This window comes from Miscanthus floridulus, chromosome 1 (assembly GCF_019320115.1).
Source record: "Miscanthus floridulus cultivar M001 chromosome 1, ASM1932011v1, whole genome shotgun sequence".
NCBI lineage: Eukaryota > Viridiplantae > Streptophyta > Magnoliopsida > Poales > Poaceae > Miscanthus > Miscanthus floridulus.
This window is the reverse complement of record NC_089580.1, coordinates 23821071-23886486: the sequence shown is the minus strand read 5'-3', so window position 1 is coordinate 23886486 and position 65416 is coordinate 23821071. Positions and strand designations below refer to the sequence as shown.

The following is a 65416-nucleotide window of genomic DNA, read 5'->3' as shown; positions in this document are numbered from 1 at the left end:
TGCGTGCAATGGCGTGGCTCACCGATGGCATATGATGGTTATGCTGGGCAACTTACTGGTGCTCCAGTGAGACCAAGGGGTCAACTAAGCTCTATGGCCAAACACATAAGGATGGTGGTGGTTGGGAGCTTAACGGTGCACTACCAAGGCCTAGTCTCGACGACGAGCAGAACCGTGTGGCGGCATGATTGTTTCGGTGGCCTAAGATACTATTGGGGTGGTAGAGATAGCGGGTAAGCACCAGTAGCTCACTAGAATTCATAATGCGATGATGGTTGTAGCGAATGAGTGCCGAGGTGGCCTGGCCACATGTGAGCCGCTGGGGCAGCGGTGCTGCGGGATGGACACCCATGCGTTACCACATCTCCGGCAAGTGCCCTGGCCAAATGGCGCGAGCACCAGATAGAGGAGGTCAAAACAAGCTCGTGGATACAAATATTTGAACACATTCAGACCTTACCCCAATTTTACTGGCACGACAGCGCACCTGGCTGGTGGCAAGAAAAATGCTAAATTGGTGGCCAGTAGTGCTTGGTTGCGCCAAGGTGTGGGTTAGGCTACTAGCTGGCTTTCCTATCTAAATGCTGGAACGATGAATTGAGGTGTGGTGCCCTAAACCGCACATATTTGTCGTGCGAAGCAGGATGATTCTGTCGGCGATAATGGTAGGCGGGGGCGACCGCTCTTCAAGGCTATACCTGCTTCAGTTGAGGCTATGTTAATGAAGTGAGGTGTCCACACGGGGAAGACTTAGAGAGAGAGCGTCGTGGAGCGCCATGATGGAACTGCTCGACCATGGCGAGACACGGGCGGTGGCAGTGAAGCAGCGATCACGCGTAGGGTCGTCTCGCAGGGCTGGTGCAATAAAACGATGCGAGGGAGGATAGTGACACCACGATAAGGGCATTAGTATTATGTGACTATGGAGGTAGGCAGCGGCTCAGCGAGTAGGTGGTTTGAGTGGTGGAAAGAGTGCCATGTCGGCTAGACAAAGGCTACCATGACATCAATCTGGCCCATGGACGTCCAGGATGGCAACGCACACCCGACAACCACGCAGCAGCAGCCCGGCACCACAGAAGGAGACCACAGCCAACCCCTAGCCTGACATGCGGCTGGTAGCTAGCAAGGCCGGCCACAAGCACGATCATGGCTAGGAGCGGCTAGGCATCGACAACGTGTGCGCATGGTGACTGCGGACTCAGGCCGATCGACCGCCACCAGTGTCGCGTACACATTTTAAAGTGACTCAAGAGTTGTTGATCCTCATGTCTAGAACTCAACTAATTTCACTACTCTAAAGTCCACACTACCAATTATCTAACGAAGCAATCATCAAGATCAAATAGTAGGGAGGGAGGGAGATACACAAATAACCTGAGCTCATCCCCGAAGTGACAGTTCATGAACAGAACGTCAACGATATAGTTCACAATGTGTTTTAACGAAGTTTGGGCAATTTTTATAAGAGCAACGTGACACCCAACACAGCAACCACCTATGCCATGCTCAAGTACTCACTTTGATGTAATCAATAATACCAAAATATGCAGCTAGTGTTTAAACATTTTTATTATAAATTAAATATCAAGATAGTATTGTCTTACTACTTTTCCCATACTTAGAAAAGTTAAGGTTCAGTTCGAACTAACAGCCATTAACAATTTTGTTATAATTTTTAAAAGGCCTAAACCCTATTAACTACAACCCACAAGTATTTCATGCAAAGGTCCATACTCCATACTAACCCATAGGAATAAAATATTTAAGCATTAATTAATTATTTCGCCCACAATAAATCACCAAAAATAGTACTTTAAACGTAAGTTCAAGTGTTTGCTGTCTTAACGAAAAGAGCTTATCTTAACTTCAAATTTGATTTTGAGCTCCCAAGAGCACTAGTTAACAATATTTATTTTGATTTTTCTCAACCACAAAAGTGAGTCACATAGAATTTGTTTATCATTTCAGGTAAGTTTTAAACTCTTAAACCCAACGAACTTGTTTTGCTAATCTCTTTTAGGTCTTAATCTTGGTGCTAAGCAAGCTCGTAACACCAGGGATGTTACAACCTTCCCCCCTTAAAAGAATCTCATCCTAAGATTTAGAGCAAGAACCAAAAGGGAAAACCTAATTACATTTCATAGACCTGAAGGTACACAGGTGGTTGCACGGCTTCGCCCACTAAACCACTCAAGGATTTTATGGACTACATGGTTACAACAAAACTAGCACAACCACTAGCTCACTCTAGAAATCGGTGAAGACGGGGACAATGGAGAAGCAATAAGAGAACGAGTATCCAGAACATGGCGTACGCCCAACAGATCTAGAAACAAGAGACTGAGAGATAGATCATCATGAACCCTAAGACCAAAATTAACCAGAGGTGGACTTGAACTTCTTCGATGAAAACTAGACCCCTTCTTCTTCTCATATTACACAATCACCTCTGACTGGCGACCCTAGTTCTACGAGCGATGGCTGGATCTTGTAGCTCTGCTTCGGATTTGAGGGGATGGGGACGAAGGAGAGGCGTACAAGGTGGCATCTTATAGTGGTGAATGGAGGTGGTGGTGTAGCGCACCGGGAAGTGGAGGCAAAGTGGAAGGAAACACTAGTAGGTCATGAGGTGGGGAGAGCGTCGGCCATGGTGCACTTCCTGCGCGAACTTGAGTGGAGAGAGGAAAAAGGAGGAGGGGAGGGGATTCGCTCGGTGGGGAGGCGTGCAAGCGGTCATGTCCCCAAAAGAGGAAAAAGGAGGGGGGTCCGGTACGGGAAGCGAGAGTGAGGACCGAGAGCCAACGGTGTATCGGGAAAAGGGGAAGCGCATAGTGAAAGAGTACGGTGGGTGCGGCATAATGCCATGGTCACACGAGAACAAGGGTGCTAGTGGGCCCAACACTAACGGCGTCTGCAGGGCACGCAGTGAAATGACCCTACGTGCATAGTGCGGTCAAGCTAGATATAGGGCTTGGGACATGACGTCCACTCAGGCTTTTCAATCGCTCCCGACTACCCAAGGGCTAACTCTTCCGTGTTGCTCTTCTTTTTCTTTCCCTTCCTTGACCATAGTATGCGCCAATCTTTTGTATGGACTGAGATCACGACATACGTACTTCCTCCAAAACTACATCATCTCGGTTACTTTGAAGGAACACTATTTCATCAACCCATTGTGGATTTCCTGTTCGAACACCAAAATATTTTCAAGGAGAATATTTTGTATCAAGAGCGGTACGGTGGTGTAACTTGGCAAACATGCTGGTCAACAACCTCGATACCAGTGCGTGCAAGCAGCATCACCATGTGGCAGCTGTTCCACAGGGGTCCTTGGTTTCATCGTGGCACCATAGGCCATTAACCAAACCAACCCACTTTACCAACTTACACGCAGTGAAAGTAGTGGGGTCATAGACCACAGAATAAGAGGAGTATTGTAAAGGAAGATTTAGGCAACAAGGGTTCCTTTCACAACAAGGAACAAGGAAATCAAATCCCATGACGGATTTAATTCAAGTAGATTCAAGTGCTCTGTTGGGACATCCACAATTAGTTGATACAGTGTCCTCTATTATCCAATCCTGACTGTTCTGCTTACATCTGACTGGTTGCTTTTTTTGGTAACCCGCTTTATGTCGTCTTGAAACCCTAATCATGTTTAACGAGGCCTAAGGGTAGATCAACGTAATAACACAATGAAATAAATAACATGCACATTCTAAACACCCTGATGATAGTACAATATACATGCACTCCCATTCTCTACACATCGTTTGCCTACTATGACAAGACGATCCCAACAACTATGGACGAAATACAACGAAAAGATTACAATACTAGAGGACAACAACGAAAGGCACCACTAACTATAAGTACATCTCCCCAAGGCAACTAATGTTAGGTCGAGATGGTGGACTAGAGGGGGGGTGAATAGTCCTTTCTAAAATTAATTGTGTTGGCTTATCGAAACAAATGCGGAATTAAAACTATCGGTCTAGCTAAGACTATACCCCTCTATCTATGTTCTCTAGCACTTTGCAAAGATCCTAATTAAGCAATTAAGGTGCCAGAATAGCTAGAGCTCACCTAATCAATTCTAGGAGCAAGGTCACACAAACCTATGCCACTAGTACTTCAAGCAATGAGAGAGCTCCTACACATGCTAGTAAGCAAAAGCGCAAAGCCAACTAAGCTCACTAGCAATGCTCAATAACAAAGCAACCAATGCCAAATTAGAGAGCGCAAATACTTAGCTACACAAACTAAGCAATGTGACTAACAAGGTTACACAAACCAAATTAGCCACGCAAGGGAGCTACTTCTATGCTACACAAGCAAGAATGTAACTAGTGAGCTATACAAGCTAACTAATTACAAGAGCAACTACACAAGCACAATGTATATAGAAGTAATCACAAGCTTGTGTAAAGGGATTGCAAACCAACGAGAAGAACAAGGTCGACACAGTGATTTTCTCCCGAGGTTCACGTGCTTACCAACACGCTATGTCCCCGTTGTGTCAACCGCTCACTTGGTGGTTCGGTGGCTAATTGGCATCACCCGCTAAGTCCGCACATCGGGCACCGCAAGAACCTACCCCGAAAGTGAGGGTAGCTCAATGACACGCTTTACTAGAGTTACTCTTCGCAGCTCCCGTAGGGCGAGCACAATGCCCCTCACAAAGCTCTTCTCCGGAGCACCACACAAGCTTCTTGTGGGCTTCGACAGAGACCACCACCAAGCTATCTAGGAAGTAGCAACCTCCAAGAGTAACAAGCACCACTAGCTTGCAACATGACCACCTAGTGCCACTCGATGCAATCACACTAGAATCACTCTCTCACACAATCGGATGATCACTATCAAACATATGTGAGGTGGAGGGCTTCCAAGCACTCACAAGCATAGACACAAAGTCCCCTGAGGTGCTCAACACCAGCCATGGTGGAGACACCCTTCTATTTATAGCCCCATGGGCTAAAATAGCCGTTACCCCTTCACTGGGCAAAACTCAGGACGACCGGACGCTCCGATCGTATCGACCGGACGCAGGACCTCAGCGTTTGGTCAACGGATGCTCACCACATGTTGCCTCTGTTCAAACTCAGTCGCTCCATCTCAACGGTCAAGTGATGACCGGACACGCTGCTCAAAGTGACCAGACACAGGACCTCAGTGTTCGGTCGTTTCTAGTAAGGTTCCAGTCGTGACCGAACGCGTTCGATCGATCACGATCAGACGCAGCACCAGCGTCCGGTCCTTCTCCAACTTCTCTATGTCGCCTACATCACCATATGTCAGCCTGACCAGACATGCCCTGCCAACGTCCGGTCACTTTCAGCGCCAGCGTCTGGTCAAAGACCGACGCCTGTGCGCTCTCTGCTGCCACTGACCGGACACGCCGGTCCTACCAAGGCCAACGTCCGATCAGTTCTGCGAAACCCTATCTTTTCTATATAGGGCACCGTCGGATTGTCCACACTCTACGGGCGGACACTCCGCCGATGGAGTTTCAAACCTTTCTCGCCTCCGTTCCATCGCTGAGTTGATCCACATCAACTCCAACTTCATCTCCTTTGCAAATGTGCCAATACCACCAAGTGTACACCACCATGTGTATGTGTGTTAGCATTTTCATAATCATTTTCCAAAGGATTAGCCACTCCACTTGCCACGCCACTCAATCCTAGCGATGATGCAAAGTTAGATCACTCGAGTGGCATTAGATGACCGATATGCAAACAAGTTTGCCCCTCTTGATAGTACATCCATCTATCCTAAACTCGGTTATCAACTTCTCTACACACCTATGACCGGTGAAATGAAATGCCTTAGGTTATACCTTTGCCTTACGTATTCTATTCCATCTCCTCCAATGTCGATGCAACACATGCACCAACATGATCAACAATGATATGATCCACTTCATATCATCACATGATCATATTGGTTATCGATCTTGACTTCACTTGCTTTTCACCATTGCCTTCGTCCATCGGCACCAAGTCTTGCTTAAGCTTCACCGCCACGCGGTCTATCGCTCCAAAGCCTCCAACTCGCCCTTCATGCTTGCAACCGATCCATCAAGCCAAGTCATGTCTTGATCTTCTCCACCTTGATCACATGACTCAATGTGATGTCTCATTTGCAATGAGCTCCTTCATTATCGCATGTGTGAGCTTTGCAACATCTCCAAGCCATTTTCACCTTCATGGCGTATGTTGCTCACACACATGTACCTATGGACTAATCACCTATATATCTTACATAAACACAATTAGTCCACCTTGGTTGTCACTCAATTACCAAAACCACACAAGGACCTTTCAATCTCTCTCTTTTTGTTAATTGATGACAACTCTATAAAGATATGGAAATTAAGCTCTTTTGGATTCATGTTGCTTGCCCAAGCAATTTTACCATGTGTAAATGATTTTGGACAAGTACCACAAACCTGAAATGGTAGTATTAGCTCCCCCTACATATGTGCTAGAGTGTTTGATTTAAAGCTCGCACATATGCATAGATTGGAATTGTGGAAGAGTAGTTACTACCAAATGATGCTAAGGTGTATAGAGTAAACCTTTGAAGTGTGATACCAATCGAAGTTGCACCTTTAAGTTCATCCTTAGCACCATGGTTAGCTAGATAACACTTAGAAATAAAAAGCACTAGATACCTTGTGAGATCAACATTAAAAGTAAGGTACTAGCATTACTTGAAAATCATACCAAGTGTCTAGCTATCATCCTATGCATGCTAGTTTTCATTTCATCAATCAAATTCTACAACTAGCATACATCACACAAGCATGCGTATTGAATTTAAGAACTTATGCAATGCAAGCAAGCACATGAATATGCACATATCAAATGTAATCAATCAAAGTTCATGAGCTTGCTCTCCCTACTTGTGTGCTTCTCTTATCCAAGAATTTTGATCCATCTCTTTTCTTCAATGTTGCTCCCTCTTTGTCCATGTTCATGTCCAACCTCTACTTATTTATCTCAATCTCTCCCAAAGCTTTCATATCTTATCTTATCTCTCTTGTATAATCTTAATCTTAAGGCTTTCATATCTTTGTACAATCTCTACTTCTTTATCTCAATCTCTCCCAAAGCTTTCATATCTTATCTTATCTTATCTCTCTTGTACAATTTTAATCTCAAGGCTTTCATATCTTTGTACAATCTCTCCCCCTTTGTCATCAATTTTCCATAAAATGTGTGCTTATCATTGATGCAAAGGTATGTATTTGGGGTAGATGGTTGAGGCTTGAATCTTGCATTTTTGATGGACATCACTTGATTGTTGGAATGACACCACTTGAAGATACCACTTGTAACTTGTGTAGGGCTTCTTGAGATACCACACATATGATCTTTGATCTTGATATCAATTTGTGGTACACCTCCCCCTATGTGATAGCATGGGTCATCTATTTGATACACTTGAGCTCTTATAGGTGAGGGATGCATTCTTCATTTGATGATCACTTAAAGTTGAGGATCACTTGTGGAACCATCGTCTTGCATGATTGATAACACATATAGATGTGATGCCACTTGAAGGAATTTTCTAGTATGGAACCACTTGTTGGATTTATCAATAAAGACCATTTCTTAGACATTTGCTATCTTCATGAGTACCACTTATAGGATATCACTTGTGAGTTAATCTAGACATCATGTGTGAATTCTTGATGAAACACTTGAGTCTAGATACCACTTGAAACAAACAAACTAGATATCCATTTGTATTGTTGTCTTGTACTTGTACTCTTATCATTATCATGAGCTTCAATGGTTGACTTAAACTAAATTGATTTGCCTAAGCTACCAAGTTCGGTTTAAACCAATGACAAGCTTCTTCACACCTCTTGCAAGGGTTATCTTGCCAATGTTGTACTTGTCACCTGTTAGCAATCTAAATTAAGTCAAGTAATTGGGTTCACTAGCTCATGAACAAATTCATATACTAACCACTAGATCAAATAATCATTCAAGCAATAGTGGTAGGCTATGAATTTAAACATTTCATTTGTTATGCATGATCCTATGAAGCATGTACTATATGCACTAACCGCATACTAGTAAGGGATGAAATGATCATGCACATTACAATGATACCTTTGCTTTGCGCATTCCATTCCATCTCCTCCAATGGCGATGCAACACATGCACCAACACGATCAACAATGATATGATCCACTTCATATCATCATGTGATCATATTGGTTCATCGATCTTGACTTCACTTGCTTTTCACTGTTGCCTTCGTCTATCGGCGCCAAGTCTTGCTTAAGCTTCACCACCACACGGTCCATCGCTCCAAAGCCTCCAACTTGCCCTTCACGCTTACAACTGGTCCATCAAGCCAAGTCATGTCTTGATCTTCTCCACCTTGATCACATGACTCAATGTCATGTCTCATTTGCAATGAGCTCCTTCATCATCGCATGTGTGAGCTTTGCAACATCTCCAAGCCATTTTCACCTTCATGGCGTATGTTGCTTACACACATGTACCTGTGGACTAATCACATATGTATCTCACATAAACACAATTAGTCCACCTAGGTTGTCACTTAATTACCAAAACCACACAAGGACCTTTCAACTAATCTACTTTGTCGAACCACACAACTTCACTCTCGAGCTCGATGGATTCTTCTACCACCCCGTCTATGGATCTACCTCCTCTCTTGGCGATGGCTGAGTGAGGAGAAGCAAGGACTCAACTTCTGATACCTCCAAGGGTGGAGGTGCTGGTGGAACTGCAACACCGGTTCTCCTTCTTTCCAGCGAATGGACAGGGATTCCCTCTAAGATCAAGGGATCCTGCCTTTCAGCGGCCAGTGGCCTACGCTTAGCCCTAGTGACAAGGTAGGCCTCCTCTAGCTAATGGGCATGCCGACCTTTGGCCTCCTTTAGGGCTTCCGACATGGCAGTCTCATGACTCTCTATGGCTGCCACACTGGCATGCGCTTCAGCGAGCTGCACCTAGAGCATCCTAGAGAAGATCTCGGCTTCCTCGGCTCGCCAGATGCACTTTCTCAACTCCAAGGCTTGCCGGTCATACTGCTCATCTAGAGCAAGCAGGTACGTGGTCAAGTGCACCATGGTTGGACTGTCTTCTTGCATATCTCGCCCTTGCAAGGCCTCCATGCGAGCCCTCCATACCTGTCGATTCTTTTCCAAAGGTGGAAAGAACCTCATGGGGGTACGGGCAATGGACTGTTCATAGATCTAGCAAAGGTGCCGCAAGGCTTTGTGGGCCACAACTTGATAGGTGTCGACGAAGCAAAACCCGGTTGCGGCCACATTCCAGGCTTTAGTGATATCGGGGAACTCTTCACTCTTCCCAACGTAGACGGTGACCTCATGGCCCTCATACTCGGGGCGATCTTTAACTCTGAGTTTTTGTAGGGTGGCGTATAGGATTTTGGGAAAACCCTCAGTATTCAGGCAGTGGCTGCTAACCCAGACTCCTACCATCCCTGGTGAGTGGTTGCAAGGAAGGATTTGGGCGAAAAGATTGCTCAAGAGGAAGGGCTAGGTGAGCTGGAGTGCACCAAGTGGTGGTACCAAGTGGCTAGGTTGGGCCTTTTTGTAATAGCAGATCGGTCAGTGGTCCTGGTGCACTCCACCATTTGGTTCCTACGCGGGTCCACTACAAATGAATCGGTCGAATTTTTCACGCGCTCAAAGCGAGCGATGTCTGAGGCCATTAATGACTAGTATGGATGCAGGACAAGGGTTCAGCAAGAGCGCAGAAAGGAGTATGGAGAGACGTGGGTCATGGCAGGCGTGAACCATAGACGAACGTGAAGCACGAAGCCACAGTACAGTAGTAATTCTCGAACAAGGACTAGTCAGTCGTGCACAATACGACACATGTGGCACCTATAGATGGCGCACCTGCAAGCAATACGGGCACAACAACCAAGGCAATACCAACGTGACGGACTTAAAGATCATACACTACGTGAGAGTCAGTCCACCGGAGAAAGCCTAGTTAAATCTATTCTGAATGCTTAACCATAACAATAGGGCTACTTATATACTTCGTATGCAAAAGTCCTAACTTTTTTGTAAAAATAGGTTATCAAATTTTAGTTTAAAAAAGGGGTTTGAAGCTTTATTTTCTCATTTATGCTCTGATACCACCTGTGACAGAACCGCCTAATCTAGTGCCCTTCCAAGAGTATTTGCCTTCCATTAGACACTAAGTACCCAAGAGAGTGCACTAAATTGTGTCGTTCCATCGAGCACACCCCAAAGAAGAACTCGAAAAATCAATATTTTTCATTAGGATCATAAATAAGAGAATAAAGCTTACAACATTCTTAATCATTTCTTACATCATTTTATTACAACATTAGAGTACTTAAACAAGTTGAATGTAATAGCGGAATTAAGACAGTTTTAAATATAAAAGAGTTTATACCTTTTTAGGTTCATATTTTATTTTGCAGCGGAGAACAACATATGATCAGAGTTACAACAAAAATAAAGATTAATGGTGAATCCTTAACATAGTGAACATTTATAAACTAGTTATGATGGCAGGTTATAAAACTTTTCTTCTAAAAACTTTTAGTGAGGGTTTCTTCAAAAAACTAGTGAGACTCTCACTAAAAGTTTTTAGAAGAAAAGTTTTATGACCTGCCATCATAACTGGTTTATAAATGTTCACTATGTTAAGGATTCACCATTAATCTTTATTTCTGCTGTAACTCTGATCATATATTGTTCTCTGCTGCAAGATAAAAACGTGAACCTAAAAATTTATAAATTCTTTTACATTTAAAACTGTTTTAATTCCGCTATTGCATTCAACTTGTTTAAGTACTCTAACGTTGTAATAAAGTGATGTAAGAAATGGTTAAGAATGTTATAAGTTTTATTCTCTCATTTATGATCCTGATAAAAAAATGTGGATTTTCGAAGTCGTCCTTGAGGTGTGCTCAATGAAACGACACGATTTAGTGCACACTTTTGGGTACTTAGTGTCTAATAAAAGACAAGTACTCTTAGGAGGACACTAGATTAGACGGTTGTGCCACACTCACCCACCACTTGAAGCACCACATCAGTAGTTGAAGGGTTGGTGCCATCAAAGAGGCATCGGTTCTGGTGTTTCCAAATTGACCCAGCGACCAGGATCACTAGATTTTTTTTACAACAGAAGCTTTTTCTTGTTGTTTTGGCTGTCGGACAAGATGCTCTACGCCACCAAGCCTGGAAGGAATCCTCATCCTGGGATAGCTGAAGCATTTGCAGACCACACCTGTGGACGGCATTTACCAAATTTGTCGGGAGAAGATGCAATTCACCAGGATGTGATCGATCGTCTCGTCCGGTTGGTCGCACAGAAGGCAGTGGGCTGGATTCTACAGATCTCGCTTTGCCAAGCGATCTGTCGTCCAGCATCTTCGGTGTGCCGCCATCCAGATAAAGATCTTGCACCGCAGGGGACTTGCATCTTCTTCAACCATCTTCTTTGCTTTGAGGTCCATATTAACTTTGGACAATATGTAAAAGCTAGACCCGAGAAGTGTTCGCTCTTTATTGAGCTGGGCAGCTCTAACCTTTTGGAGGTGGCCTATAACAACCACACACGAGCCATGGACGAAAAGTTCCACGAGCCTATAACTTTTGGATGTACGCATATTTTTTTGAACGCAAAGGATGTACGCATATGGAAATGCAATTGTCCAGGAGGGGTCAATATAGCATATATGAGCCATTGACGAAAGTTCCACATGCTGTCAATTGCCAATATCTCTTTAACATAAGATGCCATCACACCATGAGTTTATGTTTACATGATCTTCCCCATTTAAACTCCCAATAATCGTCTTGGCATCTTGCAACGGTTGCTTACTGCAACAAAAGAAAAAAAAATCTGTCAAGTGATCTCATTCTCTTCTGCCAAGGGATCAAGAGGGAAGCGCTCAGCCAAGTAAGAAGACAGGGGTTCCTGCTCTGGTGCTCCCTTTCACAACTGAGTTGCTGCATATTATATTAAAATGCATAATGACTCAACTGGGCAAAGATGGAGCATACCTTGCCATTCAGATATTAGTTCTTGTATTTCATGGTCTCCTTCTCAAATCCAATTGTTGGGAACTGTTTTGCATATTCCTCCACATCATCGCGAAGCTTTGCAATCTCAGATTGGATGCTATCAGATTGCAAAGTGGTAACAAAGTCCTTCAGCTTTGTTCCACCTAAATTGCAAGAGTTAAAAACAAAACATAAATCAGATCATCCCAGTAGTGATAGGGACACCTCAATGAATGCAAATGTGTCTAACAGTCACTGTGGTTTGTTTTCTTTAGGAAGAAAAAAACTAAAACTTTGAGTGACCTGTCGTTGCAGCCTTAATCTTCAAGGCCAGATTCACTGCTGCATCGAAGAAGTCAGCAACCTTAGCGAAATCTTCCTCAACAAATCCTCTGGACGTAAGAGCTGGGGTTCCTGCATGATGGAGAGCTAATATTAAGAATTTGCAAAATGAATTCAGAATAAACTAAACAAACATTCTATGACAATATTGTACCCATCCTGATGCCTCCTGGTACCATAGCTGAAACATCACCAGGAACTGTGTTCTTGTTTGCTGCAATATGCACGCTTTCTAAAACCTTCTCCACCCTTGAACCATCTATCCCCTATACATAAAATTTAAAAAATACAATATTGTTAAGATATGGGATCAGAACTGGAAACAAGCAGGTTTTGAGTATTTAGCACATTTAGCTAATATGTATAAAGAAATAGCTATTATGTATAAAAAAATAGTTAATATGCATAAAGAAATAACAAACCAAGGAATGTGTTACCTTATTCTTGAGATTCACCAGAACTAAATGGTTGTCAGTCCCACCAGAGACGAGTTCATATCCTTTGGCAGTCAGGCTCTGATAACAATGTACCCATCAATCAACATCAAGTAAGTGATTCAAACTGTCCAGCACAATTGACAATGCTGCAAAACTATACATTTGTGTCAGCAGCGCTAGATGGCTCGTCTCGTGCCTCACGAGAGCAAGCACCAGGGCGACTGTGAGGGTGATGCCACCGATGGCGACCCCTTGCCGCTGCCACGCCCACCGCTTCCACCACCACCCTTCCCACCTAGCCCCACCGACCCCTCCTCCGCCCTCTTCGCCGGGATCCTTCCGAAGCCGCCCGCTCACTGTCGCCTGGATGCCACCGGTCGGCGTCGGCGTCCTCGTCGCACCGCCGCGACGCCTGCTCCCTCCCACCTCGACTTCCAGAACCAGCTCCTCGCTGACCTCTACGACACTGTGGTCCCGCACCTCATTGCTCCTTCCTCTTCTCCGGCTGCAATCTGGGTAACTCCCCCCTCCCATGACCCCTTTTCAACACCTTCTTCATTCAAAACACCCTGCATCTTTTGCTGGTACCTCGTCCGGGTCGTCTTAGGGACGTGCGCGCTGCGTTCAGTGTTTTTAAGGTCTTCGTTTCGAGTCAGAATGTCGCTAACGTTCTGGTCATTCATGGAGTTTTGCGCCTCAACTCCGTCTGCCTGAGCCTCCACTCTTCCTTGACGGCGGCGAGGGCTGCTGTCCGGCGCCTTCCTCCTTTCCGCTCAGTTGGAGAAGACGAATTTACTGCTTTGGGTACCGTTTCAACAACCCTAATAACTCCAGCAGTTGACTGTGGTGCCTCGGCCCGCCCGGCCAACCCTAACCCTGTGAGATTTCGGTTGGGAATTGTGCCTTCAAATCTTTTGAATATACCTGCCTTACCTTATGCTTCCTGCCCTAGCCTGTCTTCTGAGCGGGGAGCGACGCCCCGTCTTGTCTTCCCGTCCGGAGCACTTATGGTGAGCACGTCTAGGCATGGTCCATTCACTTCTCAACCACCAGCGCGCACTTACCTTCAAGCTGCTATTACTACGCCCCCTCCTTTGCCCTTCAAATGCAAAACCCTAAAACCTCTCCCCCTGTCTTCAACTTGTTTCCGTTGCTTGGCTTCTGACCATTGTGTGAAGGATTGCCATGACCCCGCTGCCGGCTCTATCGTTGCTCCGGCCACCGTAGCGGCGCCTGCAAGATGCCGCTTAGCCGTTTGTTCGCCGCGCCCTCGTGCCGCCAGCCCACCATCCTCATGCCGGCTACTCGCCACACCGTCCGCGTTGTTCCGTTCTCGCCTCGCTTTGCACTGCCGGCGCTCTCTACCCCGTCCTCACCTCCTCCACCGTCCCCCGAACCCCCCTCGCCTCACCCCCCCTCGTCGCCACCGCCTACCTCGCCTCCGCCTCCTTCATCTCCCCCATCCAGCTTCTGCCGCCCACCACCGCGTATGAACCGGCTAACATGGTTGCCTCCAGCTCCTCTGGGCCTTCCTTCGAGGTCCTTAGCTCCCAGTCGCTCAGGCCTCTTCTCGTGTAATCCGCCACACCTTGCAAGCCTAAGTTCATTAACAAGTTTGTCATTGGAGACAAGCCTTCGGCTGGCAGGTCCGCTCCGACCTCCTCGGACCTGTCTTTGCCAGAGCACCGCTCTCCTCCTCCGTCCCCGCTACCTCCGCGTTCGGACCTGCCCCTTGCTCCGCCTAGCGAGGTTGAGGAGCTCATCGGCATGCCTCTCTTCCCGGGACGTGGGGTGGATGCCGGCATTGATGCCTTCCAGAGCTCGGGGGACGAGTATGAAAGCGGCGACCTCGACAGCTCCAGCGATGGTTTCTCCTGGCAGGAGGGCCACGCCAGGTCGATCGATGCTTGGGTCTCCCCGGGCCGGGACGACCTAACTGAACGGCTCCTGTTCGCCTTCATTGAGCCGTCGGTTCCCGTCGGGGAGGTCAGCGCCTTCATCCGCTCTGCTTTGCGCTCCGTGGCGCCACTCCTCCCGGTCGACCTCCTCCCTTCCTCTAGAGGCGCCATGATCCTTCGGTGCAACTTCTTGGCTGAACGCGACTCCCTTCACCTTCTTAGCCCCATCGCTTGCAATGGCTCTGATCTTTTCCTTTAAAAGCCGGAGGAAACCTCTAGCCGTTTTTTCCGTGTACCCACTTGGTTAGCTTTCGTGTTCATTGTTGATTTCCCAAATGAACATTGGTACGAAAGCAAAATCAAGGAATGCTTCTTGGGCTTCTGCGAGGTGGCTGAGATCGATCCAGCCTGCCTCACCGGCAACAACTTTGCTCCTCTTCGCCTACTCCTTGAGGTGAATGACCGACTCGAGATCCCGTTTGAGATTAAGATCTCCAAACGGGGTTTGGGCCGTGCCGGGTGTGTGGCTAAAATCCTGCCGATCAGGGTTTGGCCTAGAGCGTACCAGCTTGACAGTCAGGGCAACCTGGCAAGCTTCTTTGGGCCTCCGCCGCCGCCGGGTCATGGGCCCAACCTCGGCCCATCGGGACCTTTCAACCGTAAGCAGCAAGTGCGCCCGCAGCCGCATCACTTCAACCAGATATACCCGCCTAACCAGCTGCCGCCTGACCTCCTTGGCGAGCCTAACAACAGCGACTACTACCCGAGCGATCTCCTTGCCCCGCCCACCGCCTCGCTCTCCCAGCCTCCTGCTTCACCGCCCGCCTCGCAGATACTTGGCCTCGCTCTAGCTTTCGCGCGCGTGCTTGTCACCCCGCCATCCTCCTCCACTGCCTCTGGCTGCGTCAGTTTGAGCAGCCCTTCCTCAGCCACCGAGTCCCTTAGCGACGACTCGGTCCTCGCTGCTGAACTCCCGCTTGCACCTCCTCCATCCCTAGCCTCCACTCCTAGCCCGCCTGTTATCACCTACCGGCGCACCCGTGCACGCTCCGCCATGCCTACTGCTCCTAAACGCCACAGCTCTCGCCTCGCTGCCAAGGCTCCTGCTAATTTCGTGGACATGACCACCCAAGTTGTGCAGCGTAAGGCACTGCTTAACTCCCTCTCTGGGTGCTCTGCAAGCCTCAAAAAACATGTTGCCAAAAAGAACATCCTCTCCCGCAACAAACTCCCCATCGGTGTCAGCGACCTGCACAAACCGGTGTCCGCTGCCGGGCTTGGCTGCAAGGACATTGACATCGTCGACGCGGTGACGAACTCGGCTGAATGATCGGTGGCTGCCAATGCATGATCGGCGACTTGCGCTCCCACCCCAACGGTCGCTGGGGAGTGGCAAATGGCAGCGCACCTATCCTTCGTTTCAATTTGTGTCCTAGCTAGTTTTTCTTTCTCAGCATTGTAATGGTCACTTGCTACCCTCTAGTCCTTAGGGCTTTCGTTCGGATCTGTAACGGTTGTATGTTCCTTGTGCTTATGCAAGCACTGTGTTGCTGTATCCTTGAACCATGAATTTAAACAACCATTCCTTTTACATCGTGTCGTGGAACGTACGAGGTCTAGGCGATCCGGACAAGTGTACCATTGTGCGCAATGCAATCAAAGATGCAAAAACCTCTCCTGTATGCATCCAGGAAACCAAACTGGACTGCATAAACTCTTTCAAAGCTAAGACTTTCCTCCCCCATAACCTTGCGTTGACTTTTGTCTATGCACCTGCGGATGGTTTCGGGGGGGGGGGGGTGCTGCTCATCGCATGAGACCCGACCCTCTTCTCCCTCGACAACTTCTTCATAAAACCTTACTCACTCTCTGCATCTATCTCCTCCACCACCTCCAATATTGACTTTCACCGTTACAAATACTTACGGCCCCTCGGACCACTCGCCCTCCCTGCCTTTCCTCCAAAATCTCCTCGAGCTTGATAGATAAGTCTCATGTGTGGCTGGTCTTTGTGGGGCTGTGCTGCTCACATGGTCCTTGTGGCTGTTTTTCTGTTTTTAGAACAGCATCTTAGACTAGAGGACAGCATCTTAGCTAGGACAGCATATTAGCATCTTAGACTAGCATCTTGGCATATGCTTGGCTGGCTAGCAGCCTATAAATATGTAACCCCAACCCCTCAGGTTGGTATGGCATTTGTGTGAGTTTGTGTGAGAAATAGACAAGAAAATTGCCCCAACTCCTAGTGTCATCCTCTCTCGATGAGAGTAAGAATTCTCCTACTACAAGAGTGAGAATTCAGCGACTAACAACTGGTATCAGAGCCATATTATCCTGTAGCCTGAGCATCTCTTGCTCATCTTCTCTCCCAGCCCCACAACAGCCCCAGCTGTTGGCAGCAGCAGCTCCTACGGCCGCTCCTGTTCACTCCTCTCCCAACTCGTCTGAAGCAGCCCTCTCCCCACGCAGCAGCCCCCCAGTAGCGCGTCATGTCCGCAGGGCAGTCTCAGCGCTCGGTCGCCTCGAGCACGCGGCGTCGGCAGGAGGCCGAACTTGCCGCGGCAGAGGAACGCGAGCGAGCGGCGGCAGAAACCGCTGCGGCGGCGGCAAGGGCATCGAGGCTGGCAGCGGCGGAGCTGGCAGCAGCCAGAGCGGAGGCGGAAGCAGCGGCGGCGGCGGATGCAGCGTGTGCGGCGGCAGCGGAGGTCAAGTTTCTGTGCGGCAGCGTCAGCAGCTCCGTTTGTGCTGACGACAGTGCCGACGCGGACCTCGAGCTACTAGAGAGGGAGGCAGCACGAGCGCGGGCGGCGCAGTGGGCAGCTGCGCACGCCCACGAGCGTGGCGGCAGCCCAGACAGGCGCGGACGCACTGGCGGCGCTCCTGGTGGAGGCGCGCACGGCGGTGGCGCTCCTGAGGCAGCCGCGCACGTCCACGAGCGTGGCGGCAGCCCAGACAGGCGCGGACGTGCTGGCGGCGTTCCTGGTGGAGGCGCGCACGGCGGTGGCGCTCCAGGGGCAGCCGCGCACGTCCACGAGCGTGGCGGCAGCCCAGACAGGCGCGGATGCGCTGGCGGCGCTCCTAGAGGAGGCGCGCACGACGGTGGCGCTCCTGGAGGAGGCGCGCACGGCAACGGTGGCGGACGGATCGATGGAGATCGCGGCCTTCACAGGCAGCGTGGCTCTCTCCCCGGATCGGTACCGTGGTTACCACGGGTTCCAGGCTATTGTCAGGGACGTCGGCCCCGGTGGTGGGTGGCCTACCGTCACCAAGACCAACTACGTCGAGTGGGCTGCGGTGATGAGGGTAAAGCTCCAGGTGCGGCACATGTGGGAGGCAGTCCGGTATGACGACGTCGACTACGACCTAGATCGACGGGCGCTGGATGCTCTCATCGCTGCAGTCCCGCCCGAGATGTAGTTCTCGTTTACCAGCAAGCGGACTGCCAAGGAGGCTTGGGACGCCATCGCTGCGGCACGCATCGGCAGCGACCGTGCCCGCAAGTCCACACTGTAGGCACTTCGCAAGGAGTGGGAGAACCTGGCCTTCAAGCCAGGTGAGGACGTTTATGACTTTGCTCTCCGTCTCAACACTCTGTTGCAGAAGATGGTGCAGTTCGGCGACGACACCTACGGCGAGGAGAGAGCTGTCGAAAAGCTCTTCCGCTGCGTCCCTGAGAAGTACAAGCAGATGGCTCGCTCGATCGAGTCTCTGCTGGATCTCTCCACGATGTCGATCGAGGAGGCGATAGGTCGCCTCAAGGTCGTCGACAGCGATGAGCCACAGTCCCTCTCAGGGCCCATCACCACTGGCGGGAAGCTCCTTCTCACTCGGGAGCAGTGGCTTGCCAGCCAAGGTGACCGGAGGAAGGGGGAGCCTTCTTCCGCGACAGACGGCCGCAAGCGTGGCAAGCCGCGCAAGGTGTGCAGAGACGCCCAGGCCGGGGCGCGAGGACGTGCCGAGGGTGATGCCCGCGGAGGCGCCCAGGGCGGCGCCGCCGGCAGGCACAAGCCGGCACGAGACGACACCTGCCGCAACTGCGGCCAGCTTGGCCATTGGGCCAAGGACCGTCGACAGCCACGACGCGGCCAGGCCCACGTCGCACAGGCAGAGGAGGAGCCGGCTCTGTTCATGGCACATGCCAGCATCGAGCTACCTCCAGCGGCACCGGCCGCAGCGGCTCTCCTCCACCTTGATGAGCCAAAAGCACACGCCCTCCTCGGCGACAGCTCCGGCAACGACAAGACTGACGGGTGGTGCCTCAACACCGGCGCCACCCATCACATGACCGGTCGACGGGAGTTCTTCACCGAGCTTGACTCTAGCGTCCGAGGCTCCGTCAAGTTTGGGGATGCCTCCGGCGTGGAGATCAAGGGCGTCGGCTCCATCATCTTCACCGTCGTGTCTGGTGAGCACAGGCTGCTCACCGGAGTCTACTACATCCCCGCGTTGAGGAACTCCATCATCAGCTTGGGACAGCTGGATGAAAACGATTCGCGCGTGGTGGTTGAGGACGGAGTCATGAGGATTTGGGATCGTCGTCGTCGCCTTCTTGCCAAGGTATCCAGAAGCGCAAATCGACTCTACGTCCTTAACGTGCAGGTGGCACAACCCCTCTGTCTCGCTGCTTGTCGGGACGACGAGGCGTGGCAGTGGCACGAGCGCTTCGGGCACCATCACTTTGAGGCCCTGAAGCGGCTCGGTGCCACGGAGATGGTGCGAAGCCTGCCGTGCCTCGACCATGTGGAGCAGCTCTGCGACGTCTGCGTGTTGACGAAGCAGAGGCGACTCCCCTTTCCACAGCGGGCTAGCTTTCGAGCCAAGGAGAGGCTCGAGCTCGTGCACGGGGACTTGTGTGGCCCGGTGACACCGGCCACACCGGGAGGACGACGCTACTTTCTGCTGCTCGTCAACGACCTCTCCCGCTACATGTGGGTGATGGTCCTCGGCAGCAAGGGAGAGGCTGCGGACGCCATCAGGCGCGCGCAGGCTGCTGCGGAGGCGGAGTGCGGCCGCAAGCTGCGCGTGCTGCGCACCGACAACGGCGGCGAATTCACGACGGCTGAATTCGCGTCGTACTGCGTAGACAAGGGCATTCAGCGTCACTACTCCGTGCCGTACAGCCCGCAGCAGAACGGCGTCGTCGAGCGGCGCAACCAGACAGTTGTGGGGATGGCTCGGACCCTCCTCAAGCAGAGGGGGATGCCGACTGTCTTCGGGGGAGAGGCGGTGGTGACGGCCGTCTACATCCTCAACCGCTCGCCTACCAAGGCGCTCGACGGCAGGACGCCGTACGAGGCTTGGCATGGGCGCAAGCCAGCGGTCTCCCACTTGCGGGTCTTCGGCTGCCTCGCGTTCGCCAAGGAGCTTGGCCACATCAGCAAGCTTGACGACAGGAGCACTCCGGGAGTGTTCATCGGCTACGCGGAGGGCTCAAAGGCCTACCGCATCCTCGATCCGAAGACACAGCGTGTGCGCACGGCGCGTGACGTTGTGTTCGACGAAGGGCGAGGATGGGCGTGGGACAAGGCGGTGGATGACGGCTCGGCTCCGACGTACGACGACTTCTCTGTCGAGTACGTCCACTTCGAGGGAGCTGGGGGAGTAGGCGGCTCTTCTTCGGCGAGCGCGTCTACCCCAGTCCCCGAGCCTCCACCGACCCCGGCGCCTGCTACTCCGACAGCACCACGCTCTCCAGCCAGGACCTCGGATGCGATGAGTTCTTCGCCGGCTCCACCACAGCCGGCAACGCCACGCACTCCAGCACCGACAGGCACCACTCCGGGCACGTCTACTCCACCACCAGCTCGTGTCGAGCACGGCCCGGTTGAGCTCGCTACTCCGCTCTCTCACGACGAGGAGCGCGTCGACGCGTACCACGACGGCGAGCCGTTGCGGTACCGTACGATGGAGAACCTTCTCGGCGACCAACCGGTGCCTCACGACCTGGAGGCGCAGTTGCACCTTGCGTGTGACGACGACGAGCCTCGGTCGTTTGCAGAGGCCGAGAGACACGCGGCATGGCGCGCCGCGATGCAGTTGGAGATGGATGCGGTTGAGAAGAACCGCACCTGGGAGCTTGTTGACCTTCCTCGTGGTCATCGCGCGATCACCCTTAAGTGGGTGTACAAGCTGAAGAGGGATGAAGCCGGTGCCATCGTCAAGCACAAGGCTCGCTTGGTGGCACGAGGTTTCGTGCAGCAGGAGGGGGTCGACTTCGACGACGCCTTTGCTCCCGTGGCACGAATAGAGTCCGTGCGACTCCTTGCGCTAGCTGCCCAGGAGGGTTGGCGTGTTCATCACATGGACGTCAAGTCGACGTTCCTTAACTGCGACTTGAAGGGGGAGGTCTACATGCACCAGCCGCCGGGATTTGCGATCCCCGGCAAGGAGGGCAAGGTGCTCCGCCTGCGCAAGGCCCTCTATGGCTTGCGGCAGGCACCGAGGGCGTGGAATGCCAAGCTGGATTCCACGCTAAAGGGGATGGGCTTCGAGCAAAGCCCGCACGAGGCGGCCATCTACCGACGGGGCAGGGGAGGTAATGCCCTGTTGGTGGGTGTCTACGTCGACGACTTGGTGATCACCGGCACCAAGGATGCGGAGGTGGCGGCATTCAAGGAAGAGATGAAGGTCACCTTCCAGATGAATGACCTGGGGCCTCTCTCCTTCTACCTGGGAATCGAGGTGCACCAGGATGACTCTGGGATCACGCTTCGACAGACCGCCTACGCCAAGCGCGTCGTTGAGCTAGCTGGGCTCACCGACTGCAACCCAGCTCTCACTCCGATGGAGGAGAGGCTGAAGCTGAGCCGCGACAGCACGACGGAGGAGGTGGATGCTACGCAGTACCGGCGTCTTGTGGGGAGCCTTCGCTACCTCGCCCACACACGGTCGGACTAGGCATTCTCCGTCGGCTACGTTAGCGGTTCATGCAGCAACCGACGACGGAGCACCAGCAGGTTGTGAAGAGGATCATCCGCTACGTTGCGGGGACTCTCGACCACGGCCTCTACTACCCGAGGTGCCCTGGGGCGGCACACTTCGTCGGGTACAGCGACAGTGACCACGCCGGCGACATCGACACCAGCAAGAGCACGGGCGGGATCGTCTTCTTCCTCGGCAAGTGCCTCGTTAGCTGGCAGTCGGTCAAGCAGCAAGTGGTGGCCCTGTCCAGCTGCGAGGCCGAGTACATAGCGGCCTCCACCGCTTCGACTCAGGCGTTCTGGCTCGCTCGACTGCTTGGTGATCTCCTCGGCAGAGACACTAGAGCGGTGAAGCTCAGGGTGGACAGCAAGTCCGCTCTGGCCCTGACAAAGAACCCCGTGTTCCACGAACGCAGCAAACACATCCGGGTGAGGTACCACTTCATCCGAGGCTGTTTGGAGGAAGGGAGCATCAAGGCGAGCTACATCAACACCAAGGACCAGCTTGCGGACCTGCTCACCAAGCCCCTTGGAAGGATCAAGTTCCTTGAGCTCTGCCCCAGGACCGGGATGGTTCAACTCTCCCACAAGACGACGCACAAGACTTAGAGGAAGAATGATGGATAAGTCTCATGTGTGGCTGGTCTTTGTGGGGCTGTGCTGCTCACATGGTCCTTCTGGTTGTTTTCTGTTTTTAGGACAGCATCTTAGACTAGAGGACAGCATCTTAGCATTTTAGACTAGTATCTTGGCATATGCTTGGCTGGCTAGCAGCCTATAAATATGTAACCCCAACCCCTCAGGTTGGTATGACATTTGTGTGAGTTTGTGTCAAGAAAATTGCCCCAACTCCTAGTGTCATCCTCTCTCGATGAGAATAAGAATTCTCCTACTACCAAGAGTGAGAATTCAGCGACTAACAGAGCTCCCTCCGCTCATCACTGGTCCCTGGATCCTTCTCGGGGATTTCAACCTGGTCAGGTGCGCGGCTGACAAGAACGGACAAATCAACGTTCCTCTCACTAACGCCTTCAACGATGCCATCCACCAGCTCAACCTATCTGAGATTGATCTCTCTGATCGCCTTTTTACCTGGTCGAACAAACAGCCCAACCCCATTCTTGCTAGACTCGACCGTGCTTTCTCCAATAATGATTTGAACCTCGCTTTCCCCCTCACCAACCTTTCCTCTCTCCCGTGTCCTACTTCTGACCACACCCCTCTGCTCCTAACGCTGTCCACCTCCCTTCCTCAAACCGGTTCTTCCGTTTTGAGAACTTCTGCATAAACAGTCATTCCTTCCCTTTGTCTTGCCCGCTTGGGAGCAGGCTCTGGTACGTGCCGATGCGGCAGGGCAGCTAGCCGCATGCATCAAGTCGACGAGAGTGGCCGCTAAGGTTTGGTCCCGGTGTATCAGGGCACCCTCACATCATTCACAATTGTCAGTTTTTGATCCAGTTTTTTTACTACTACGAAGAAATGAGTTTCGAGTGAGGAATTTCAGGTCAGGAGGAATGCTCAGATTGCACTTGAGCAGGCCATAAAAGCAAGAGCAGCATACTGGAAGCAACGTAGCAAGCACAAGGCGATTCGGGAGGCAGACTCCAACACTGCCTTCCACCATGCACAGGCGACTCAACGACTGAGAAGAAACTTCATTCGTTTGGTTCGGGTAGATGGCACAGATATTGTCAACCACGACGGCAAGACAACAGCCTTGACTGCGTTCTTCAGGGCAATCATCAGGTTCCCCGGGGAATTCTGTGGAGGTTGATCTGGGAAGGCTGTATGAAGGAAGAGCGTGTCCATCCGACTCATTGACAGATATCTTCACTGAGGAAGAAGCCAAGCCGGCGCTGTTTGCCATGAACAGGAACAGTGCTCCAGGACCTGACGGCTTTGGCCCAGCATTTTTCAGAGCAGCCTGGACAACGGTTCGGGTACAGATCATGGCGTTCCTGGAGGCCTTTCACCATGGTGACGCTCAGCTCGAGCGTATCAACAGATCTCACATGGTCCTCCTCCCCAAGAAGCCGGGTGCGGTGGATGTGGATACGTTCAGGCCAATCTGCCTTCAAAACTGCACTATGAAAATCCTGTCCAAATTGCTCACAAGAAGACTGCAAGACGAGATCCCCAGACTAATTGACATCAACCAAACGGGTTTTATCAGAGGGAGATCGATCTCTGATACTTTCGTCTATGCACTAGAGTTGGTCCAGGTTTGCCACAAAAGAAAGAAGCCAGCTCTGGTGCTAAAACTGGACTTCGCTAAGGCGTTTGATACTGTCAATTGGGTCGGTCTGAGCAGGGTTATGAGGGCGAGAGGTTTCAGTGATCTTTGGATCAATTGGATGGAACATATACTGAAAACCTCAAAATCGGCAGTTCTCGTCAACGGATGCCCTGGACCTTGGATAACCTGTCAACGTGGCCTGCGCCAAGGTGATCCAATCTCGCCATACCTCTTCCTCCTCGTGGCAGAAACCCTGCAGTGCATGATCAAGTCTTGTGTGGAGATCTGGCACCCAACCGAGGCAGGTACGCCCTGTGCAGTGCTTCAATATGCCGACGATACCTTGATCGTTCTGGAGGGTGACCTCTGTGGAGTCTCGGCTCTCAAAAGTATTCTTGACCAGTTTGCTGCATTGTCCGAACTTCATATCAATTATGACAAGAGTACCTTGGTGCCTATTCACATGGTGCTGCAGTGTGTGGATGCCATTGGTTGCAAAAGGGAAAGTTTTCCCCAGCCCTACCTGGGACTACCGCTCTCGGTGAACAAGTTGCCTCTGTCTGCATACACACCATACATTCAGAAAACTGACAGATACCTCAGTGGTTGGCAAGCACAACTTCTGAACTCAATGGGCCGAGCTGTTCTTGTTAACTCGGTGCTCGACAGTCAGCTCGTGTACTTCATGAGTTCCCTGCAGATACCGCCCTCCGTCATCAAACAAATGGACAACAAACGCCGTGCCTTCCTGTGGTCTGGAGAAAAAACGGGCAAGGCATCCCCGGCGAGCTGCTTAGTGGCTTGGATCAAGGTGTGTGCTCCTAAAGACTACGGTGGTCTTGGGATCAAGGACATGGATATTCAGAACATTTGCTTGCTGCTGAAACTACTTCACAAGCTACACTGCCCCGACTCTTCTGCTTGGTCGCTCTGGGTTGGAGGCCGTGCTTGCATCGCCAACCTGAAAGGAGACATTCACGGAGATCATTGGGAGGCACTTCGGGCGCTGCTCCCTCTTTACCAGGCTCTCACTTCGGTAAAACTTGGTGATGGCACTAATTGCTCATTCTGGATGGACGTCTGGTTTGCCGATGATGCACTTGCAGACATATGCCCGGCGCTATTCAGTCACTGCACCAAGAAGGATGCTACTGTCAGGGAGATCTTGCAATCGGGTCTCGGTCAGTGTCTGGTGCCCAGGCTTTCTCAAGCTGCCACAAATGAACTACAATATGTCCAAGAGGTGCTAGTCAATACTGAACTTTCTGAAGAACCAGATCGAAGACTTACTCCTTTCAGCAAAAAAGCCTACGGCCTCGACAGCGGTGCAATCTACCAACTGCTCAAAGCTCGTGGACAACCATCAGATGTTAGAGCAAAATTTGTCTGGCGCAACGTGGCTCCACCACGGGTCCAAGTGTTCATGTGGCTACTGACACAAGGAAGGATCCAATGCAGAAAAAAATTACATCGCAAACATGTGCTGCCGGATGCCACATGTGAGATCTGCAATGAGCAGGATGAAACTCCAGAACATATCATGGGCGGCTGCTCAATTGGTAGGCAGTTCTGGGAAAAGATTGGTTTGGACTCAATGGCGGGAATGGCTATGGACAGCATCCACGGATTCAGTCCACCACAAGGAGTCCCGAAAGAGGAGTTTTCAGCGCTAATTGCCTTGTGTTGCTGGCAACTTTGGAAAACAAGGAACTCGGACGTCTTCAGAAACGAAAGACAAAGCATCACTCAAGTTCTGGCAGCTTGCAAAGCTACGGCAGAGCAATGGCGATGCAGGTTCCCTAGGAAGAAGCGGCACGTCGTCGATCAGTGGTGTCAGTTGTTTGAAACAGCTAGACAAGGATGATTACATCTCTTTTTGGCTAACTGCCTTCTTCTTCAGTCATCACCAACTGGGTGATGCTTGAACCATGTAAAATCTCTTGTAACACTGCTAAACCACATAACGGGCATTTTTGGGCCACTATATAAATTCAGGTGGGGACCCCCTCCCCCCCGTTGACCGTCAAAAAAAATGCAAGATAACATCATTGCAAATAACATTATCTAATGTAGCTTGTTGAAGTATAAGAGAACTGCATGCCTTCTCCATCAGAATTAGTCGGTGCATGCAACTCAATATGGTATCAGACGGGTTCGAACCCTATCTAGCAATTGCCCACCCTTTCCATCAACTTAAGTTTTTGGGTTGAATTGGTTGGTGTATGAAACTAAATATAGCTAATTCAATAAAATGCTTTGAAACTCAGAGAAAAAACATTGATAATCTACTACAGTTTCCTAAAATCTGCTACTAATATAAACAGTAAACAGGTTACTCATCCTATTGGTGAGCAAGTATGTTAATCTAATCCTCCAAGACTCGAAGACAAGTTTTTTTTAACTAAATGTGAACACAAATACCTGCGCAAATTTAGCACAGTTACTGATAACTTGTTCTTGGTAAGCTCTGTACTCTGGAGTAGTTGCCTGAAATGTAAAATAACAGCTGAGAGCCTCATAAAAAGGCAAACAATATGAATAGAAGATAATATAAAACAACATGAATAAGTGGAGCAGACCTGTTTAAGCGCAACGGCCAAGCCAGTAATGGTATGATTATGAGGCCCACCTTGCAGACCAGGAAAGACGGCAGCATTGATCTTGTCCTCAAAATCATACATAACCTATAGAATATTAAATATATCATTAGTCCTTTTGGTTTTTAATGCAAGAAGCAGCTTCAACACCCTATGCTAGTTTTTATTATCGTTTCCTCATGCCATACCTCTTTTCCTTGCTTATTTATTTCTTTCACTCCCTTCCTGTAAAAGATCATGGCTCCACGTGGCCCACGGAGTGATTTGTGAGTAGTGGTAGTCACTACATCTGCATAATCAAAAGGAGATGGAATAACACCAGCTGCAACAAGCCCACTGATATGTGCCATGTCTGCTAAAAGTACTGCCTTCTGCTTGTTGCATATCTGTCAACACATATCATTATGGAATTATTTGATTGATCACAAAAGATCACAATTCGATTTTACTGTTGATTTCTCTCTAATACAATAATGTCTCTCGCGTGTTTGAGAAAAATCTACTATTGAGGAAAGAAACCTTGCCTTCCGCATACGGTCATAATCATATAGCCGAGCATATGCACTTGCACCAGCAACGATCAATTTTGGCCTGAAAAGAACAGCGCTTTTCTCCAACTGTACATAGGTAGCAAATGAAGCATAGGAGCAAATGAGGTGTTAGTGTGATTCATCTTAAAAAACGTTTACCATTGAAAAAGAAATGACACCGTAACAAATATCCTAATCCTTTTTTTTGGCTAAAAAGCAAAAAACAACAATTTGTTGCCCACCTTGCTTAATACGTGTATCTATAAACTAGAAGGGGGAGGAAAATGACCTGATCATAATCAATCAATCCAGTGCTTTCATCCAATCTGTAAGGCATTGTCTCAAAGAATATCGAAGTTGCAGATATCTTCTTAGTGTCAGTCTGCAAACAGTAGGTAGAACCTTTGAGCTATAGGAGTATCTAGAGCATCATATCTGAATGTTACTAAGAATTATTGGAAAATATCAATCATTTGCAGATATTACGTATGCATTACATAATCAAGCGTGCAGGCAGAACTTAATTTTGCATAGCAGGTGCCAGTGCAGTAATGGAACAACCATAACGAAATCTAAACCAACCACAGAGCCAGAAAGGAAAGAAAGGCAACAGAGAAGGAAACATCCATGCTTGTGCGCACTGTCAGAATAAAAAATAGTTGGAGGTAAAAGGAAACTCCAGACCCACGTACCTGGTAACCATGAGAAAGATGTCCACCATGAGGAAGATCCAAAGCCATGATCCTTTCATGTGGCTTCAAGAGCGCAGTGTATACTTGGAAGTTGGCAGGTGAACCGGATAGAGGTTGCACATTCACTGTAGCGATTGAAAATTGGTCACGAGCAAAGAAAATTTTGGTGAAAGGGCAGTGGTCAGAAACAAAGTTAAATATTGAAAAATATATATAATAATGTAGAAGACTGGCCACACATTATATGTAGGTAAGGTGGTGGCAAGTGGTTTGGTTTGTGATGGAGCAATGCCTTACATATACAGAAGTTAATTCTCTCACAACTGATCCCATGTACTCTGAACTCCTTGCAAACTTTGTAACATTTCTAAATTGCTTCAAACTGTTAGGCACTCTCTTATTCTCTTACAGGTAAAACAGATTGTTCCCGTCATCGCTTTCTCTAATTTGCATTACCCAAACCAGGAAAGGAGAAAATTACTACTGCTTTAGTGCAATAGAGGCTTGATTGCATAGAGATATGTTAAAAAAGATGAACATATGACATGGCAACACCGCAACAGAATAGATATTACCTCCCCACTTCGCTGGGTCCAAACGGAAAGCCTCCAAAGCACGTTTCTGACACAAGGATTCAGCCATATCAATAAATCTGCAACCAAGAAAACCCAGCATCTTTATCTAAAAAAAAAAAGAAAACTACCCAGAATAAAAACCCCAATTCAGATGATTCACGCAGACAGTCCCTCAATTTCTTGAAAACATGCGTGTTTCCACTGAAACTATCCCGAGAATGATAAACAATAGAGCAGGGCCGTACTCATTTCCACCGTAGTATCTTGCGCCAGGGTACCCCTCGCTGTACTTGTTGGTCATGACGGAACCCACCGCCTGCATCACTGACACCGACGTGAAATTCTCCGACGGGATGAGCTCCAGCCCCTGCACCAAACGCATTGGTACGAACAGAATTCAGAATTCAGAAGGGTGCTGAAAAAAAAACAAAGAATAATATAGTCCAACAAAACAATGACCGGAGATGGCTGAAAAAAGTACGTCTAGGAAAAGATGACTGGAGAAACATAGACCTTCCATTGGCGGGCCTTCTCGTGCTCGATGATGTCAAAAATCTCGGGATCCACCTCTTCGAGCGGCGCGTTCAGCTGCTTCGGCCACTGCACCCGATGCCAAGAACACGAGATGAACAAAAAATCAAGCGACAGACACGGAGCAATGGACACACCAAGGATTGAGAACAGAGTAACCGGGACATACGGTGATTCCGGATCTCTCCTCCGTCGCCGGAAGGGACGCCTGCGCACGGAAAAAAAAGGGGCCAAACCAACCAAATCACAAGAACGGATCAGGACCGCGAGATGAGTAAGTAGTTCTTTGTTTGTTTCTTTCGAGGGCGTGGGTAGAAGACAAGACAAGGACAGATGACCGCCGTGGCACCGTGCCACGATAATAAGAACAAGAAGCAGCGGTCGGCGTCGTACCATGTAGTAGAGCGGCGTGATGCGGGAGAGCGGCTGGCGGCGCAGCGCGTTGGCGGAGAGCTTGCGGAGGGCCGTCGCCATGGCCATGGTGGGCGGTGGGCGGTGGCGGGCGCGTCCACCTCCTCCTGTGCTGTGCCGGGGTTGGAGCCTCGACTTGGGAGTTGGGAGGCAGTGGAATATATTGGTAACATTTTTATGGGGTTTATTTATATACTGTATTTTATTTAGCTGGATAACCGTCGACTGATTTGTGCTGAGCTATTCATTACCTGGAAAAATACGGCTTATAAGTGAAGCATACGCCCGTCCCGTGCAGCCGTGCTCGTGGGTTTGGTTGGATGGCCAGGCCAGTGCTTGGTCTCCATCAGCGCCCACCACTCCACTCCACACCACACCAAACGCATCAGCGTCACCAACCCATGAACAGAACACTGGGTCTCCATTCATTTCAGGTTCATTTTTTCTTGCACGGAATTCCCGTTCCTACTCCACGTTTTCCTATAAAATCTTCCGTTCATTTTTTATTAGTTCTCATTTATCTTGCACCCAAGTGTATTCGGCATTTCGGCTCCTACTCCAAGAGCATATCTAAGGGACTCTTCGTATCCTTCCTAAATACTAGGAATAGAGATTTTGGTGAAAAACTATCCTCCAATAGCTTCTCTAAATGGTCATTCAAATATAGCCATCTTCTATTTCGGATTTTTTTGCTAGAAAAAAAAGAAAAAAAGATGAGTATGACTCTCTAGAGTGCTCACTTGATATAGAAGAACTGTTGGAGGAGGGAAAGATATAGAAAACGATTTTTATGCAAATAATTCTCCAAATAATGATTAGGAGAGAGATTTAGAAAGACTCTTGAAGATGCTTTTTTTTAGTCCTCATTTATGTATATTTGTTCTTTTGGAATACATTACTCATTTTTCGCGACTTTTACTTGCAGCACAGCGTCCATGACGACGTAAGCGCTGAGCACATTATTGTTTTACAGATTTACTTTTTCTTTTTGTTTTATACGAATCAACTTGTTGAAATGGCATTTTCAGTTTTTAGACGGTGGGAATTTTCGAACTTGTAACTGAAAGATTCTGGGCATCTAGCTGATTTCTTTATTGTATAGCGTAAACTGTACCTGTTTTTCTTAACCCACCAGATTATTATATACTGCACTGAACAGTCAACCAACATGGGCCCTGTTTGCTTCTCTTATAATCTGTCCGCTTCTCTTATAATCCGTACTTTTCAGCATGTTTTTTCAGCCAGAACTGTTTTTTTCTCTCACAACAAATCAGCTAAAATAGTATTTCGGTTTGTTTTTTCAGCGAAGCGATCGGGCCATATTTTCCCTCCAAAAAAAAAAGAGTATCAGTATCAACGGACAGAAAATTTGGTTTCATTTAGGCCAGATTTGCATCTCAAATGACCGCTAGAGCAAGGGCTGTTGGTCCCAAGAGTGATAAAAAAAAGTGCCCTGAATAGTTTCAGCGTTGATTATTATTAAACTTTCACGACGACCACCAACCCTGGCAAGAAAGATTCTTCACATCGAACCAAATGTAGCCTCGTTTCATCGTAAACGATCGTGAATTATTTACTGTTGGCTGGTTTGATGTGAAAGAAAAATACTATTCTAGCTTATAATTCACGATCGAGCAAACGAACGGGCCAGAGCGGAAGGCCTACCCTGGAGATGTGATTTGGTAAAGTGGCACCAATCGTAAGGCAGCTCAACCACTGAACCTACACTATTAATCATCCATCACCAAACACCCCGAAAGCGACATCACAAGAGATGATTTTTTTTCACATAAGAGAAGGTTATTGCCAAATCATTGTTCCTTCTATTCTTCACCCCAAAAAATATAATATACCGTAAGCCATGCCACATGAAATGCATGAATGAATCATTTAACATTACAGCATATCAAATGCATGAATGAATTATTTAACAACATTACAGCGTGGCGGGAAAAGGTAGATTCTATCGGAAAGTCTATGATCATGGCAGAAAAAAAGTAGATTTTATCGGAAAGCGAAAGTCTATGGAGAGGACAGCGCCAGGGTGTAGCTGCACTGCCTACGTGCATCCAGACCACCCGATCCCTATCTGTTCCACGGCCACATGTGGGCAAAAGCAGAAACACTGCCCACGAGTTCGTAATTGAAAGCGGGTAAAACGATCAATCTGAGTCTCAAATAATAAAAAGAGCCGAAAATCAATAGATGAAGATAAGCATGTGTTTTTTTTAGTTTCCACATTCATGAATTTGATTTTTCCCCCCCAGCCCAAGGACCAAGGGCCAAGCAAGAACATGTCCTTCCCACAAGACTACTTGATGACTGGCTATCAGTCCGAATCCAAGTAGAAACGAAGGTAGAAAGACAAGCCACAACAGTATGCATAAGCAAGTGAGAATCATTTACGGAGTTTAGGTTATTACATTTCTAATACCATTAGGTCCCATACTATGTTTATAAAAGTAATTTTTTCTGACAACTTTAAGGGGTTTTGCCCTTGGTCAGCATGCCATCATGTTCATTTTACATCAGAGAAGCAACAAGAAGTCCACAACAACAACAACAAAGAAAGCCACATGGCCACGAAAGGGAACAACCAAAACCATAAGTACAGGCATGTACAATATTTGAACCAGATAAAGTCCACATCTGTTAATAAGGTTCCTATGGGGAAAAGAGGAAAGTTAGGGTCAGCCTAAACGAACTTGCCTGTCTTTTCTTCTTTTCTTCAATGTTCTCTGCCTCTTTGGCCGGGTCATCCACCTCTACAAGGTCTTCAACCCTTAATCCAGAGGGGCTGTGCGCCGTGTGTCCATCAAATTGCAAATTCTGGGTTTATTCATTGAACATTTGAACGCATACCATGCGCAAGCCCCGATTACAAAAAACAGTGCACTGGCTTCAGAGTCCCACATTGTTGCTATCTGGAATACATTGGGTTGGGCAGAAAAGAGATTGTATGTCCAGGCCATGGGCTGCACGTGTATGCTCGATTATTACTATGCTAATTCACTTGGACCAATCCATAGCCATTCATGTGCACTATGGAGCCTCTTCTTTGCCAGCATTTGAGAGGCTGGATCGAATTCAAACCCTCCTACAGCTCACGTTTGAAACAGTTAATCCCAGCCTTTGCTTTGGATACAAGGGGGAAAAGATAATAGCCACAATCAAAGATCTTAAACCTGTTTCACTTTCATCCATAGTAACTAGCAGCAATATCACGTGTTGGGCATGCTACAGTAGTCTTTTTTTTTTTTGTGGATCTGGAAATATGGTAACAAGGTTAATTGGACATAGGTGAGTGCTAATTCCAAATGTTGTAAATAAACCAGAAGATCAAAATTGTCCAATCAATATTAATGGAAATGTATCCAAGAAAAAAAGGTGAAAACACATGAAAAGGAGTGCTGATGACCTTATGGGGTGTGATACAAACATTTCTGTGTGAAACATGGTAGCTAACTATAACTGATATGTTGCTCATAAAAAAAGAAAGTGTACAACCAAAAGTATACCCAAGTAAGATCAATAGAACCATAGGTACACAGAAAAGATGTATTTACAAAGTGATCCATAAATTGTTCAGCAGAAAATCAAAACTTATGCCAGAAAGATTACTCCAAATAATAAGATTGCCACTTAACAGCAAACAGGGCAGAAATCAACTGAGAAGGGGCACACACCAACTAGGCAAACAACAGTGAACAATAGAACACAAGATGTTCAGTGAGGTCTCAGCTTCAGCTGATCCTGGACATGATGAAAGATAGTTTGGAACCATTTTTCTGGTTTTCAATCCAACCACTCATTTGGATTTCTAAAGAAGCGAAATAACGAAAAGCCACCTACAAGTTTTACAAGGTTTTAGTTTCCGACCACCCTTAGAATCCTGTGTTGCTACGTGGTACCCATGTAGACTATGTCGTGCAAACAGTCTTCGACTGATTCATCTCTTGCCACAGTGGACCATGTGGGTGTTAAACTCAGTGGAGTTTTAGCCCAATTCTAGAAATTGCGCACGTGTTTAGCAAAATCAATTGAGTTCAACGAACATTCCACATGTGTTCATGCAAATTGACACAGAAATCTGCTACTTTACTAGATTGTTAGCACAGATTTTAAATTGACTGCTGGGTTCTCAAATATCCATGCATATAGGGTGGCCATTGTCACACAGAATGCCACACCTTCATCTCAATAGCTGTTCAAACTCAATGCTGAGGATCAGCTAGACATGTAGCTGCCCTGACCCCATAGCAAGAGCATAATCAACAAAACCTCTGCAAAAAAGCTAGCCCCAAATCTCTCTGCAAAATACAGCCAAACACCACCCAAATGCCAAATCCAAACATTTGGCTCAACTTTGCTATTTTACCAGGATAAATGTGCTGCCACACCCTCTACCTCCCATCCACGTCACCATTTGCCTCGTTGTCATGGGCATCCCCTAGCCTTAGCTGTGTAGCTGGCGTCTCAACTCTCAAGAAGTGAACAAAACGAGAAGTCAAGCAGCGAGGCCCATGTCAGATTTAAGGTCCACACTGGCAAGTGATGGGGCAGACAATTTGCCACATCAGGTGTCCATGCGAGCAGCCACTTGAATGATCAACACAGGATCCAAAGGGAGGTGAGAATTTGAAACCACATAAAACTTGTGGGAGGTTGACTGGAACAAATGTACTTGTGGGTGTTTTTTTTTCCTGAAAAACACACCAGCTTGTCCTCTGGGGGAGAGGGGGCTTTTGTTACTTTCTTTCTAAGAATAGTCCAGTGTGAAAAAGTTTTAAGACTCATTTATTTTATAATTGAGCAACAATCCTGCAATCTGATGAATTTTGAACCCTGATGCCGTTCTCCTTTTGGATCAGGTAGACAACACATCTTTGACGAAATTAAAGAAAAAAATCACTATATTGTCCTTAGACTTGTAGTGAATGACCACTCAGGTCCTTGAACTTTCAATCAAGAAATTAAAGAACGAAAGTTCAATATGTTATCCTTACACTTGTGGTGAATGATTACTCAATTTCTTAGACTTCAAAATTAACTACAGATCCCCGCAGTTTTTTTTTTTGACTGTCGATCCCCGCAGTTGCAAATCATCTCTTACAAACTTGAACATGGAAATTATGTCAACTAGGATGTTAAGCCTTATTATGCTAGTTTCTGACAACAAGGAGTAGTTCAGACGTCTCACAGCAGGAAGGTATAAATGAGTTGCTCATCAAGATAAATGAAGGCATTGACGGCCTTTTATCAGGATTTTAAAGTTATTGAGGATCCCTTGTGCCGCTCAGAGGTTGCATGTCACTAGTTACCCTGGTGTCAGAGTCAAAGCCAATACTGCTGCTCAAGTGTACATCATTAACATCCTTTTCGTTAGGCAGGAACCGATCAGTTTCTAAGATATATCAAGCTTAGCTTTTTCTAGCAGTCAGCAGTCTATTACCGCAGAGTGCCCTCCTAAGTCATCGATAACCGCGTACACCCCAGCTTCAGTTTTATCTTGAGAACATCAGTAAAAAAACTGGTTGAGATGTGACAGAAAGATTGCTGTATGTTATAACGATGACCAGCAGCCACATATAAGGAGACCTATGATTTAAAAAACATAAAGCGAGGCAAATAGAAAAGATTCAAGTTATTACCTGGACAATTTAGAACTATGTAATTTCGTTACGCTAGTAATGAAATTCGGTAACCGTTATGGAAAAAATTACCTGGACAATTTGCCCATGCATAATGAAGTCACATCTTTGAATCATATCCAAGGTGTCCATCCCTCGTACATATTGCATAAGTTGTCGATGTTTGTTGCTTGTTTAAGAAGATAATCAACTTGCTCAGAAATATTCAAGGACCTTGACAGAATAACATGAGATCAATAAAACAAGAAATGTAAATAAATAAAATTGACTGCTAAAATTCTTCCTCTTAATTGCCCACCTGGTACCATCTATATCCTGTCCATGTAACTTATGCTCCACTTGCTTCAGGATGGACAGAGCAAAAGGATTTTTACCTGTTGCCATCAATGAGAACAAGTAAATGCTAGCTGTAATTTGTTTCAGGTTCAGAATGCTTAAGGCATTTACTTGATTAGAAGCTAAGAAGTTCTCAGACACAAAAAAGATTACGAAAATACAAAGGTATGATTATTTATAATATTCAATCTCCCATAGCAAAGAACATGAGAGAAAATTACTCACCTTTTTGCATTAATCTTTCTTATATAAACCAAAATTAGATAGCATACTGAGTATAAGGTTGATGAAGTTAAAGATGCCTAATGTCTTATTATTTTTTTACAGTATATGCAATTTTAGTTGCTTCTCAGATGAAAACTATTCGGTGTCAACATAGTGATGACTGTACATTTGCAAACAGATTAAAACAACAATGATCTGATAATTTTAAGTGTTGAGATACACAATACATTTCTTATATTAGTTTCAGAGCGGCGTAGTTTCTGTCAGACAAAACAATTCAGTAAAACTCAGATACAGACCATCAACCCTTTTATTTTTGTCTTACCTCTAGTCACTCGAGTAGTCGAGTCTCCATAGGATTTAGGATCGCTGTTGTCACATTCTTGTCCTCTAACTTGTTTGAAGGCTGCTGCACTGTTATCCGCACTTTCAATTCTTCCCTCCACCAAATCGGTTTCAACCTCCTGATTGTTGCTGCTGTCTTTTGTTTCCTGGTCGGTAGCACCAGGACCTTCTATTTCAGCCCCATCATCCATAAGAGCATCTATTTTCTCTAAGTTGTCATAAGAACTAATCTGGGTCAACCCTGTGGTACATCCAGAACTGCTAGTATATGAGTGCTCTGGAGGTGAAATCCAACATCCATCTTGCAAGGAAACGTCGTTATTCATTTCTAAATCTGAAGAGCCACAATCCATGCCACCAGGAGATGCTCTATCCTTCTCAGTTGATGGATCACTTTGCAAAAGATCGGGATGTGTTGAGAGCATATCCTGGGATCTCACAGATTCCCTTTCTCCTGGAACTTCTACAGCCTGTGAATAAGAAAAAAAGATGAGTGAGATAATTGAGACCTAGACAAATGTAGCAAAAAGAAAGGGTTAGTGTTAAACTTATGTATGTAAACCAAAATACATCTATATTCCTTGTAAAAAATAGCAATCAAAACTGACTAAACAGACAAAGCAGAAATGTCTGTACGTCACATGAGTATTTAGAAATTCAGATTCACATACATTGACCAGGAAGTTCAAACATGGTCATGCTTCTGCTAATATACTACTGCACCTGAAGCTTTGCAAAATGTTCACCTCTTTTATCATTTTATATGACTTAAATTTCAAACTGTGGTTGCAAATGATTAACATGCTCTCAGCATATAACATTTCTTAGCTAAGTACCTTGTGAAGATTCCCAGCATGAAGACTTGAAATGTGTCCAAGCTTCATTACCATGGAATGCAGTTCCTTCACATTCTCAATGAGTGGACCCACCAGAGGTTCCATAGTTTTGCAAGCTTCCCTAACTTTAATGTTATAAGATTGGTATAATGCCTTTCCGTGAATAAGAGGCATACTAGCATTGTTCTTCTCTCTTTCCTTTGAAATCACTTCAGACATAACAGTTACATCAGCACATAGACAGGCTTCAAGTGGAAATAGAACTGTATTTGCCTGTTGAGCACAAAACATAAGCTTTTCTTCAGATTAAAAAAAAGCAATACCATGTTCTACCAAAACCAATATTGATGATAAGTATTTATATGTTACAGGAATATTGTTTAGCATATTCCAATAATGTTTTATGATCCACATATATCAAAACCATGTCGATATTAAAATTTTAATATACTGAAATCTAAAAATTCATGCACATGAAAAACAGGTAAATATATTGATCTTGGGGAACGAAATTTAATGAACAAAGAGAAGCAGTGACAAGCCTTGGAAAGATTGGTCATAAGAGAACTGTGCACTGCAGCGGCTTCCTTCCCCAGAGTGTACACATCATGCAACCCATCTGCTATAGCTAAAACCTGCAAATAATTCACCAGGAAATCAGGAACAAGAAATAACTGATTCAACCACATTGTCAAGAACAACTAAAAAGAGAGTGTGACTACATAAAACAGACCACCAGGTATGAAACCTCTAGTTCATCATAGTTGAAGAGTTAAAATTCATCATAGAAGTGCATATACGATTCAGCAATAGCAAACATCGAGCTAAATAATAATAATTTCTCAATTCAAAGTCAATGTAGTTACAAACCATTTGCAGACTTCCACAGCCCAATTCACACAATTTTTTTGACTAACTCTTATGAAATCATAAAACTCAAAACAAAAAGTTCCATGAAGATGATATTTGTTTATGTACCTCCTCGAGCAAGGAACCACATTCAGAAGTCAAAGCAGTGCGGTCCTGTGATACATGTTTGAATCCAGATAGCAATGCACTTGCTTCACAAGCATGTTCATACATAGCAACAAGAGCATCCTGCAGATTAGCTGGCAAAAGATACCAATCTATTATACAATGATAAATACAGGGAATATATCTTACAAGTTCCCACATTGGATGATAAAAAGAAACAAAGCAACAACTTCATAAGTAGGAGTGGCATACCTAAAGCAGAATTTGCTTTCACAGAGACTACTGAAACCTGGTTGTTTGCTGAAAACAAGCCTTTTCCAGCAGCTTCCAGGCTGAGCTGGCCAAGTTTCCATTCTTGTTCTGCACCTGTTTGTAACATAAGTAAACTATTATGGAACAGGAGAAACTTATGTAGCATAACAAGAGGGACCATAATGGAAGAAGTGTGCAAAACTTTCAGATTCTGGCGATGCCCATATTTTGTTTAGTGGTAGTTGTGTAGCTGAGTACTATAGAGCATAAATGAAAAAGTAACAAAAATAAACACAAGTTATGGTACAAACAAGCAACCAGCCAACCACAGCCTATACACTAGCACATCAGCACAATTAACACCACAAACCACAAGAAACCAACAGGCTATCTTCAGCAGATGCAGCTTTTTAGAGAAAGACAAAACTATCCATCTTGATTAATTGAGTGGGGCACAACAATCTCCACAGAAATTTGGATATACCCATGTGCACATGAACAGCATCGAGCATAACTTTAATGGAAATATGAAAGGATGAATAGTCAACTTACATGTAAAAGAATGATATGCTGCATCTAGACGTGCCAGGAGATTCAAGAAAGTTTGCTGCCAGGCCCTGCCTTTGTCCGTCGATTGTTCAGAAGCTTTATCCTCAGGAACGAAGTAAAGTCCATCTCTGGATGCTTCAAACTCTAAAACAGAGGTGCAAAGTTGAACAAGATCAGATGCCTCTTTTTGAACCACTCGAAGCAATTTCCTTCTTTTTAATAGATGACCATGAAATTCAGGGGGAATTCCTGAACCCTTTGCCGTTGAACCACCTGCACTGGAAGTATTTGGTCCAGCGCAGGCCCATCCCATTGCTCTCTCAAGTTGTCCTTCAGCCGAAACAGAAATGCTTTCACAAGCGTGCAGGAATTCAATTGACCTTGTTACTAATGAGACCGAAGATTGGATCTTATCTAACAAGTTGCTTCTGCTCAAATTTAAAATCAAAGAGATGAACTTATCATCACTAAGAATATTTTGTGACAAAACCTTTGCCTTCTGTGCATGAGGCGATGAAATATCATGTAGCCATTCAACCTGAACTATTTCCAAAATGATTTTGCGCAGAGCCTCAGTGAGTTCATTTAATTGCCTTTTCATTAACGAAACTGCGGTGCGGGCAGCTCTAGCTGTTTCATGAGCATTACAATACTCCTCAAGCATTAATGCAACCCTTCCAACGGCAGCAGAATCTCTTTTAGGCTGATCTGATTCTCTTATTCCTTTACTCAGCTGCAGTAAAACACTAATTTCTTCATCTAACTTTAAGATGAGCGCAGGAGCAATCCTTTCTGTAACATACCGGAAAACTTGTTTTTCCACATGGATCGCAAGCTTCTTTTTAAGAGTCATGTAAAGTTGATTAGCACTAATACTATGCTCAAGAGAAGATGAAATCTCACGCATGCATAAATCAAGAACTGAATCAAGAAGATTGAGTTTCCAAACGAAAAAAGCATGATCCTTCAATATGCCAGCTAAAGGCCACACCACATCAGACAATGAAGAACCCAAAGACAAAGCATCTTTAACATTGGAAATGGGATTATCTATGTGAGGGAACATGCCAGATGATGATAGCATATGGTCAAGTGCTTCCAGGTCAGCAAAGGGCTTTGTCAAGATTGAAAGGAGGGCCTTAATTTGTCTAAAATGAAACTCACTTTCCTGATCATGATCCACCAAAGATGAGACATACTGTTTAGAAGAAAGCAATGAATTCATGACAGTGTCTTCTACTTTCATAAGTGACGAAATAAGCATATCTTTCTGGCTCCATGTTTCATGTAGTTGTTCCAATTGTGCCCTACAGATTTCCTCCTGTGAAGTTAGCTCCTCTGCTTCTTCCCATGATAGATGTTCTCTACCTCTTGCAGCAGCTTCTTCAAGAGCTATTTGCTGCTCAGTAATTCTGCCAACTTTCACAGAGTAGTTCTGTTCCAATTCAGTAAGAGATGTTCTCTCAAGTTCTACCTCAATCAGCTTCCCTAGAGCATTATCAACAGAACCACGTACCTCAGAAATTGACCTGATGGTTTCCTTTACCTCTGATTTATGTGGAACAACTGATCTGATAAATTCTGGAAGAAAAGCTTCAGTCATTTGTTCAATCAAGTTGATACTTGAGTGCAAAGCGGCCTGAAAAGTAGAAGCCCAGTGCCTAGGACTGGGCTTTGCATAAGCAGCACTTGTTTCAGCTAAGGTTTTCCCAATAACTTCATGCACTTCGTCAACAACTCCAGAGATTAATGCGCATTTTTCTATGTGTTGTTCGAAAACTTGCAAGCCCATTCCAGCATCAGCTTCAAGACCAGAATCATCTGTCCTAAATTTAGCTTTTCCAATAGCTTTAGTTGAAAGCTCAGACACTTTGGCTCTAATATCACTATATAACTGACCCACAGCAATCCCAAGAATAGAGAGCACCTTACCTGTTGTCTCTTGTACATCACCCTTGGCTGGAGTTTTGATCTCACCCTGCTGAGGACTTCCTGAATGCGACAAATGAGTATTATCGCCATCCTTCTTTTGTGAAGGAAATTGAACAGAATTCATGAATGCAGAAAGTATCCGCTCTTTGGATTGCACTTCATTATTCAACCCAATAGAATTCATCAGTTCAGAACACTCCCTCGCAAGTCTTTCCACACATGAAACATAACTTTCCATTTGATTTAAGAGATCCATATATCTTTGTTGCACTAGATTAATGCCTTCACCTTGAACCTTAGCAATGACTTCTGCAGCCTGAATTTTGGCAAGGGAAAGCATATCTTGCGATGTACTCCTTACAGATAGCTGCAAGATTTGCGCCCAACTAGTGATCGGACTGGTTGTGATGTAATTAACTGGAAGAACTTGCTTCAAGACTAAAGAATATTCACCAAGTGAGTCTAAAGCAGAGGAAAGTCCACCCTGTAACTCAGATAATAATTGAGAAACCTCCCTATCCAATTCCGAGCACTGTGCTCTTGTTGGTTCTGGTACAACTGTAAGTGGGACTCCTGATTCTAGGACGGCTGAAATAAGGCTCAATGCCTCGTCCTTACAATTCAATTGCATGCATGACTCAACGCACGCAACAGAGTTCTCCCGTATAGCCTCAAGAACCAGTGCATGTTTTTCCACCCATATTGCAAGCTTGTTAGCTTCATCAACTGCAGCAGCTTTTGCTTCTGCTAACTCATGAGCGTGAATTTCAAATGAAGTGCGAGATTTCTCAGCAACTGATGTAGCATCAGCTAGGACTGACTTAGCCGACATTTCATGCTGCAAAACACTTGATCTCTCTTTCTCAGCATGATAAAATATAGCCGATGCAGCTTCATACTGATCTAAAATATCCAAGAATTTCTGCACGTAGTAAAAGTTAGCAGGAGATTAAAAATATTTTATTTGAAATACTTAATATGTGACTAACAAAATTGTAAAGAATACCTTTAGAGAAGATACTGTAGCTGGCAAATTAGTTAAGATATCCTTGTGCTCCTGGGAAAAGGAAAGCGTTCAATCAGATAGTGACAATAATAATAAAAATAACTTATAGTTCAGGACAGGCAACATCACAAAATGGGCCTCAATCCTGAAACAGTAATCATAGCGTATATGTACTAGTGTGTGAAAGATGGAATCAGAGAGGCTATATCACCCATTTTATTCCTACAACCTTATCGGAACCAATGATAGATAATGAAACAATTATTAATCATGCACCAATAATCTACTATATATTTCTTAGGAATAAATTAAACAAGAAAGTTTGGCTATAACCATGCATACAACATCAGTTAGCTAATTTGATAGTGTCCCTACATTTGCTTCAATCATTCATAAATACAACTTTTCTATATCAAACAGTACGCCATCATCTTCAGTAAGCAACTTTGGCCACCAAAATTAAATTATTCATAGTAATATGTTGGTAAAGGGAAAAACACATTTGGAAGTACTTCTGATGACAAATAACAATTTAAAAGTCCAACCTTCATGTTAAAAAACTATAAATCTAAGCAGTCAAAGCTAAAGTCTGACCACTCATTCTAAAACGGTGTATATTTCTGGGAAGAAGTTTTGCTTAGTAAATACAATAAGAGTGCAGATTTTCCACAATGAAGCGTGTGTTTAGTAGCACCTCCCTGTTAAATTAATCACAGATGATAGATGCAGAGAAACTTTCCAACTCGAATAGATAACAGTCACCTGCAAAGGAACACGGATTTCTTGAATTCTAGAAGAGAACAAGCTCAAACTAACTGCTAATTCCATTCCTTTCTTCTCTTCACCGGCAATTCCTGCTTCATCTTGGATATTTCCACGTGTCCACTCAATCAATGGATCCCAAACAAATACTTCCAACAACATCAAAATGATATCTTTGTTCTTCAAGAGGACATCCATAACTTCCTCACAAGTAACTCTAAAAACACCTTCCATGCCAGTCAATCCTAAAGCTGATTCAATAGTTTGAGTGAGACGGAATGGAACAATTTCTGGAATCTTCAACCTCTTCCCTTTATCAAAGCATATGTTGTAATCAATATGAACTACATCCCCATTGCTGAAATCCATAAGAATGTTGTCCAAATGTCTATCTCCAAGACCCAGTATATGGCCAACTATGCTCATGGCTGCTACGCTGCTCGAGAATCTGCAATGAGAAATTGATTCATAGTTAAGCAATCGTCAACAGCAAATTTAGTTATCAGCCATTAAATTGTTAAAATCATAGCACTCTTTGGTAACCTGTATTATGTTGAACAAATGAGTAACTGATAATTTGTTCATCAATGCATTGTTGACCTTACTTTCCAAAAAAAATGCATTGTTGACCTTCTTTAAATTCAGTTACCATATGTATTAAAATACATCATTGCATGGAAAGCATTACTTCACAAAGTTACTTAGGCCCTGCTTGGATTCATTAGCTGCTAATAGTTAGCTAGCTCAGGAGTTTCTCTCCAGTGCACAACTCTTGTCTCTCCTTTGTATTCTTTCTCTTCTTAATGAGATGACACGCAGCTCTCCTGCGTCGTTCGAGGAAAAAAATAGTTAGCTAGCTAATAGCTCATAGCTGATATTAGCTAGCTAGCTAACTATTAGTTGCTATTAGCTGGTTTGGTCCAACTAGTGTGATAGTTGTTAGTTGGGTATTCAGCTAACAATTAGCTGGACCCATTTGGATCCAAAGGAGCTAATTATTAGCAGCTAACTGTTAGCTCTAATGGATCCAAACAGGGCCTTCTACACAAAATTCTTAACCAGAGTTCCTAATATTAACATGAGTTTTAAATTTTAAATAATAAAGATGTCCTGCACTGCACACACATCAAACTCTTGTCAACGCTAGTAGAATCAAATCCATGACAAAGCATGCACAAAACTGGGAAGACTGTCTTCACCTCAGCTTCCACGGAAGGCCCAATTACCAAATACTAAGGACTAGGGATTTGCAACCATTTAGTTCAGCAAATTCTCCTCTTTCTTTCTTCCAAGAAAAGAGTAAACATCTTCTTCTTTCAACTGTTGTTTAAGAATATGTTCTTTACTCATTAAAGTTTAAGAGTGCAACAGTCAACTAAAGCAGAAATTCAATTTAAAATATAATTATATTTTCCCTCCCGTGACAAAAACATGTCGTTTTGGACAAGATTTAATTAAACTTTTATAAAAAATAAATTTAGCTTGAAAACATAAGTCATGTGTGTAATTGTACTGAAAAATACTGCAGGATCTTATAGGTGTGAAGGATTTTAAGAATATATTCTAGAAGAAATTAGTGGTCAAAGATACACATCGAAGACTATACAAAGTCAAATGTGAAAAGTATTTGTGAACGGAAGGAGTATGTCTCGTATGCCTAATGCGGGAATGATTTCCCAGAATACCAACAACTAACAGCCTACTCATTCTTTGAGAAAGTGACAACTAGTAGCAGAGAAAAAAATACACAATCTTTTCCCAGGAGGGTCAGGGTGTTGAGCTGCTGCCCCCCTAACAGTGGCAAAGAGTAAGTGGTGGTGGATAATGTAAATTCTGTGTTCAAAATAAAGGTGCCATGCTTCCACATACCTATTCACTTTGGAGTTAAAGTTTCTGAACCCTTCGCTTGCACACCACATTTCTTGCCACAGAATCTGTTTCGGAGTCTCATTCATAAGCTCCAGTAGAACTTTTCTTTTAACGTCTAGTGGCCAATCTCTTCGTGAGACTACCCTTTTCCCTTTTTCTTTCAGTGCTGGTATAATCTTCCCATAGAACATGTCACTTGGACGGGGAACAGGTGCAACAGGGTTGTGAATGTTACCAGTGCTAACTGAAGATAGCTGTGCCTCTGCCTGTGCCTGTGCCAACTGTGAGCGCTTTTGCCATGATTTGTACACATTGTATATGCTGCTTACATTTTCCACCCACTGGATCAGTCCAGCTCGTCCACTAATTGGTGTAACGGAATAGAACCGTAATGTGATATTTCGACTTCGAGTGTTGGAAGACGAATACAACAAGCTATTTATTGCCTCCAACAACTGCATTATCCGTGAATCAAGGCGTAAATCTTCCCGACCCTTGAGAAGGTAAGTGTACCTCTGACCATCTGATCCTTGCAAGATGAGCTTCTTAGGCCTTGTCTTTGTTGAAAGTATTGTCACCTCTTTGCAGAAGGAAGATACAGTTACAGTGTCATGGTTTCCAGAAAAGGATTCTGAGGAACCAAGTATCTTCTTCTCAAAACCAGGCATTGGAATGTCAGAGGTTGACAAAACAGCTAGCTGCGGAGCAATTTCACTTAACATTACGCATGACTTTCTTTGATGCGTGGCTAAAGAAGCAGCAATTGAATCAAAAGGTTGCCAAATCTCTCCTAATGCTGCTGGAGATCCAGGGGGTGTCTTAAGGGTTGTGACTGCAGATTTCAGCTTAGCATTGTATTCTTTATGGAACCACATTTCGTGGGGTGTTTTTGGTTCACGAGATGTAGATGCCAGACGGCGTTCCAAGGCTACAACTATTGGAGTCATAACAGCAGAATATTTTGCAGCATTGATCTTGTTCTTTTCTGCTGAACTCAGTGTAGAATTTGCAGCAACCCTTGCAGCTTCGTCTTTAAGTATATTGATTCTCCTCAAAACATCTGCATTTAAATAGAAATTTGGACAATATTAGCATCTGCATCTGCCCTCATGAAGTGTAGTTTACAACTTTACATGGCCGAAATATATAGTCATCTAGTCCTTGAGGCCCAGAAGACAGGTTAGTACAGATATACTAAAGGCTAGATACAAATCATTTCTACATGTAAATTGTTTTATGCAACAGCAGCTGGACAATATGCTTCCAACTGAACTTACAGATGAACTACTCTACTCCCAGTGACAAGAAATTTTGCATTTGCATATAAGCAAATCCTTTAACAGTATTGTTGTTTTGTGCAGCAGTAACTGCATGATATGCTTGGTAGATGTCGTGATTTATCTGGCGCGTTTGTAATTTGTTAAGGTGCTAAGTGTGTGGTGCCTGTGCATGTGGGCTGCAAGCTTGGTGCGTCGGTCTTTGGGGTGTTTTTGTACTTTGGTGTTTTTGGTGTTCTTGTTTCTTCTTGTTAATGCAATGATACACAGCTCTCCTGTATATTCGTGTGTGTGTGTTGGGGGGGGGGGGGGGGGGGGGCTGTATGCTTCAATGTAGAGACACACCTCGGTATACAAGGAATACAATCAAGTATACATAGCAGGTGCTAATCATAGCTAATCACACATAGACTTGCCTAATACATAGCTAATCACACATAGACTTGCCTAATACCCGCCCGCAGTCTAAGCGGGAGGATCCCGGACGCATAAACTGGACCTGAATTCAGTAAATAGCTGTACAGGAAGGCTCTTGGTCATGATGTCTGCGAACTGGTGAGAGGACGGCACATGAAGGACCCGAACTTGTCCCAAGGCGACCTTCTCACGGACGAAGTGAATATCAATCTCAATGTGCTTCGTGCGACGATGATGAACGGGATTGGTTGTCATGTAGACAGCGCTGACATTGTCGCGTTAGACAACCGTCGCCGAAGCAGTGGGAACATGGAGCTCCTGCAGGAGCTGGCGCAGCCAGTAACACTCGGCCACCACATGAGCAACAGCACGGTACTCTGCTTCTGCACTGGAGCGAGAGACCGTGGTCTGACGCTTGGAGGACCAAGAAATCAGATTATCGCCGAGGTAGACACAATAGCCGGAGGTGGAGCACCGAGAGTCTGGGCAGCCAGCCCAGTCGGCATCGGAGTAGGCGACCAGTGACTGAACAAGGCCGACACCAATGTGGAGGCCGAAGGAGATAGTGCCTGAGTCTGGGCAGCCAGCCCAGTCGGCATCGGAGTAGGCGACCAGTGACTGAACAGGGCCGACACCAATGTGGAGGCCGAAGGAGATAGTGCCCTTCAGGTAGCGTAGAATCCGCTTGATCATCGAGAGGTGCGACTCGCGGGGATCATGCATGAAGAGGCAAACCTGTTGGACGGCGTATGCCAAGTCAGGACGGGTCAGCGTGAGGTACTGGAGTGCGCCAGCAAGGCTCCGGTACGCGGACGGATCAGCAACAGGGGCACCGGTGGTGGTAGAAAGCTTGGCATGAGTGTCAACGGGTGTCGTCGTAGAGTGACACTTAGCCATGCCGGCGCATTGAAGGAGCTCAACGGCGTACTGTCGCTGTGATAAGAACAAGCCGTCGGCGGAGCGAGTGACGGAGATGCCGAGAAAGTGATGGAGTGCGCCCAGGTCAATCATGGCAAACTCAGAGTGGAGGCGCCCATTGATCTGCTGTAGAAATGCCGTCGATGACGCAGTAAGTACGATGTCGTCGACGTACAGAAGAAGGTAGGCGATACTGGTCCCGTCTTTGTAGACAAAGAGGGAGGTGTCGGAAGCCGAGGCGACGAGGCCCAGCTGGTGAATGTATGTCGCAAAACGCTGGTACCAGGCTCGGGGAGCCTGCTTCAGGCCGTAGAGGGAGCGCTGCAACAGACACACATGATTAGGAAAAACAGGATCGACGAAGCCTGGGGGCTGCTGGCAGTAGACGGTCTCCTCCAGATGTCCATGGAGAAAAGCGTTCTTGACGTCTAGCTGATGAATAGGCCAGGCGCGTGAGGTAGCAATGCTGAGGACAGCCCAGATGATTGCTAGTTTGACCACCGGGATAAATGTCTCGTCGTAGTCGATGCCGTGGCGCTGGGAGAAGCCACGAACCACCCAGCGAGCCTTGTGGCGGGCGAGGGTACCATCGGAGTGGTACTTGTGCTTGAAGATCCACTTGCCTGTGACCACGTTGGCGCCGGGTGGCCGGGGCATGAGGCGCCATGTTCCGTTGTCGATGAGCGCCTTGTACTCCTCAGCCATGGCCGCACGCCAGTTTGGATCAGCCAAACTGCTATGGTAGTTGGAGGAAAGTGGAGACGGAGTGGTTGTCGCAGAGAGCCCCACATACCGCATAACTGGTATGGCCCCAGGCTGGGTCCGCGTGATGCGTCGTTCTTGCTGTACGGGAGGTGCCGAAGGAGCTGCGGGCGCCGTTGGCTGCTGTACAGGAGCAGTAGCCGGCTGTACAGGAGCAGTAGCCTGCTGGACAGGGGCAGGAGGCTGCTGCGCAGATGCAGGAGCCGATCCTGGTGCTGTAGAGGATCCATCATGCGCCCGGGGATGCCGGCTGTAGACAAGCCGGATGTCCCGCGGGACAGCCGTTGGAGGGGCAGCCGCTGGAGGAGCAGCTGGAGCCGGGGCAGCCGCTGGAGGAGCAGCAGGTGGTGGAGCTGCTGCTGGTGGAGCAGCTGGAAGTACAGGGCCGTGGAACAAGATCGCGGGGTCGTCGGTCAGCTCCTCAATGAAACTGGGATGTGACGGCCCAGCAGCAGAGGGCAAAGGTGCAGGACGCACCGGCATTGTAGTACCTGCAAGCAAAAAATCCAGGTCGCATGGCGAGGACCTGGAGGGGTAAAGCCCTAAGGGAAAACAAGTCTCATCGAAGACCACATGGCGAGAGATGATGACGCGCTTAGTGGCCATGTCGAGGCAGCGGTACCCCTCGTGGGAAGAGGAATAGCCGAGAAAAACACATGCCGTGGAGCGAGGAGAGAGTTTGTGGCGAGCCGTGGTGGTCAAGTTCGGATAACAGAGACACCCAAAGACACGTAAGTGGGAGTATTCGGGAGGTTTGTTGTGGAGGAGAGTATATGGAATGCCGTGGCGAACAGCGGAGCATGGACGCCTATTCAGAAGGTATGTGGCTGTGGCGAGCGCCTCAGCCCAGTACTGAGTAGGAATGTGTGCATGGAGGAGCATCGTGCGACTGATGTTGTTCAATGTGCGAAGAAGACGCTCAGCCTTGCCATTTTGTGGGGAGGTATATGGACACGAGAGGCGTAAATGAATACCACGGGAAGCAAAGAGAGTATGGAGGGTATTGTTTATGAACTCAGTGTCGTTGTCGGCTTGGACAACTTTGATGGCAAGGCTGAATTGAGTGTGGACATAATTGCAAAAATTTGCAATATGTGTGGAGACTTCATATTTGCGAGTGAGGGGAAAGGTCCAACAGAAATGAGTAAAATCATCAAATAAAACGAGATAATATTGATACCCGGATACACTGGCAACCGGGGATGTCCATACATCACAGTGAACAAGTTCAAAAGGCATGGAAGTATATGAACTGGAATCTGAAAAAGGGAGGCGCACATGTTTGCCAAGCTGACAAGAATGACATAGCAGGTGCTCTACTTTATTATAGCTGATGGACGCATTACGGCAAAGAATGTCAATGGTGGCGGAGCTGGGATGACCAAGACGGTGATGCCAGAGGTCGGTGGAGATGGCAATGCTGGCGTGTGGAGCGGAAGATGCAACACGGAAGGTGTAAAGATCACCAACACTATTGCAGCGAAGCATCACGCGTCGGATCGGGATATCCTTGACAGAAAAACCAAGAGCGTCAAATTCTATAGAGCAATTGTTGTCCCTAGTAAATTGACGGACATATAACAGATTGCAGACTAGAGATGGGACAACTAAGACATTATTTAGATGAAAATTGGACGCTGGTGTATGAAGAACAGACTTGCCACGACATGAAATAGGAAGATGTGCACCATTGCCAACTGTAATGGAAGAGTGAGGAGGATGACGACGAGAGAGGAGTATACCATCCGAGGAGCTCATGTGGGAGGAGGCGTCGGAATCCAGGACCCAGGGATTGATGGATAAGTCTCATGTGTGGCTGGTCTTTGTGGGGCTATGATGCTCACATGGTCATGGTCCTTGTGGCTGTTTTTCTATTTTTAGGACAGCATCTTAGACTAGAGGACAGCATCTTAGAGGACAGCATCTTAGACTAGAGGACAACATCTTAGCTAGGACAGCATATTAGCATCTTAGACTAGCATCTTGGCATATGCTTGGCTAGCTAGCAGCCTATAAATATGTAACCCCAACCCCTTGGGTTAGTATGGCATTTGTGTGAGCTTGTGTGAAAAATAGACAAGAAAATTGCCCCAACTCCTAGTGTCATCCTCTCTCGATGAGAGTAAGAATTCTCCTACTACCAAGAGTGAGAATTCAGCGACTAACAACTGGTATCAAAGCCGTATTATCCTGTAGCCTGAGCATCTCTTGCTCATCTTCTCTCCCAGCCCCACAACAGCCCCAGCTGTTGACAGCAGCAGCTCCTCCGGCCGCTTCTGTTCACTCCTCTCCTAGCTCGTCTGAAGCAGCCCTCTCCCCACGCAGCAACCCCCCGGTAGCGCGTCATGTCCGCAAGGCAGTCTCAGCGCTCGGTCGCCTCGAGCACGCGGCGTCGGCAGGAGGCCGAACTTGCCGCGGCAGAGGAACGCGAGCGAGCGGCGGCAGAGACCGCTGCGGCGGCGGCAAGGGCGTCGAGGCTGGCAGCGACGGAGCTGGCAGCAGCCAGAGCGGAGGCAGAGGCAGCGGCGGCGGCGAATGCAGCGCGTGCGGCGACAGCGGAGGTCGAGGCTCTGCGCGGCAGCATCGGCAGCTCCATTTCCGCTGACGACACCGCCGACGCGGACCTCGAGCTGCTAGGGAGGGAGGCAGCGCGAGCGCGGGCGGCGCAGTGGGCAGCCGCGCACGTCCACGAGCGTGGCGGTAGCCCAGATAGGCGTAGACGCGCCGGCGGCGCTCCTGGAGGAGGCGCGCACGGCGGTGGCGCTCCTGGGGCAGCCGCGCACGCCCACGAGCGCGGCGGCAGCCCAGACAGGCGCGGACGCGCCGGTGGCGCTCCTAGAGGAGGCGCGCACGGCAACGGTGGCGGACGGGTCGATGGAGAGCGCGGCCTTCACAGGCAGCGCGGCTCTCTCTCCCCGGATCGGTACCGACGGGTCGATGGAGAGCGCGGCCTTCACAGGCAGCGTGGCTCTCTCTCCCCGGATCGGTACCGTGGTTACCACGGGCTCCAGGCTGTTGTCAGGGACGTCGGTCCCGGCGGTGGGTGGCCTACCCTCACCAAGACCAACTACGTCGAGTGGGCTGCGGTGATGAGGGTAAAGCTCCAGGTGCGGCACATGTGGGAGGCGGTTCGGTATGGCGACGTCGACTACGACCTAGATCGACGGGCGCTGGATGCTCTCATCGCTGCAGTCCCGTCCGAGATGCAGTTCTCGCTTACCAGCAAGCGGACTGCCAAGGAGGCTTGGGACGCCATCGCTGCGACACGCATCGGCAGCGACCGCGCCCGCAAGTCCACACTACAGGCACTTCGCAAGGAGTGGGAGAACCTGGCCTTCAAGCCAGGTGAGGACGTTGATGACTTTGCTCTCCGTCTCAACACTCTGTTGCAGAAGATTGTGCAGTTCGGCGACGACACTTACGGCGAGGAGAGAGCTGTCGAAAAGCTCTTCCGCTGCGTCCCCGAGAAGTACAAGCAGATGGCTCGCTCGATCGAGTCTCTGCTGGATCTCTCCACGATGTCGATCGAGGAGGCGATAGGTCGCCTCAAGGTCGTCGACAGCGATGAGCCACAGTCCCTCTCGGGGCCCATCACCACTGGCGGGAAGCTCCTCCTCACTCGGGAGCAGTGGCTTGCCAGCCAAGGTGACCGGAGGAAGGGGGAGCCTTCTTCCGCGACAGGCGGCCGCAAGCGTGGCAAGCCACGCAAAGCGCGCAGAGACGCCCAGGCCGGGGCACGAGGACGTGCCGAGGGTGATGCACGCGGAGGCGCCCAGGGTGGCGCCGCCGGCAGGCACAAGCCGGCACGAGACGACGCCTGCCGCAACTGCGGCCAGCTTGGCCATTGGGCCAAGGACTGTCGACAGCCACGACGCGGCCAGGCCCACGTCGCACAGGCGGAGGAGGAGCCGGCTCTGTTCATGGCACATGCCAGCATCGAGCTACCTCCAGCGGCACCGGCCGCAGCGGCTCTCCTCCACCTTGACGAGCCAAAAGCACACGCCCTCCTCGGCGACAGCTCCGGCAACGACAAGACTGACGGGTGGTGCCTCGACACCGGCGCCACCCATCACATGACCGGTCGACGGGAGTTCTTCACCGAGCTTGACTCTAGCGTCCGAGGCTCCGTCAAGTTTGGGGATGCCTCCGGCGTGGAGATCAAGGGCGTCGGCTCCATCATCTTCACCGCCGTGTCTGGTGAGCACAGGCTGCTCACCGGAGTCTACTACATCCCCGCGTTGAGGAACTCCATCATCAGCTTGGGACAGCTGGATGAGAACGGTTCGCGCGTGGTGGTTGAGGACGGAGTCATGAGGATTTGGGATCGTCGTCGTCGCCTTCTTGCCAAGGTATCCAGAAGCGCAAATCGACTCTACGTCCTTAACGTGCAGGTGGCACAACCCCTCTGTCTCGCTGCTCGTCGGGACGACGAGGCGTGGCAGTGGCACGAGCGTTTCGGGCACCTTCACTTTGAGGCCCTGAAGCGGCTCAGTGCCACGGAGATGGTGCGAGGCCTGCCGTGCCTCGACCATGTGGAGCAGCTCTGCGACGTCTGCGTGTTGACGAAGCAGAGGCGACTCCCTTTTCCCCAGCGGGCGAGCTTTCGAGCCAAGGAGAGGCTCGAGCTCGTGCACGGGGACTTGTGTGGCCCGGTGACACCGGCCACACCAGGAGGACGACGCTACTTCCTGCTGCTCGTCGACGACCTCTCTCGCTACATGTGGGTGATGGTCCTCGGCAGCAAGGGAGAGGCTGCGGACGCCATCAGACGCGCGCAGGCTGTTGCGGAGGCGGAGTGCGGCCGCAAGCTGCGCGTGCTGCGCACCGACAACGGCGGCGAATTCACGGCGGCTGAATTCGCGTCGTACTGCGCTGACGAGGGCATTCAGCGCCACTACTCCGCGCCGTACAGCCCGCAGCAGAACGGCGTCGTCGAGCGGCGCAACCAGACGGTTGTGGGGATGGCTCGGGCCCTCCTCAAGCAGAGGGGGATGCCGGCTGTCTTCTGGGGAGAGGCGGTGGTGACGGCCGTCTACATCCTCAACCGCTCGCCTACCAAGGCGCTCGACGGCAGGACGCCGTACGAGGCTTGGCATGGGCGCAAGCCGGCGGTCTCCCACTTGCGGGTCTTCGGCTGCCTCGCGTTCGCCAAGGAGCTTGGCCACATCAGCAAGCTCGACGACAGGAGCACTCCGGGAGTGTTCATCGGCTACGCGGAGGGCTCGAAGGCCTACCGCATCCTCGACCCGAAGACACAGCGTGTGCGCACGGCGCGCGACGTTGTGTTCGACGAAAGGCGAGGATGGGCGTGGGACAAGGCAGTGGACGACGGCTCGGCTCCGACGTACGACGACTTCACTGTCGAGTACGTCCACTTCGAGGGAGCTGGGGGAGTAGGCAGTTCTTCTTCGGCAAGCGCGTCTACCCCAGTCTCCGAGCCTCCACCGACCCCGGCACCTGCTACTCCGACAGCACCACGCTCTCCAGCCAGGACCTCGGCTGCGATGAGCTCTTCGCCGGCTCCACCACAGCCGGCAACGCCACGCACTCCAGCACCGACAGGCACCACTACGGGCACGTCTACTCCACCACCAGCTCGTGTCGAGCACGGCCCGGTTGAGCTCGCTACTCCGCTCTCTCACGACGAGGAGCGCGTCGACGCGTACCACGACGGCGAGCCGTTGCGGTACCGTACGGTGGAGAACCTTCTCGGCGACCAGCCGGTGCCGGGACCGGTGCCTCACGACCTGGAGGCACAGTTGCACCTTGCGTGTGACGACGGCGAGCCTCGGTCGTTTGCAGAGGCCGAGAGACACGCGGCATGGCGCGCCGCGATGCAGTTGGAGATGGATGCGGTTGAGAAGAACCGCACCTGGGAGCTTGCTGACCTTCCTCGTGGTCACCGCGCGATCACCCTTAAGTGGGTGTACAAGTTGAAGAGGGATGAAGCCGGCGCCATCGTCAAGCACAAGGCTCGCTTGGTGGCACGAGGTTTCGTGCAGCAGGAGGGGGTCGACTTCGACGACACCTTTGCTCCCGTGGCACGGATGGAGTCCGTGCGACTCCTTGCGCTAGCTGCCCAGGAAGGCTGGCATGTTCATCACATGGACGTCAAGTCGGCGTTCCTTAACGGCGACTTGAAGGAGGAGGTCTACGTGCACCAGCCGCCGGGATTTGCGATCCCCGGCAAGGAGGGCAAGGTGCTCCGCCTGCGCAAGGCCCTCTATGGCTTGCGGCAGGCACCGAGGGCGTGGAATGCCAAGCTGGATTCCACGCTAAAGGGGATGGGCTTCGAGCAAAGCCCGCACGAGGCGGCCATCTACCGACGGGGCAATGGAGGTAATGCCCTGCTGGTGGGTGTCTACGTCGACGACTTGGTGATCACCGGCACCAAGGATGCGGAGGTGGCGGCATTCAAGGAAGAGATGAAGGCCACCTTCCAGATGAGTGACCTGGGGCCTCTCTCCTTCTACCTGGAAATCGAGGTACACCAGGATGACTCTGGGATCACGCTTCGACAGACCGCCTACGCCAAGCGCGTCGTTGCGCTAGCTGGGCTCACCAACTGCAACCCAGCTCTCACTCCGATGGAGGAGAGGCTGAAGCTGAGCCGCGATAGCACGACGGAGGAGGTGGACGCTACGCAGTACCGGCGTCTTGTGGGGAGCCTTCGCTACCTCGCCCACACACGGCCGGACTTCGCTAGTCGGTTCATGCAGCGACCGACGACGGAGCACCAGCAGGCTGTGAAGAGGATCATCCGCTACGTTGCGGGGACTCTCGACCACGGCCTCTACTACCCGAGGTGCCCTGGGGCGGCACACTTCGTCGGGTACAGCGACAGCGACCACGCCGGCGACATCGACACCAGCAAGAGCACGAGCGGGATCCTCTTCCTCCTCGGCAAGTGCCTCGTTAGCTGGCAGTCGGTCAAGCAGCAGGTGGTGGCCCTGTCCAGCTGCGAGGCCGAGTACATAGCGGCCTCCACCGCTTCGACTCAGGCGCTCTGGCTCGCTCGACTGCTTGGTGATCTCCTCGGCAGAGACACTAGAGCGGTGGAGCTCAGGGTGGACAGCAAGTCCGCTCTGGCCCTGGCAAAGAACCCCGTGTTCCACGAACGCAGCAAGCACATCCGGGTGAGGTACCACTTCATCTGAGGCTGTTTGGAGGAAGGGAGCATCAAGGTGAGCTACATCAACACCAAGGACCAGCTTGCGGACCTGCTCACCAAGCCCCTTGGGAGGATCAAGTTCCTTGAGCTCTGCTCCAGGACCAGGATGGTTCAACTCTCCCACAAGACGACGCACAAGACTTAGGGGGAGAATGATGGATAAGTCTCATGTGTGGCTGGTCTTTGTGGGGCTATGATGCTCACATAGTCATGGTCCTTGTGGCTGTTTTTCTGTTTTTAGGACAGCATCTTAGACTAGCATCTTGGCATATGCTTGGCTGGCTAGCAGCCTATAAATATGTAACCCCAACCCCTTGGGTTGGTATGGCATTTGTGTGAGCTTGTGTGAGAAATAGACAAGAAAATTGCCCCAACTCCTAGTGTCATCTTCTCTCGATGAGAGTAAGAATTCTCCTACTACCAAGAGTGAGAATTCAGCGACTAACAGGGATGCTGGCCCTGGAGATGCATCTGATTGAGTGCAGCGACAAGACCATCCTGGTTCCACATGGGAGCTGGTTGAGAGACGTGGAGCAACACAAATGTCGCGGGGGGGCTGCGTAGGCGCGAAGGCCGTGTGAGCCTGAGGAGCAGGGGCGCCAAGCACGCCTGGGCGCCAGCCGGCCTGCTGAGCCTAAGGAGGGCCCTGTGGCGCCCAAGGATTGTGGCAAAGCCAGGGGCCCATGGGTCGGTATTGACCAGTCTGGCCAACGCCGCCGCGCTGCTGCGCAGAGCCGCTGTTCCAGCGCCAGCCCTTGCCCTTGCCTTTGTTGCCGCTGCTGTTGCCACCGCCGCCGCCCTTGGTGCTGCCGTAGCCGGTCACGTGTGGGTTGTGTGGACCTCCAGAGCTGGCTGTGGCAGCGAGAGCACGGCACCCGCCCGGACTGGTGCAGCCAGAGCCGGCGGTGGTGAGGAGGGCGGTGCTGGCGACCGTCTTTTCGTCATTGGCGAGACAAAGCTCCTTTAGGGCCAGCATGTCATGGGCCCTGTCGAATGTGGGAAGGACAGCGGAGTTGGCGATGTCGTCGGCGGTGTTGGAGAAGCGAGGATTGAGGCCGCGCAGAAGGGCGAGGACGAGCTGCGAGTCCTGGACAGGATGGCCGACGTCGCGAAGAGCGGCGGCCTTGATCTTCAGCCGCTGGCAGTACGCCGATATGGTGCTGTCACCTTGCACCATGGAGTGATTCGTTGAGGGGGAAGATGGCGCGTGGCTCCCGGTTAGCACGGTAGATCCCTTCAATGGCCACCCACAGATCACGGGCGGTGGGATCGACACCGTCCATGGCGAGGTCGAGGACGGAGTCGTCGACGGAGCCGGAGATCCAGTCCCGGACGCAGCACTCCGCGGCATCCCACTGAGGATCATCAGGACGAGGGGGAGCAGAGCCATCGATGTGCAAGCGAAGGCTGAACTTGCCGCACAGCGACTTGAAGAAGAACGCCCACTTGGAGTAGTTGGATTGCAGGTCCAGCGTGAATGGGATGTGGGACTTGACATTGACTGTGGCGTAGTTGTGAGCCACGATTGGGGCAGCAGCGCCGGTGCTCATGGCAGCCATGGTTGGAGTGCCTGTCGCGGGTAGGGTGCCGGCACTGGTGGCCGAGGAGGAGGAGGCCATCGGAGATGAGGGAGTAGAACAGCCGGTGAGGGTGGACGGGCGCGAGGGAGACGCGCGCGTTGGGCTGCTGCGCGAGCACGAAGGGTCGCGCGTGGGGAAGGTGCGATCAGGGAGAGTCGCACGGGAGGAAAGGACAGGAAAATAGGATCTGATAGGCTGATACCATGTAGAGACACACCTCACACCCAATATGGGGGGGTGACCTTCATATATATAGCCAATATGGCTGGGTATACAAGGAATACAATCAAGTATACATAGCAGGTGCTAATCATAGCTAATCACACATAGACTTGCCTAATACATAGCTAATCACACATAGACTTGCCTAATATTCAGCAATAATTTTTTTCATTTGCATACAAGCAATTGCTTTTACAGTATAGCAAGCCGAAACTGAAGTATCTCACAAGTCACAAAATCATAAACATTCCAGGGGCACCATCAATCCTAACACATATATGCAGCGAGTTTCATCCTTTCATGGCACTGGAAAGTCTGGAACCTAGTTAACTTGTCATGTGCAGTAGCATACAACACTAAAAGAAGTAAAGAACATGTAATTCCACGAAGCATAGAATAAAACATACAAAATTTGTAATAAACAAACGTTACGGTGCTTTCATGTTGCAGACACCTTTTAAAATCGACTATATTTTAGCAATTATATCACCTAACCAATAACATCCTTTTCAAGTCATAAATCAAAAAACATATTACTCTAGTTGGTAGAGACTGACTGAATTGTGAGGGAAAGCACAGCGGTGTCAAGCAGAGCTGAACCTTAAACTAAGTCCTATGTAGGTATCTAAGTTTTTAATCAAAGCCGCCTCCTAGTTGATTCTTCAGCACAGCAAGAGGGGAAGGGAGGCTTACCTGAATGGAGATCTTGTAATGTGCTGAGCCATTGTTCCTCCCAAAGAACAGTAATCATACCTAGCTCCTCAATTGCAAGCTTAACATCTTTAACTAAATTGGGGTATAGCTTAACCTATGGAAAACAGAAAGGTTCCAAATAACATTAACTGGAATAACCGCTTATAGACTAAAGCAGATAACCATAGTCTAATATGTAAGGTAAAATACCAGAAAGTCTGATATGCGCTGAAGCTCCTCAGAGGATTCTCCTTCACAAGCACTGATATCAACCAATGTAGGATATACAATAGAACAAGGAGATAGCTTTCCTAGCTTCAGCAATATGCTCTCCAAAAGTTCCCTTACTATCTTCTCAGGGTGGGAACTCAAGCGTGCAAAAAGTTGAGGTATAATCTCCTGCATATTTCCAAAGCATATAATTATGCGGTAAATATTATCATACACCCAAAATTATAGAATATAGGACACTGTCATGATGTACCTGCCATGGCAATAAAGGAACTGTTGAAAGCCCACTTTCAAGTGTTTCCTTCAGTTCCACCCCATAGTTCAACATTATGTGAAGGAGATACAGCATCGCACGCATAGTGTAGCTTCTTGTTTTCCCTTTCAAAGCATCATGGTGATATGAAGATTGAAGCTCAGTTGATGAATGACAAAGGTACTGAAAATAAGCATGTGCCGCATGCCCGAAGAGTGATACCCTCCTTTTCCTTAAAGACCGCCATATTTCAGTAAGCTTGCCAATCAAAGGTGCAGTGTCCTTTCCAGAATCACATTTACAAAGAACCACAAGCTCTGATGCTAGAACTGCAGAGGGATCATCACCTTCACGGGCCTCAAAGCCTGGTGCTCCAGCTGCAGTTTCTATCAAACTAATTGCCTGTTCAATAAGTAAAGATATGGGGTATTCTGGTGCAGAATTGTAACGCCCTGGTGTCACTGGGTATTCACAACCCACATGATTTGCATGTTCATCAGCACAGATACTTCTGATTATTTCCCCCAACTCAGATTTCTCGTCATCTGTCAAGTGATATCTATCCGGGGAGAGTTCAGACTGAAGAACAGGGGACAGTGAATTCTGCAAATTTGAATCGGTTCCAGACAGAGAATAACTGGCATGAGCAAAGCACCAGGATGCATAAGCAAGCCAGGCCTTACCCATGCTAGGGCAAAGTTGCCAGGATATCTTCCGAAAAGTGCCTATGATTTCTTGAGCAAGTGCATGATAATCCAAAGTCGAAACAGAAACACTATCACCAGATAGAAGTTTCTCTTGAAACCCATCAGAATCGCTGAAATCTTTTATTACCTTTGGAATGATTGAATTCAAAGTAGGAGTTGAGTTCTCTTGCTCCATCCAGGTTGAGAGTTTCAAACAAGCCCTAGCAACTAGTGAATGTGAAGTGCCAATGCCAGATGAACAACTAACTGTAGACAGAATGCTAGCACTGACCAGTGACCACAGATCAGATAAAGCCTCTTCATTATTTCCCTTTTCATGTTTCAGCAAGGCGCCTTCATACTTAATGTTCAATTCAAGTATTTCCTTGTCCATCTCATCAGACGCCTTCAAAGGATGATCTATGAGGTACTGGTTTAAACGAGTAGCCAACATAAAGTTGCCCTGCTTTCTAGAAAGACTTGTAAGCTTCTGACAGAGAAGAAGAGTGGATAAAGAAGATGGCTGTGTATTACGGTACACTTTGAAGACCTTTAGCCACATGCTGCAATCTTGATGCATTTTATCGACAGGATCATGCAGTGCTTTCAGTAAAGAATCCATTATTGATTGCGATTGATTAGGTCCATTTCCGCAGGTCAACCCCGAGGCTTCTTCGAATGCAAATATGCAATGAAGCTGACCAGCGCAAGCAGCAGCTTCAGGCAATCCATTGAGTGGGACAACAGAGAGTGCTTCATCCAACATCAATTTAGCCTTATCAAGCTCCGCTTTTACGCCCTCTAACTTGCTATTAGATTGCAGCATTCCACGCAAAAGCATAAGTTCACTTCTCTCAAGTGCGACCTTGGGATCAAGGGTGAGCTCACTGCTGCTTTTCGGAGTCAGGTCAAGATAACCCCAAGCTGAACGAAAGTCCCCCTCATCAAAGCATGCCATTGCATGAATAGCATTAAGTTCATTGCCAGCACTTGTTAGAGCACCTGAATAAGGTTTGCCGGCGTGTACAGCACGGAGCACTTGTAACTCAGCAAGCCAACTCTCTAAGCATTTCCAATCTGAAAGGGATGTGTAGCACTCGATAACACGCTCTATGATGTACTGAATGCCATCAGATTTCATGGAGGTAAGGGCTTCCTCCGACTGCAGTAGATGTGAATAATGTGCAGCAGCCTTTTCATACTGCCCCTGGGATTGATAGATCAGTCCTGATATCCAGGAGAAGTGATTGTCGCGATCAGGTACGCCCCGAACTAGTTGATTTTCTTGCTCAAAGTAAGAGTAGAATGTTGATGCAGCCCACTTCTGAAGTCCAACTAAGGCATCTGTTTCATGACATCTGCAGAGTGCCAGGGAAGCATGCCGGAGGACCTTCAGAACATCTGCTTCTAACCTCTCTCTAAAGGCATGATGACTTTCAGTAGCCCCTCCCGTGTGACTGTTGCCTCTGAGGGATGATGCAGCCAGGTTTCTAAGATCTACCAGCCGCAGTGAACAGTAGTGAATGACTGCATCACTACAATGCATAGCTAATCCTGCATTCAACATTGGATCACAAATTCGTGAAAACCACTCTTCACAAACTCTTTTGTTTGCGTGGAAAAACACGGAACTTGCTTTTGGTGGGGGTGATAGAACAAAGGAACCTTCATATGCATTGTAAGCATATTTTTTCAATGCCTCAACGAAATCCAATAGAAGACGCATTGGCAATAAGCAAATGTCAGCTGGCCCTATATACCTTCCTTCACCTTCCTTAGCTTCCAGCGTCAATACATTTGTTACATCCAAAAGCATGCGTTCTAGAGCTGCAAATGTCTGAGTGGGACCACCTAGATGAGTTCGAAGCCGAAGGTTAATGCAGTGACGGGCAGCTTCATGGATTCCCCACCAAACAGCAGCATGATTATTTACTGAGTATATTCTATCAATAGTATTTCTGTCAACACCAGGACCTTTGGGGAGTTCGTTCCCATCAGCATCTCCAAACATATCAGTTTGACCAGAAAGCATATCTTTCTTCCCACGGTAACTAAAGACCAGCCGTTGCACCCAAGACGAAAGAGGTAACTTCAATCTGAGAGAAAGGTAACTCAAAACAGAAACAAGCTGCTGCCAGTGGAGTTTCCTAGGCTGTTGCTTCACAGCAAGCACATGCCTCCAGTTCATGCAACGGTTGGACATGTTAGCAATGTCTGAGGAATTAAGATAATTATGCTTGTCTGCAAACAAGCCAAATGCATATGTTGTGATAGGCAAGGTGATTGAAAATAACCTTAAGAATGCATCCTTTACATTACTATCTGGATCACTAAGCTTGTCTAGCAGAACCTGAGTGACAACATAGAAATTCATGGGATTGATGAGCCTTCCCAGAAATAGTAACTCCAAGGTTATTGCAACATGGCACCTTACTTTAGGCTCCCTATCATATGCACAATCCAAGACAGCAAAAAGGATACCATTCGACAGGGTAGCATCCCAGATGACATCATAAGAGAAACTGAGCTTATCCACATCCCTCTCCAATCCATGGATCAATTTTTCAAATGAACCTATCCAATCTAGAGCCTCTAATTTCAGTGTCAAGGATGATGATGCATTAAGGCCCTGAACTATGTATTTGCCATATTTATGGACAAACTTCTTTTTACATTCACAAGAAATCTTCTTTTCTGCCACAACCGGCTGTGTTTCATAACCTCCAGAGCCTCTTTCAAATGGTTCAGATGCTGGCATATTGCTTAAGAGTTCCATGTTGCTCAGTTTGTGTAGTGTAGAGAAAATCTGAAACTGCATCTCAAGGAAATTATGGAAAGGGGCACCAAATGGGTCAAGCTTCTCTGAGATGAATGATATCAAGTTAGTTGTTCTCTCATTTCTCTTTTTTGTATCCAGTGCAATCGTCGCCAGAAGAATCTTGAGATCAAATTTCATTAGGGAAAGCAACTGATCCTCTGAATACTGTGCCCAACAATGTACACCTGAGTTTGACTTGTTTTTCCTTTCACTGTTAGATTCTAAGGAGAGACTATGGATATCAGGGTAACTTACATGTCCTTCCTCAAGCAGAGATTTTATCAGCTCCAACTCATTCATCAATGATGCAATTGCTTGATCAACTACATCTTCCGATCCATGCTGTAAGCAAAAAAGGTAAGTAGCGGCTGAGTTTGCAACCACGGTGTGGTTTGGATGAAGACGTAACTTGGATAAAATTGAACTGAAGTCAAGCAAAGCTCCAACAGAAGCTGCATGGAGCCCCAAATTTTGCAGTGATAGAACTTGCAGGTTAGTCATAAGTGCTGCTACCAACTGTGCTGAGGAGGCAACTTCCAAGCTCTGGGCCAACACATCCACAAAATGGACATAAAATTCAGCAAACCTTTCCTGCAGAATCTCTGCAAGCAAGACCAAGCATTTGGATGCTTCTTCAATTCTCTCAGGCCAGCCAAGGTTAGAGGCTATCACTGATGCACACCTTAAAAGCTGAGGAGCTAAACCTTCCAGAGGCCCAGCTACAAGTTCCCTTAGGTGATTTCGCTCAGCCACACCAGAAGCCATAATCTGCAGTACAGTAGAGAAGCAAGCAAACAGCGGACGAAGCCTCCCAGAATTATGGCTGGCTGCAAGGTTGGGATCATGCACAAGCACCTCCATATCGGCCAAGAACTTGGGCAGTAATCCAAGTGAAAACTGCAAATTCCCAAGCCAATGCCACTGAAACTGCGGAAAACTATCAATGATCATGCTGCGATCAGCATCAGCTAGGTCCGGCACAAATGCCCACCCAAGAAGCAGGTCCATGATATCAACAAACTGTGGACGGAAGCAGTGGGGGAACTTGGCGGCAACCAGCACAAGCAGGCTGAGCAGACACCGGAGCACGGCGAGGGACGTCCGCTCATCCTCTAGCACGTCACGGCAGGCGGCAAGGAGAGGCGGCACGAACCTCTCGACCGGGGCCACGTCCCCAGTGGCCAGGAGCTCCCGGAGCCCCTCGGCGACGAGAGCAGCTGAGGAGGGGTCCCCCAGGAGCGGCAACGCCCAAGCGACGAACCCGTCCGGCAGGCCCCCGGGCGCTTCGTGCGAGCACAGCGCCGCGCAGAGCGCCGCGTACGCCGAAACCGCCGCGCGCCGCACGGCATAGGACCTGCACAGCAAACAATAAAGCACGAGCCGGGTGAATCGAGTGATTCGTCACGAATGGGGAAAGAGAGGAGGAGGAGGAGGAGGAGGAGGAGGAGGAGAGGAAGGTTCACTTACGCATCGTCGGCGAGGAGGACCGAGAGGGGCGGGGCGAGGAAGGGAGCGAGGGCAGGTAACAGGGGGCGGTTGGGCGGGTGGAGGAAGGAGAGACGGAGGTCGGAGAGGGCGGTGGCGCGGGAGGCGTCGTCGGAGGGGTGCGGGGGATCGCCGGCGGCGGCGGAAAGGAGCGAGGAGAGGTGCTGCTGGATCTGGTGGTGCGCGTAGGAGGGGCGAGGGTTTTGCATTGTCGCGACCGCCACGCCGCCAATCTCAGCGGCCGCCGCGCTGTCCAGACTGCCCGGCACGGAGAAACAGAAGAGCAGTCTCGCGCGTCGGCGTCTCCGCCGTCTTCTCTCGGGGAACGCCCGGTGAACCGACGGTTCAGATCGATATATGAATTTTTATTGAAAACTAGTTATGGCTGGGTTTGATTTTTGGAATAAAGTGATTTATCATCATCTTTTAGTTTTTTATCTGTGAAATAAAATAAGTTGATACGCAAGCTGATAATTGATATTGAGAAATGGTTGTTTGGTTTGAGGACAAGTTAATTCATCCTCTACTTATTTCTTTTCGAGTAAAATTCATCGTCGTTCCTTAAACTTAGCCGGTGGTGTTATTTTAGTCCGTTAACTTTTTAAAGTGATATTTATGGGTCTCTAAATTTGACAAACGATATTATTTACATCAAAATTTGGAGAGAAAAACGCGGAAACTCGAAACTTCAAAAATTATGTCGATCGAAAAATCGATTGCATAAGGATACGTATCAGCTGATTCAGATACGACTCTGGAAACAGATCTCTTTGGATGACGTCAGTAGATAGCGATGATGAGCTGTTGGCGCCAGGAAACTACATATCGGACTCTACAAAAAGGAAAAGATTAGGGTCCAAGTTATCTTAAATTATGAACGTTTTCTTCTATGCTAAAGATTGTAATGAGTCGTACTCGAGTAGGATTTATGTTTAGACTCCGAATATAAATATTGCCCGCGGCTATTGTAAGAGGACACACAATCAATCAAATATAAGTTACTTACTTTTTTTCTCCGACCACCCCTTAGGAGTAGGAGTGAAGTAGATCTCGACGAGTTCTTCAGCGAGCAGGGGTGCATCGGTCCGGCCGACCTTCGGCTTGTCTGTAAGTACCGTCATGGCTTATACTTTTGTTCGTACGGCTGTATCGATCTGGTCGACCCCCACTGCGACTCTGGTATAAGCTAGTTATCGACTCTGGTATAAGCTAGTTATCGACTCTTGTTTAGTTCAAGTATGGTTGCATCGATTCGGTCGACCTCCACTGCTCGAACTAGATTAAGGTCAAGTTATCGGCTCTATCTAAGGGTGGCGTCCTTCGGATAGATTCATTAAGTTACCGATATTACTTATTACTTTCATTATTTATTTAATTACGGCAGTATCACTTCGTCCGATTGGGATTGATCTAGATCGACCTTATATTCTGTTTAACCCATCGTTTATTAATCTAAACTAATCTAATCTGTATCTTAAACGATGAGTTATGTTTTATCGACTGTTTTATGTCAATCTTGATCGTGCATAGTGTGCAGTTAAGGCATGTCTGGTCTTGAATAGATCTATTGGCTAGCGAAAACGGTTCCATGGCCCGTTATCATGATATGTGTGATTCTGTCTCACACCTCACTATTAGCATGGTAGAGTGGAGATTGTTACTTGGTAGATCTGTTCTTGATAGGGCATGACCTTAACTATGCGCTATGCCTGAATCGACTGTTTTAGCCGATATCGAGTGTTTTCATATATAGTCATGTCACGAGACCGTTGAAGTAAAGATAGGTTAAAAGATGTGTTAGCCCCATGATCTTATTATTGTATTACGGTCTACGTGATTTTGTCTCATGTTCTACTGATATTAATAATAAATTAGGGTTATCGAATTTATCGCTGTTTCTACGGCCTGCATGATTCTGCCTTATACCCCACTGGTCATAACGATAGATGAGATCTAATATGTTTATTAAATTTGTCTCTATTAAATGGTTAAATGATGATAAGCTGCTTCTTTTATATAAAAATAGATTTGGTTACGTGTAGTTATTGGCTTAGCATAAACTGATTATTGTTGATATCCTATTGCCATTAACTAATATTTATCTATATAACGATATTCATCCTTAATGATAACCGATTTTTTACACAACTCCATGAGTTTTAACTGATTTATTCTTATAAGTATGCTAGAATCGGCTATTTAATCGATTTTCTTTCACATCGGCTCTCAGAGCCGCACATTTGGGACTATCTAGCAAACCGGCATGTTCTGCCTTAAATTACTGATTAGCTTTCTCTCCTTGTCAATTGTAGGGTTAAATTAATTGGCACGTCTCGAGAGAAGTACGTATGATCGATAATCCCTGCGTTGAAGCTAGGCAGATCTCCAGCTTCATCGAGCAGACCCTTCCGGCTTGCTCGTATGCCCCGACATGGGATGAAATTTTATGCTAACACACGTTCTGGCATGCTTGGTGGGACCCCATAATCATCATGGCGGTTCACAACAACAATGACATCCTTATGGTACATTACGAAGACCTACCTAGAGATAAAGATGTCATTGGCAAAGCTATAGAGGAATTTCAGAATAAGTGTTTGTTGTCCTACACCAAAATATGTGACAATATAATTGTTCAGAAATATCCACTACTTAGAGTTCTGTTGCATGGGTAAACCGATGCAGATGAGACTAAAGACAGGTGTTTCTTCACGAAAGCTATAAACAAGTCTGTTCATGATGCCATATCGAACCATAATGAAATTTTCTTAAACACATTCCATAACACCATGAAAGAGGTATTTCATGGATTTCCAGTTAATCAGGTTGGACCGGCTTATTACAACATTCCACATCTATTGACTCAAGGGACTAGCCATCAAAAAGCAGCACTAGCTAGTAATGATGATGTTCAGGCAATTCA

The 65416-nt window shown here is 47.9% G+C and overlaps 3 protein-coding genes across 5 annotated transcripts; 1 reads left to right on the top strand and 2 right to left on the bottom strand.

Annotated features, from left to right (window-relative positions):
• Positions 1–11708: 11708 nt before the first annotated feature.
• Positions 11709–29409, bottom strand: LOC136457700 (serine hydroxymethyltransferase, mitochondrial-like). Its single transcript, XM_066457748.1, has 16 exons — positions 29225–29409; positions 29001–29039; positions 28814–28900; positions 28546–28667; positions 28301–28377; positions 27726–27850; positions 27323–27415; positions 27028–27120; positions 26692–26889; positions 26486–26590; positions 26328–26393; positions 12853–12930; positions 12570–12681; positions 12377–12487; positions 12074–12237; positions 11709–11890 (listed from the first exon to the last, which is right to left on the bottom strand). Exons 1-15 carry the CDS (start codon positions 29309–29311, stop codon positions 12089–12091), a joined length of 1542 nt encoding a protein of 513 aa, XP_066313845.1. The 5' UTR covers positions 29312–29409; the 3' UTR covers positions 11709–11890; positions 12074–12088.
• LOC136510247 (uncharacterized) lies at positions 14620–18319 on the top strand. Its single transcript, XM_066504768.1, has 2 exons — positions 14620–14838; positions 15013–18319. Exons 1-2 carry the CDS (start codon positions 14620–14622, stop codon positions 16078–16080), a joined length of 1287 nt encoding a protein of 428 aa, XP_066360865.1. The 3' UTR covers positions 16081–18319.
• A 2286-nt stretch (positions 29410–31695) lies between the features above and the next one.
• LOC136457296 (uncharacterized) lies at positions 31696–62804 on the bottom strand. Of its 3 annotated transcripts, XR_010759708.1 has the most exons (17): positions 62476–62804; positions 57505–62362; positions 57231–57419; positions 57021–57135; positions 43981–45040; positions 42112–42559; positions 41350–41400; positions 38415–41265; positions 37863–37976; positions 37614–37744; positions 37178–37270; positions 36636–36908; positions 35780–36269; positions 35192–35267; positions 34966–35106; positions 32428–32508; positions 31696–32339 (listed from the first exon to the last, which is right to left on the bottom strand). XR_010759708.1 is itself a non-coding variant. In XM_066457366.1 (16 exons), the coding sequence occupies exons 1-15, from the start codon at positions 62700–62702 to the stop codon at positions 35007–35009; spliced, it is 11076 nt and encodes a 3691-aa protein (XP_066313463.1). In that variant the 5' UTR covers positions 62703–62804; the 3' UTR covers positions 31696–32508; positions 34966–35006. The 3 variants fall into 3 exon arrangements, 2 of the variants coding, with proteins under 2 accessions (XP_066313463.1, XP_066313543.1); XM_066457366.1 differs by having other exon boundaries at positions 31696–32508; XM_066457446.1 differs by lacking the exon at positions 32428–32508.
• Positions 62805–65416: the final 2612 nt, after the last annotated feature.

Coding starts and splice junctions, on each gene's coding strand:
- LOC136510247 (XM_066504768.1), top strand. CDS start 14,620: ATGCCTCTCTTCCCGGGACGTGGGGTGGATGCCGGCATTGATGCCTTC. Junction 14,839..15,012: donor CGTCGGTTCCCGTCGGGGAG/GTCAGCGCCTTC, acceptor TTCCTTTAAAAG/CCGGAGGAAACCTCTAGCCG.
- LOC136457700 (XM_066457748.1), bottom strand. CDS start 29,311: ATGGCCATGGCGACGGCCCTCCGCAAGCTCTCCGCCAACGCGCTGCGC. Junction 26,394..26,485: donor TGGCCGTTGCGCTTAAACAG/GTCTGCTCCACT, acceptor TTTACATTTCAG/GCAACTACTCCAGAGTACAG. Junction 12,931..26,327: donor ACTGTGCTAAATTTGCGCAG/GTATTTGTGTTC, acceptor CATTGTTATCAG/AGCCTGACTGCCAAAGGATA.
- LOC136457296 (XM_066457366.1), bottom strand. CDS start 62,702: ATGCAAAACCCTCGCCCCTCCTACGCGCACCACCAGATCCAGCAGCAC. Junction 45,041..57,020: donor ATTACAAGATCTCCATTCAG/GTAAGCCTCCCT, acceptor ATTTAAATGCAG/ATGTTTTGAGGAGAATCAAT. Junction 41,266..41,349: donor CTACAGTATCTTCTCTAAAG/GTATTCTTTACA, acceptor TACTACGTGCAG/AAATTCTTGGATATTTTAGA.